This window comes from Castor canadensis, chromosome 7 (assembly GCF_047511655.1).
Source record: "Castor canadensis chromosome 7, mCasCan1.hap1v2, whole genome shotgun sequence".
Classification (NCBI taxonomy): domain Eukaryota; kingdom Metazoa; phylum Chordata; class Mammalia; order Rodentia; family Castoridae; genus Castor; species Castor canadensis.
This window is the reverse complement of record NC_133392.1, coordinates 59,708,204-59,776,383: the sequence shown is the minus strand read 5'-3', so window position 1 is coordinate 59,776,383 and position 68,180 is coordinate 59,708,204. Positions and strand designations below refer to the sequence as shown.

The window sequence follows — 68,180 nt, the reverse complement described above, 5'->3', positions numbered from 1 at the left end:
ACACACATCTGCCCTCAGGTGGGAGTCAACTCTAACCTGTATCAAACTGTCAGGGGAGCAGCCTGTGTAGAGAACTGGTATGAGAAAGATCTGGGAAAAAAACAATTTGAAGGAGGAGGGATTAGGATAGCATTTTTTCCCCTACTTCTTTATACTTTTATTTCATTCTGAAATCTTCTGGAGTATAAAAATAGCTCAGTAAACTGAAAGAAAATTCTGAGCAGGGGCAGAAGATCCCAGACAGTGTGGTGTGTTCTGGGCCCTGAGTTTCTCTACCCATGACCTCATTGGCCCTCACTTCACCAGTGTAGACACCTCCACACATTTTTCTCAGGGCTGGGGACAAGAAACCCGTATAGGGAAAGAAACCAGGCCTCTCTAGCTTCAGAGAAGAATCAGTTTGACAGACTTCAAGACACCATGAGATTATTTTCAAACCTTAAAAGGAACTCATTGATGAGTAGTTTTCCAACTCCATAGGTGATAAAAGCAAGAGAAAATATGCCTATTTTTAAGCACAAGAGACTTCAATAAGATTTACAAAGAACGTCTTATTTAGAAGATTAAACACCAGCAGAATATAATCAGGAGAAATCTGGAATTTCCAAGTCTGGAGTAAAATATCTTTAAAAAATAAATTAAAAAAAAATAAAGAGCTGACATTTGTAGAATAAACATCTCTCCTTTTCAAATTGCTGTGGATTGTAAACTGTACGTTAAACTGTACAGGTGATACTCCGTGGGTTCAAATGTGCCACTTCCTACCAGTGATCTGAGGCACATTATTTATGGCATGGTACTTTGACTTTCCTATCTTTTCACCAGAGTGATAATCACTCCATCTTCATGGAACACTGTGAGGATGAGGATCAAACAAGCGCATGCAGGTGAAGAGCTGGCATGTGGTAACTATGGACATTGGCAACCACAACCAGTGCCCAGTAAGCAGGCGCTGTTACCATCAGAGTGTGGTATGGTCAAGAGTCCTGAAAAGTGTGCATCACTTCCAGAAACGATGGGCTGGACTAAGGGACAAAGAGTAATGCGGAGTTACACAGAAGCTGCAAGGAGACATACCAGATCCTGGAACTGAAGGGCAGGTCACCACAAGAGTGTCAAAAATTGAGATGTTGGGAAAGGAAGACAGCAGAAGCAAAACTTCTCCAGAAATCTTAAACCCTATTGTAAGAACTTTTGTACATGTCACAATGTATCCCCAGTACAACAATAATAAAAAAAAATTAGAAATTAAAAAAAAAAGAGTTAGGCACTGGTGGCTCATGCCACTGGTAGCCTGTAACCCTAGCTACTCCGGAGGCAGAGATCAGAAGGATCAAAGTTCAGAGCCAGCCCCCGTCAAATAGTTTATGAGACCATATCTCAAAAAATCCTTCACAAAAGAGGGCTGGTGGAGTGGCTCAAGGGGTAGGCCCTGAGTTCAAACACCAATACTGCAAAAAAAAAAAAAAAAACAACAAAAACCTTAACCCCATTTTCCTTGACCTTTTTTTTATAAGAAGGCAAAGAGAGGCCTACTATGTGCCAGGCCCGGTGTGGGTGCGAGAGATCTTACCTGGTCCTGGGCTACTCTGCCAGGTTGGCCTTCCCAATCCCACTCACTGGTAAGAATGAAGGGCTCAGGGCTGGCTGGTAAGAAGAGGAGTTGAGGTGGGCCCATGTCCCTGTGGGTCTCTGTTCAGGAGGCCAGGGGTAATTAAGACCACTCCTGCATAAGCAAAGCAGGCCCTGCTCTAAGCACTTTCCACAAATGAGTGTGTTTAATCCTCTCCCCAGTCCTCGGGGGATCAGACCGATGAAGGAGCTGAGGATCTAATTTGATCCTCCACATGAGAAAGCCTAGGGGGACCTCTCCAACCCAAGATGTCCAGAGCTCCAGCTGAGGTGGAAGGACAGTCCAGGTCCAGTCAGCCTGTCACACCCAGCAGGCTTATTAAACCATGAATCAGAGCCTGTCTCATGCCTTCAGAACCTCCCCAGGCAGCACCACCTAGTCAAACACGATTATTCCCAGCAGCAATTTCGATTTAATCCTGTTCTCAGAACCTCAGGGGAGGGGTGTCACTGATAGGGTCCTGTGACAGCATATCCTATCCTGTGGTGTGTGTGTGTGAAGCAGAGATAGGGAAAGCCCTAGAGCGGGTGTGTGACACAAGGTGCCGCAGAGGCCCAAGTCCATAGATAAGCAGACCCTTGAGACACCTGACTGCTTGCTTCAGTTCCCCAAAGGGTAACCATTACCTCAGGGTGGTCACGAGGCAGGATGAGGTTAGTGTTGCCCCTGCTCGCCTGTCCCAGGCAGAGTGGCTTCCTGTGGGACCCACTGACCTCTGGATGTCCCTTCCTCCACCCTGCCTGTCTCCACACGGTCCTGGTGTAAAGATGCCAGCACATGGGCCCCACAAGGACAAGGACCATCCAAATCCACGAGTGCTTAACACGTTGGGGGCTCAGACACAGCCGATCCAGCACTGACTATAAGACAGCATGGTGACAAAAAGTTGGAAAGTGAAGCTCTCTGGGGCCCCTTCCAGCTCTGACATCTGCCGCCTGAACACCTGGAAGAGCCATCAAAACTTCCTATACCCAAGTTTCTGCACCTGTTCAAATGGAGATTTACATCCTCCTCAAGGATGCTAGGAGGCTTGAGTTGAAATGGGAAGCCCTTGCAGTGCCTTAGTCCATGAGCTCTCCATGGTGTCAGCTGTAAATTCACATCCTATATTTAGCTACACGATACTGGGCAAGTCACCTGTCTGAGTCTCCACTTCTTCCTATAAAATAGGGCTCCTATCTACCTCACAGGACTGGTGGGAGGATTGACAGAGGATGTCATGTGTAGATAAAGGGCTTAGTACACTGCTTGGAAAGCAATGCAGAAGAAGTCAACTGCCTCTCTGTTGTATTCTGTTCTCTCAGGGTCTTGCAAGTTGAGTGACCATTCGATGTGTTTTCATTAGTACTAGTAGTCCAAAGAGACTCCAGGAAAGGTTGTTCTGGGTTGCCCTAGTGAGGGCACATCATGAACAGCTCCCAGACACAATTCCTGCCTTGATATATTGGTTAAATTCCCTAGAGTAAATTCACCTGTGGTTCTTGTCCCATTGAAGACATGGCTCAGAGAGCTTCCCTTTCCAGATCTGTGCCTGAGCAGGGCCTTCAGACTCAGTTCTCAGTGGTAACAGTGCCATTTCAGACACGGGGGGAGTGCGGAGCAGTGGGGGGAGGGGTTGGTGAAGGAATATTGGAAGGAAGACCTTTACCAGTTAGTAAATGTCAAACCAAACCAAACTAAGAGCATCCTAATCACTCCTCCCAGACAAGTGAAGTTGTCCCCTGTCCTGACCTAAAGCCCCTAGGGAGGCTAGGATAATTATGGACCTAAGCACCAAGATCCCAGGCAGGGAGAGATAGCAGTAAACTACAGCAGTCCTGTCCCCAACTCCACAGATGCCCACCCACAGAGAAAGGGAGGTCAGTCGTGGTTATAGGTTCTGGGTTCAGGACTGAAAGGGAAGATCAACTAGGCAGCTTTATTACTGGCTCTGGACTCTAAATCCAAATGGGGTCTCCTTCCTGACAAAGGGCTTCGTCTCCTCTTTTGCAATTTTACTTACATGTGAGAAGTAGAAGTACAAATAAGTAAGTAATTTGATTCTACATTCACTGAAAAGAGTTGACTTTTTTTTTTTGGTAGTACTGAGGTTTGAACTCAGGACCTCAAGCTTGCTAGGCAGGCACTCTACTACTTAAGTCACTCCACCAGCCATCATTTGTGTTGGGTATTTTCAAGATAGGTTCTCTCCAACTATTTGCCTGGACCGGTTTGCAACCGTGATCCTCCTGATCTCTGCCTCCCAAGTAGCTAGGAGGCATGAGCCACCAGTGCAAAGCAAGAACTGACTTTTATGTAACCAAGATGAGAGATTCTTGGTTCCTGTAATTCTGGTTCCTATACCAGAAATCACAAAACTATTCCCCATTGTCGGAGTTTCCCGGTTTGGGTTTCTTCTCCTTCTCCTTCTCCTTTTCCTCCTCCTCCTCATTTTCTAGGTTTTTTTTTTTTTTTTTTTTTTAACAGGGTCTTGTTACACAGGCTAGGCTAGCTTCAAACTCAAGATTCTCCTACCTCTGCTTGGGTACTCTCCCTGAGTACTGGGATTACAGGAGTACACCACCATCCCCGATTTGTTTTTGTTTGATTTTGATTTTGCTTTGCAGTCGTGGAAAACTGCAGTGTTGGAGGACTCAGTAATGCTTGGGGAGCACCTGGTCTGCCCAGGTCCTGTATGAGATTACTGGGGCCCACCAGCCAGCCACTCTGGCTCACAGAACTTACGGTCCCATTGGGCCTTCAAGACCCAAGAAAATGCCAACAAAACATTTCAGTAAAAGGTGAAGACACCCCAGAAGGCATACAACATGAATCACATGGAAAAGCCCAGCTAAAGGGACTCCAGTCCTAGAGACCAAGAGTTACACATCTTCAAAATGACTGGTGTGAAGTGTTTGAGGAAGTCCCAGCTTCCAGGGCTGAAACTACCTCCACATAAGGCTGCATTTCTAAATGGCAACTCTTCTGATCTCATTGGCTGGAAAGGAAAATCCACCCACCTTTATTTCAGATGAACTCTCTAGTCCTATTGACCAGGCAGGAAATCCCAGAACCCTTCCCCCCTGGGATGGAAAGTTCAGGACTGTGTCCAGCACAGGAGGTCACTACATGGCCTGGCCTCTCTCAGGAACTTTCTTTCTCCTCTCCACCTCTCACTCCAAATAGGATGGGAAAGAAGCCCTAAAAAGGGACCTATGGTTTAGATTTCCATGTTAAACAACTTTTCCAGTTTCCTTAGAAATAGAAATAAGACTCAGGAGGCAGGAGGATCAAGAGTTCAAGGTCAGACACAGTGAGAAACTGCCTCAACACAATAGAAAGAGAGAGAAAAAAGAAAAGGAGAGAGAAAGGAAAGGGAAGGAAGGAAAGAAGGAAGGGGAGGGAGGGAGGGAGAAAGAAAAAGAAAGAAAGAGAAAGGAATGGGGAGGAAGGAAGGAAGGAAGAGAGAGAGAAAGGAAAGAAAGGAAGGAAAGAAGGAAGGAAGGAAGGAAGAAAGAAAAAAAGGACAAAGCCCACATTCATTTATTCTGCCTGGTAAGACTGTCTCTGCAAAATGTAGTTCTCTGGCCCCCACCCCACTCCAACTGCCAAAAAGCTAATATAGAAGAAAATCCAAAGGTGCCCCAGCTGGAAACTCAGGCACCTCGGGCGAGATTGTGTGGGGAGGGGGTGTTTTCCCTCTTCCTCTGTGTGCAGTGGCGTGGGGGAGGAAAGAACACTTATTGGTCAATTTGGAAGTTTCCAACACAGCAGACTCCTCTTTTTCTCCAAGGTCGGTTCCAAGGCTGTCTCTACTTCGAAGGCCTTGGGGGATGTGCCGGAGCACTTATCGTGTTAGGTCATGCTGGAATGCAAAGTGCAGTTTACTTAGCCTTAGGAAGCCCTGAGTTCTGAGGGAAGGACCCAGAACCCAAATCATAGCTTAGTCAGTATCCTGGAATCAGTACATAATTTTTAAAAAGCTTCTGCCTTCCTGGTCTTCATTAGATAGGATGCAGGTAAATCACATCCAGTCCCAGTCAGGCCCTGATAACGAGAAAAAAACCAACAGAGAGGCATGCATCACGTACACTTTACTGCTTGGAATGAATCTCTCTGGCTTTAAATCATTCTAGGGCCTTGGGATGTAGCTCAGTGACAGAGCTCATTCTCTACACACACGTGTAAGGCCCTAGGTTAGGTTTCCCTGCACTAAAACAAGCACTACAAAGACAAAATTCCCACTTGACTCAGCTCAAGGGAAGGGGATCTCCAATGGTGCTCAGTAGGTGTCCTTGACAAAGCCCAGGGGACAGGAAGGCATCTACAGAGAACCCCCAGATCAGAGATGGAAGGAGCCTCACAGAGGGGGAGCCCAGAAACGCTAGCTCCTGGTTCTCAAAGTAGTACTGGGGATCCAAGAAATCCTGACGACCGGGAATGAGTGGATGGATGGATCAACAAAGCAAGCATAGTCAAATGTCCATGGTAGAACATAAGTGACAGATATACAGCTGTCCACTGCAGAATTCTTTCCATTTTGTTACATGTTAGAACATTTCCTTAAGCACTGTTGAGGAAAAAAATTCCAGTGCATGGTCCCACCCCAGGGATTCAGATTTAGTTGGTAGAGCTGTGCCAATAGAGTTCCAAATGAGTCTGCTGTCCAGCCAAGGTCAAATCTCATTGCTGCAGTCTGGAAAGAGTACAAGCCAGACCAACCTCATTAATATATCATCCACAGGCTTACTGGACATGTAGAGTCTGATAAACTGAGCATGGTGGCGCACACCTGTAAACCCAGCACCAGGGAGGCTGAGGTAGGAGGAAATTTGGCTATATATCAAGACCCAGCCTCAAATCCTCAGCCAGGAGAAGAAGGAGGAAAAGGAGAAGGAAGAGGAGGAAGATTCTCAAGTCAGCTGTCCAGATTCAGAAACTCTGGGGGTAGAGACAACAATTGGTGTTTTTTAAAAATAATTTATTTACTGTTTGATGATACTGGGAATTGAACTCAGGGCCACACAATAACTAGGCAGGCACTCTACCACTTGAGCTACACCTCCAGCCCTTTTTGCTTTAGTTTATTTTTCAGATAGGGTCTCCAGTTTTTGCCCATGGCCAGCTTCAGATTGCAATCCTCCATCTCTGCCTTCTGCATATCTGGAATTACAAGCATGTACCACTACACCCATCTCAGAATTGATGTCCATTAGGTAGTTAGTGGCTCCCAAACTTGCTGCAATTAGAATCACTGAGGAATTTGGGGACAGAATAGATAAGATTTCAGAGTAAGGTCAAACCTTCTGAACTAGGCCTTGTAATCTGCAATCTTTTTACATGTTCCCTAATGATTCTGATATTAACCAAGATTTGGGCCCAGGACCCTTGGCAGGCCAATCAGGAACTGAGCCCTTGGAGCACTGGCCGCATCCAAGGCTTCAGCATCCCAGAGGAAGAGCAGCATTAGGACTAGGGCCTCTGGCTCCCAGCTCCCCAGCTCCCCCACACTTGCCCGCCCTGTGTATTACTGTATTGTTGATCAAGTGATCCTCACTCTAATGTCTAGATGTCTGGTTGTCAAACTTGGTGAATGGTGGGATCACCTGGGAAGTTTTTTTCTTTTTCTTTTTTTCTCTCTTTCTGTTTTTTTTTTTTTTTTTTGTGGTACTGGGGTTTAAATTCAGGGCCTACACCTTGAGCCACGCCAGCCCTTTTTTGTGATGGTTTTTTTTTGTTTTTTTTTTTTGAGATACGGTCTCGCAAACTATTTTCTCAGGCTGGCTTCGAACTGAGATCCTCCTGATCTCTGCCTTCTGAGTAGCTAGGATTATAGGCCTGAGCCACCAGCAGCACCCAGTCTCACTGGAAATTTTAAAAGATGCAAAAAGCTTTCTCTGAAGGAAGTGGGTACAAGAAATGACCTGTGACATCATTACCCCTCTACTGCTTTTCTCTCTCTCTCTCTCTAACTCTGGTGAGTATTCTGTAACTGCCTGATAGCAGCTATTTTTACTCAATCTAAAACAAAGTTCAGTTCATTTACGATTTGTGCCACCAGCTTGCTGGGTGCCCCTGAATTGTTAGGGGTGGCCAATAATAAAATGTATGGCCTGTGTGGACTCCCTTCTCACCTTCTGTCTAAAGACCCTCAGTAAATAGGGTCTCTAACATATTACTGTTAAGGACAATGAAAAAGAGGAGAACCCCAGCACTGCCAAAGAGAGAGAGACAGAGAGAGACACGGGAAGAAAATGAGGCAGGACTGAACAAAGGCTCTGAGCATGGGAGCTTTCTCAACACAAGCACTTAGCATTTCACCTTCCTAGGGCCCCAGGGACCTCTCACGACTGGAGATCCCAATGTTACAGAAAAGTGCCCTGCCATCCAATAGAAGGGACTTGTCCCTCTTCCCAGGCATGTCACCAACTACCAAGGAGACAGAATAAATAGAGTGTCAGGGCTGAAAATGGATCAGAAATTCCCTCTTACAGGCAAGGACACTGAGGCTCCAAAAATAGAGCAACTTACACCAGACTATACACTAGACAAGGGAGATCCAGGGTTTGAACCCAGCTCTGTCTCCAAAGAGAGGGCCCTTTAGGTTGAAAGCAGCCAAGCTAAGATTCAAATCCAGGTGTCTAGACTCGAACTCTGAGACTTTCCTAATAGCCACTGTTGGATAAGGCAGGAACTTCTCAGAGCACTAATGAAAGTCAAGGTCAAAGTCTCCTCAGAACAGAAGACATGACAGTGAAAGAACCAACAGTGCATCAGTGTTCAGCCTTCCGGCAGCCGCCAGCCCCAGTCTGGAGTCCAGCTCTCCCTTTCTCCATTTGTCTTCCAAATTCTTAGTCTGGGTACATCCGGCCAAAGTGACTCTGTTCTTCAACACCAAGACCTGCCAGGTGATGTTTTTATAAAGAAATGAACTTTATTGTGTCCTAAACCAAACCACCCCCCAGGAGAATCACTACTTATGTGCAGGAAAGTTCAAACCTCCAGCCACTCACCAGTGTTTGGCTCCTGTGTCTGTTCCTTCTGGGCTGTGCTGCCAAGGACAAGGGCAGAGGAGGATCTCCAACCAGGTAGAGACTCTGCCTTCCAGCAAAAGAGCTTGGGTCTGTGACACCTGGAAAAGCTAGACAAGGACAGCTTAGGAGTATTTTACATACAATGGGACCATCTTCAGGTCAGCTGACCTCTGGTCCAACGGAGGGGCTCAGAGACTGCATCTTAAGAGCTACTCAACCAGAAGGCACTGAATGGGAAGTCACTTCAGAGGGGCAGGAGAGATCCTAGGTTCTGGGTTCCTTGTGGGCTAGGATTAACTTCTAGCATTTGAGACTTAGTTAAAAAGAGCCTTAGAGGGGCCAGGGTACATAGCTCAGTGGTAGAGAGCTTGCCTGGCATGAGAGAGGCCCTGGGTTCTATTTTCAGCACTGCAGAGACCAAATAAACAAAAGCACTGGGATTAAGTTCAGGAGATGCTTTTACTTATCAATCTATTTACGAATTTTTCTCTCATTCACTCATTCATTCAATAGACAGGTTTTTAGCATCTGCTATAAGTATCTGCTATGAGCTAGGCACTAGAGGAAGACTGATACCCCGGCACCTCAAAGGGTTCATCATTTTCTCAAAGGAATCCATGGTCCATTCAAAGTGCTCTTAACCCCCAGAGCCACCACAAAGCACCCCTTCAAACACTGATGAGGGAGTGTTGGTCTGTGGTGGACCACTTGCCTAGCATGTACCAGATCCTGAGTTCCATCCCCAGCACACGAGCATGCGCACACACACACACACACACACACACACACACACACACACACACACAGGTGTTGATGATCTCTCTTCTCAGAAAACTGACAGTAACCATAGATTATTCACATAACTTTTCAGGGTTTTTTTGTTTTGTTTTTGCGGTGCTAGGGTGTGAATTCAGGGCCTACACCTTGCACCACTCCACCAGTCCTGTTTTATGATGGATTTTTTCAAGATAGGGTCTTACAAACTATTTTCCCAGACTGGCTTCGAACTGCAATCCTCCTGATCACAGGCGTCAGCCACTGGTACCCGGCTTCGAGATTTTAATAAACATTCAGAGTCAGAATTTCTGGTCTGATGACTTCTAAATGGCTTCTGCCACCAATTCTCAGAGACACATCTTCAGCCCAATCTAGGTCTCACTTTCCCAATCAGTAACATGAACTCTGGATTCATTTGACCAGAAGATCCTTGAAGCCTCTCAAATCTCCAAGATGAGATTTCAGAATCCCCCACTCCCACATTTCTCAAAGGTCACGTATGAAGAAAGCAGTCGTGCAGCCTTGGAAGTACTACAGGGTGGACAGTGAACGGCACAAAGCATTGTCCTTGGGAGAGATAACAGAAAGAATACTGGTCCCAGCCCAAGATACAGGCAACCTTCTCCTAGGACAAAGGTTGTCTAAATTGGCCGGGAATAGGCCCCTCAGAGAGGCAAGGGGCTGGGGGTTACCGTGACACCTAGAAGTAACCTCTTTTGTGGGATGAATTCCCAAGAGGATGAGATTATGGAATTGTTCATCCATCAGCAAATAGTGATTAGGGCAAACTCTGGGGAGGTGGACAGCCAGAGGAAGCCCCTGACCTCATGGAGGAGCACACCAACCACTCCCATGTAAAACAAGGTCATTTTTGATAGTCACAAACTAAGAGAAAATAAAACCCGTGATGGAATAGTCAGGGGGTGAGGCCTACTTTACCCAAGGTAGCAGAAAAGGTGACGCTTGAGATTAGAGCTGAACAACAAAAACAAGCCAGCCAGGAGAAGATGGGAAGGGCTTTCCAGGCAGAGGGAGCAGCAAGGTCAGAAGTCCTGGGCAAAGATGGGGTGTGAGGCAGTGGGAAGCCCTGGAATCAGAGAAGCAGGCGGGGCCACGGGTGTGGAGTCCTCCAGCTCAGGGAAACTGGAAGCCACCGGAGGCCTTGCAGAAAGGAAAGAGTGGGTGCCTGCAGTGGCCCAGTGGATCCTGCCCCTCCTTCCCCTCCTTGGCCTCATTGCTTTCTTCCCTGCCCCAGCCACACTGCCTTCTCTTGCTGTTCCACAAACTAGACACGAAGGCCATTCTGACTGACCTTGAGCCCTTTCCACTGTTTCCTCCTCCTAAAATGTTTTCCTTCAGACATCCTTGTGGCCCACTCCCTTACCTCTTTCAGTCTTTGCTGAGTGACATACTGAAGACTCTCAATGATGTCTTCCCCATGACTGAATTTTTTTTAATAGTAAAGAGTGATTTATTAGCAAAGCAGAAATTACCCCCTGAGGGGTGAAGTGGGCAGTTCAGGAAAGGACTCACTGCCTAACCAGTGACAGTAGACCTTAAGGGATGAGGAGGGCAGTTGGATAAGGACTGACTGCCCTGAATTGTTTTTGTTTTGTTTTGTTTTTTTAAGACAGGGTCTCAATTATGTAGCCCACAATCCTCTTTCCTCAGCCTCCTGAGTGCTGGGATTACAGGCATATGCCACCACACCCATCCTCACTACTGAATTTTAAAGTGTAATGCCTCCTCCAGCCTGCTCTGCTTCCTTCCTGGGCCTCATTGCTTAAGATTTCCTAATAATCACATCATTGTATACTCATCTGTTTATGGCCAACTCAGGAGGATTTGGGTCTTATGTTGTTCCAGTGCCTGGAACAGTTCCCCCACACTAGAAGGTGTTAAACAAATATTTCTGGGATGAATGAAGTCAAGAGAAGCCCCTGCAGTGGTCCAGACACAAGATGATGGTGGCTTGTGGAAGAATGGTGCTAGGCTGAATAGGTCTCTGGCTAGCTGGTCCCCATCCTAGCTCTTCTCACTTTCCTCTATGTAGTAGGCCTGTGGGGCCAGATAACTGGAATCTCAGGCTCAGGGCTGCTCTCTCCTCCCTCCTACCTGACGCATCATCACCTGAATCAGATCAGAGGGAAAAAAATGTCATTTCTGAGATTGTCCCCAGACCCCCAATTCCTTGCAAAATGTAACTAGGTAGTCAACCTAAATTAACCCAAATTTTGGCATATTTTTTTCATTTGCATTATTTTTGAGACATAACTTATATACAAGAATGCTCAGTCTTTTTTAAGTGTATAACTAATTTGCTTTTTTGCTTGTTTTATTGTTCATTTTTATGGTGCTGGGGATTGAGCACAGAGCCTCACGTGTTAGGCAAGCACTGCTATTGAGCAGTATCCTCAGCCTTTACTATATTTGTAACCATCACCACTCTCTAATTCCAGAACATTTTTATCATTCCAAAAAGAAACTTTGTAACTTTTAGCATCACTCCCTCAGTCCCTCAACCAATCCCCAGTCAGCACCAATCTGTTTTCTGCAACTATGGATATTTTGTGACTCATTTCTTTACTTAGCATGAAATTTGTAAAGCACATATCAACATTTCATTCCTTTTTATAGTCAACTATTCCAATATAAGGATATGCCATTCACTATAAATCCCTACTCTTCCTGTACTAGCTGGGGGACCTCCCTCTGCCTCCTCCTATGGAAAATGGCAAAGTCACAGTACCTATGTTGAGGGTCATAAGATAGATCCAAAGCATTAAACTCTATAATGCACCTAAAACCTAGCACTAGTGGCCCCAAATAGATACAGGTGTCAAGGTTGCTATTATACAGCCTACATCCTTCAGGCCATCTAGGGATGTGTCCTGGTGCCGCCACCTCCCACTTTCCCGAAGCCCTCCTCCCACTACTACCTCCCCTCCTGGCCTGCACACAGCTCTGTCATCAGCCAGGATTCCACAGTGCTCTTCCCCAGCATCCTACCAGTCATCACATCTGCTGTGACACTTTCATTAGAGCCCCTCACTGCACCAAGAAGGAAAGGTTTTTTTCTATATTTATCTTTTCCCCTTAACTAGATTGTGAGCTTCTAGAAGCCAGGTCTTTTTGCTCCTATCCTTCTACAACATTTTGGCAAAAAAAAGAAGTGAAGGCAAAGTCTGAGAGCAGGGTGGTAGGGCCGAACGTGTGGGGGGCTCTAGGGCTGACACACCTGTGGCCATAACTCTGCTACCTGTTGCCGCCTGACCTAGACAGGCCCCTGAGCCATCATAGCCTCCTGTAGATGGATATCTGCACAATTTGGAGAGGAGCAGAGTGAGCTGGCACAAAGTGGGCTGTGCTGCTGTAGAGCCAGAGCCCTGCTGGACAGCACGTCCAGCAGAGGTAGTGGGGTACAGGAAGTACACAAGGTCAAAAGGAAAACGGGCACTCAGAAGTTGTCCTCTGGTCACTATCATGGATACTGGGTGAATGGTCTGAAATTTGCTGGCATTTTTTCCTTTCCTAACCCCAAGGATGCTTCTCTTGCTATTCTTACTAACTGGGAGCAGGAACAGAAAGTATTCATTTAACTGTGTCCAGTGAACTAGTAAAAAATGCATATGAGCCGAGGCTGTGTCATTCCCAGGCTGTCATCAACCCACGAGTCTAAGAAAGACTTTTATGCTCTGAGCTGTTCTCTGTTCCTGAGAAAGTCCTGAATTGGCTTTAGTGCATTACTCAAGAGCTATGGCAGAGGATTAAAAAAAAAAAAATCCCTGCTAGGCAGTGATGTCCCACAAAAGCAACCACATCTCAGCAGTACATGTCACATGTTAGTCTTCATGGATGCCTTTGAAGGGAGTCTCCTCTTCGAAGAGATGATTTGCTTATTTGTAGTAAAAGGAGTTATAGATTTTTTTTCTCCTGTGATAAGCAAGAATCTAAAAATAAAGGTACATACAGATATGTTAAATGGTTTTCAATTTTTTTCCCTATGTCAACTTCAAGAGGCAGAGAGGTTTATTATTCCTGGGGTGCTGAAAAGCAGAGCCTGCTTTATCTTGGGTCTGTATTTTGAGGCATTGCTACGTCAGGGGACTCGTGCAGAAGGAGTCTGGGAAGATGAGTTGAGACTTAGAGAAACCTCATTCATTTTGGCAGGACGGAGCTGAAACAACCTTTTGCTTGGTAAGCTTCTGAGATGGAGCAAATGAATTATACAAACAAGATGTGGGGTCCTTGTGATTTAAGGAAACTTAAAAGAACAAACTCTTCACTAATCACTCTGTATTTTGCCCAATATTGGTAAAATTTGGCCATGAAATCTGAAACCATTTGGAGGCAAGAAGAAAGAGGTGGTGTGGCTAACGGTAGGTAGTAAGAAGAAAAGATGAGAAGGAAAACAGAAAACAGAAGGGAATGGACTGGCTCACACTGGACCAATATTCAGAGAAAGCAGTGAGGCCCCAAAGAGGGAAGTCTGCGGACAAAACGCTTCGAATCACAAACTACTAAAGACTCCACTAAGTCCAGGACTTTTCCCTAGACCTGAAAGACAAAGTGTCTGAAAGAACCCAGTGAACTGAAGGGTAAGAGTATGTATGAACTGAAGGCCTCCGGTAGAACTTTCCAGAAGCCCAGTCTGGAACCCCTACAGCACAAATCACTCTGGAACCCTTTGGGATGTAAATTGGTCCACCTCTGAAAAGGGATCAGCCCCCTCAAAACCCTTCCCCTCTCATTTGTAGGTGGAAGCAGTTGGAGGATGGTGGACCATCCTCCACTTATTTCTAGTAGGTTCCTTCATCATCCACTAAAGCCTGAAGGAGTTCTGGGAGAGGAATTGGCCTGGGCTGCTCCCCTCTTGCTGAGAAGGCACCACTTCCAGGTAGCCTGGTGCAAACACCTCTGCCCACTTCCCTTTCAGGTTTCAGAAAGATGGATACTCTGGGGTCACTATGGTTTGGTTCTTGTTGAAACCCTGAAGCTTTCTCTGCTCTAGGAGGGAGGTCTCAGATAAAGAAGAGGCCAGAAGGCTTTTCCTTCCCCCAGGAGAAGGAGAACAGGTTACGACTCAGGGAGAAATCTGCTGTTGTGGCCTGGAATCAAAAAATCAGGGGAAGATTGAAAAGTGGAGAGGACCAGAGGCTTCCACTGCCTTGTGTCCCCTAGTGTCCTTTCTTTATTTCTACCAATTAGCTCCCTCCACACATAGACATGATGTGGAACCAGAAGTGTGGACTACCTCCACCACTGTCCCACTTCCTCCTCAGTGACGATGGTGAGGGTCCTGGCTCTGCCATCAGCCAGACCATCAACTGACCATGGGGGCTTCATTCCACTTCTCTAGCTTTGTTTCTTCGTCCTCCACACACAGGGTTTTGCACCCTCGAGACGACAGCACCTGCACTAGCATGCAGAACTCAAGTGACCCAGTAGCTTTCTCCAGGGGCTGAAAGAGTTCCTGACCCTACAAAGAGTACAGGTCATGTCTAAGGGCCTTGGTCTCTGCCTCTGGGCAGCATGGCGACCACTTACTGGCAGAGTTTTTGTAAGCTATTACCTTGGGGACCTCCCTCTGGGTTTTTTGTTTTGTTTTGTTTTGTTTTGTTTTTGTGGTACTAGGGTTTGAATTCAGGGCCTTACCTTGAGCCACTCCACCAGTCCTTTTTTGTGAAAGGTTTTCTGAGATAGGGTCTTGTGAACTATTTGCCTGGGCTTCGAACCGTGATCCTCCTGATCTCTGCTTCCTGAGTAGCTAGAATTAGAGGTCTGAGCCACCAGCACCCAGGAGGGATCTCTTACTTGAAATTCAAACATCTACTCAGACGTCCAGGACTCCTGCGCTCTATAACTACCCTTTAACAAGGCCTTGTTTTGGGTTGCTAGGCTCAGAGGGCAAGCTCCTCCATGGTGACACTGCCACCACTGGCCAACTGGTCACCAGTATGGATGTCCCACAGTGTGCTGGGGGGGGGAGAGTGGTCCCAAAGGACACACTGTGAGCTCAGTCACTGAGACTCCAGCCTCTTCTTTGTCCTCAACAAGAACCAAACCACAGTGACCACAGAGTGTCCACCTTCACAGAACTCTCAAAGGGAAGTAGACCAGAGGCATTTGCACTGGGCTGCCTGGAAGTGGTGTCTTCTCAGTAGGAGCTGAGCAGCACAGGACAGATGCTGTCCTCAGCATTCCCTGCCCCTCTGCTGTGTTCCCACTAAGTCTGGGTCCCCCTGAGGCATAGCTGGGGGTGTGAGAGTGTGGAGGGGCCATGAGAAGTCAATCATCTGTTTCTGATTTGCTCTGCACACCTGCGCCAGCCCCAGGTGCAAGTCCCATACGCCTTGCATTTCTGTCCACTCTCAGCTCCAAGCTCTGATCCTTCACCCTGCTGGGTTCCCTGAGGTGGGACTGAGCCTCACAGGCCAAGCATCCGCTAAGCTGAGGAAGAGCTCCAAGGAGCCCCCGTGGGAAGCTGGGCCATCTCCTTCCTCTTGTCCAAATACTACTAATACAGAGAAGGAATGGGGAGGGACAGCAGGGAGCCAGCGGTGGACATGCGCCCCAGTGACTAACTTGTTCTTATTTCCTCTCTGTCTGGGTGGCCCCTGCCCAAGGTTGACCTGGCAGAAGTGAAAGCCCTTGTGGGCCTCCTCTAAGGCTGTGCAGGTGAGCTAAGGGCTGCTTCCTCCAAGAAATGAGAAGCAGTGTGAATGAGGGGATGCTGACCCCCAGGGAAGACAGATAGCCCTCCCCACACATGGTGTGACCTTTGCCTGTAGGCCACAGAGGGCAAAAGAGGGATTTACCGCTTCTATGCCAGGCCACTTTGCCTCCCCTGAGGACAGTGAGGAACCTCATCTTCTGGACACCTTCATTTGATCAGGGATACCTTAGCTGTCTGGGGAGCTCATGGACCCTCTTCTGACAATGCTAGGGGATTTTTTGTGGGGGAAGGTTTATATTGAGGCTGAAACCCAGGACCTCATGCATGCTAAGCCCACGCTGTACCCCTGAGCTATACCCCAGCCCCAGGATACTATTTTAAATAGGGAATAGAAGGATGGCTCAGGTAGTAGAGTGCCTGCCTAGCAAGCGTAAGACACTGAGTTCAAACCCCAGTATTGCCAAAAAAAACCAAAAAAAATATCCAAACAAATAAAAGATCCCCACAAAAATTCCTGTAAGTTATAGAGCTGGCACAGTAGCTCCTGCCTGCAGTCCCATCATGTTGAAGGCTGAGGCAGGAGGATCACTTGAGTGGTCCTCCCAGGAGGTCAGGGCCACCCTGGCAACATAGCATTGTCTCTGAAACAAAACGAAAGATTAAGAGATAATGTGTGTGTGTATACAGATTTATGATTTCAATTGAAACAAGTATATTGAATACCCGTAATTATAATAGTCTTTAATTGGTGATATACTAATATGTGTGCATCTTTATTAATGCACTAAATAACAAAAGCTAGGAGTCAGTCTAAAAACTACCTGGACTTTTTCTTTTTTGTGGTGCTGGGGATTGAGTGCATACTAAGCACACATCTACCACTGAGCCAAATCTCAGCCTGATGACTTCAATTTTGAAGTAGGGATGAGCTTAAATGATATTTCAAGAATCCCACAACAACCATAGAGTAACAGGAAATTACCTAGGATTTCCATGGGTGACAAAGTCACAGGCGCTGTTGACACTGCTATGGTTTGACACCTAAATCCATCATGATTCCCCACTGGGACTTAGTGAAATTTAAGGTGTAGTTTGTTCCCATTGAAATTCAGGGGTTCCTTTGAATTTTATCTGTGGAGCTACAGGGTTAAGAATTCTGACCTGGGCCAAGTGCTGGTGGCTCCCTCCTGTAATCCTAGCTACTCATGAGTCAGAGATGGCAGGGTTGGGGTGTTGCAGTTTGAGGCCAGCAGGCAAAAAAATAGTGAGATCCCATCTCAACCAATGAAAAGCTGGGCATGGTAGTATGCACCTGTCATTCCACTCCTTGGGAAGCATAAACAAGAGGATCACAGTCCAGGCTGTACCCAGCATAAATGTGAGACTCCATCTCAGAAATAACCAAAGCGAAAAGGGCTGGGAGAGTGGCTCAAAAGCTAGGTAAAGTGCTGACCTAGCAAGTGCAAGGTCCAAATAAAAGAAATTCTGAACCTGGATCTTTCCACAGTCCTGTAGCAAGTTCTAGAATCGCAGTTTTCAAACCTGGCTCACATTAGAGTTGCCTGGTGGAAGATGCCTGACCCCACGGCTGATCACAAGGAATAGCTTAAAATTCCCCAGGGGATTTCAGATCCTACCAAGTCTCCAGAAAGCAGGTCCAGCAGCTGGAGGAACAGAGTCAAGGGGACCGAGCTGTAGGGTAGGTACTTTGGCAGCCTCCAGCCTGCTCTGGGGGCTGGAGCCTGGGCATCCCTGCCCACATCGAGGCTTCATGTACTGGGTGCTGGCCCCGAGCCAGGCCTTGTGCCAGGTGTAGGAAGCCCATGCGGGTTGTCCTCCCCGCCAAGCTACTCCTGGCCTCAGGATAGCAGCCTCAGCTGTCACACCTGTGCAATTGTGCTCACTCTCTCTCTGGGCCCCACACCATGCTCTGTCCATAGCCTCTCCCCACCTATCTCCCCCCTCGGCACAGCTCTGGGGACAGCCCTTACATTGTGAGTTATGAAAATTGTGGCCCCTGGAGTTGTACAAGGAGGTGGCACTGCCAACCTCACCCCTCAAGGACAGGCAGGTTCTATGTGCAGTTCCACTCCCCCCTCCAATAATTCCTTTCTGTTCCTTCGAGGAAGACAGTGCAGTAGGCTTTGGGTTCTTTTTACAACCCATTCACTCCATTCACTTCAGTCCACAAATATTTTTTGAGTACCTACTACGTGCCAGACACAGTTCTAGGTGCTTGGCCTAAATCAGTGAAAAAAGGTGCAGCTCTCTGCCATGTGGAGCTCACAAATTTAGTAGGAAGGGGGCGGAGGTAAGGGGAGGTGAAGCAACACATAATGCTCAAGGAATTCCCACGGAGTGCCATGGAGAAACGAACAAAGTGAAGCCGGTAGCAGTTGGAAGTGGGGTGCACTGCCCTTACATGAGGAGGTGAAGAGAGCCCATCCAAGAAGGTTCCATTATCGTGAAGACTGGGAGACCAAGGAGGGACCCCCGATAAGACAGTTCTCTGTCTGCCACCAGTTGTCAGGAGCCTGGGGGTCACTTGCCCCTTTCCAGAGGAAAACAGAGGCCAGCCTCAAACCCTGGAGAGTCCGGGTGAAGAGTCTCAGGTACATTCCTGCGGGAAACAAGAAGAAATGGGGAAGGGGCTATAGGACCTTGAGCTCCAGCCAGTAGTGGACAATGACAATGACATTGGACTGCTCCAATGCTCAGCAAGAGCCAGAGGCAACCGGCCTCCCCTAGGAAGGAGCTGAAGGAAGTGAAACCATGAGCCATAAGTCTCATGAGCTACCATCACCACCACCACCAGCCCACCTGGACCAGCAACGCCACCAAAGGAACGGATGCCCAGCGCAGGCCTTGCCACTCCTCCATGCTGGCCCTGGTGCAGATGGGAAAGCCACTTCTGTTTGTCAAACTCATGAGGCATATGCCTGCCTGGGAACTTTACGATTCTCTTGGCTCTGCCCTAGCTTCTGCTCCCAAATGCTTCTGCTCCTCGCTGACACTTCACTCAGTTCTATTCTCTAGTGTGACCCCAGTGCGCTCTTCTGTGCGGCCCCTGTTCTATCAAAAATAGCCCACCTCTTCAACCAGTCTGTTCCTCTCTGTCTCCACACTCGGCTTTCTACAACCCAACATCATATCACACACTGACACATACCTAAGTACTGACTGTCTCCCTCTGTCACTAGAATGTGGCCTCCACAAGGGCCACAAGTGTGTCGTGTTCCCTTGTGACATGTCATTGAGTCCCTGGAGTTTAGACAGGCACTGTTCTTCCTCTTCTTTGGGGTAGAAATTGCTTGGGAAATTATCCAAATACTAACCAGATTCTTATATCTTTCTCACAAAAATTTTCATCAAGCTGGGCACTGGTGGCTCACACCTGTAATCCTAGCTACTCAGGAGGCAGAGATTGGGAGGATTTCGGTTCAAAGCCAGCCCAGGCAAATAGTTTGTGAGACCACATCTCAAAAAAAATCCAACACAAAACAAGGCTGGCAGAGTGGCTGAAGGTGACACAAAACAAGGCTGGCAGAGTGGCTGAAGGTGGAGGCCTGAGTTCAAACCCTGTACCTCAAAAAAAGAAAATGCCTATCAATTGTACCAGATTGAACAGAGCCCCCCAAAAACAACATCCACTGGACACCAGGGTGGGACTTTATTTGAAAATGGGCCCCTAGGTAGCTGTGGGAAGTCCATGAATTTCCCTGAAATTGTTAGCCAGGATTTGGGTACACCTGCTTTTTCTTCACAAAAGGGTTGATGGTTGTATTAGATGTGTGTTTGTGTGTGACTGGGATTTGAACTCAAGGCTTGATGCTTGCAAAGCATATGCACTACCACTTGAGCCACACTTCCAGTCTATTTTTTTGTGGTTATTTTGGAGATGAGGTCTTGAGAACTATTTGCCTGGACTGGCCTTGAATTGTGATCCTCTGGATCTCAGCCTCCCACATAACTAGGAATAGCAGGTGTGAACCACTGACTGTATTAGATTTTCAAAGGAAGAAAGGGAAGGAAGGGTCCTCCTCTGGCACTTCCAGAGGGAGGCAATCCTGAAGACACCTGGATTTCACACTCCCAGCCACCAGAACAAAGGGTGAGAGAAGATACTTCTGTGGTAGCAAGCCACCCAGCTGGTGCAGCTTTATTTGAACAGCCGTAGAAATGAATCCAGCAATGTTGCCTGGAACTCTAGTCTCATGAAAGTCCATTCCCTGGTGTCCATCCCTGGCCATTAAGGAACTTTCCATGTAGCTGGGAACACATCACTTACAGAGGACTCTCGCAAAGATTCCCCTGCCCTTCCTGTAACTACAACTTCCAAAAAGAGGAAGGGACGGGCTTGAAGCACAGGCATGAGATGATTGAGAAGGCAGCGGAACTGACACCTGGGTATCATCACAGAACAGTGATGCCAGAAATGTTCTAGCCACTTTTTTTTTTTTTTTTGCAGTACTGGTCTTGAACTCAGAGCCTTCACCTTGAGCCACTCCACCAGCCCTATTTTTCTGAAGGGTTTTTCAAGATAGGGTCTCATGAACTATTTGCCCAGGCTGGCTTCAAACTGTGATCCTCCTGATCTCTGCCTCCTGAGTAGCTAGGATTACAGGTGTGAGCCAAAAGTGCCCAGTTCTAACCACTTTTTTATGAAAAGAAACAGATTTTTTTTTTTAATGGTTCTGGGCATAGAACTCAGGACCTTGTACTAAGTAGGCAAGTGCTCACCATTGACAAACTTATATTTTAATATGTTTATACTTAATATAAAATTAATGAGATATTTTATTTTACATTTTGGGGTGCTGGAAATTAAGCCCAGAGCCTCATGCTGAGCTGTATGCCCAGCTACATTCTTCTTCAACACCATGTATTCATATCTGCTTTGCACCTCTCAGTTCAGACCAGCCATGTGTCCAGTGCTCAGTGGCTTCCCGTGTTGCCTGCTTGATGCAATAGCATTCGAGGCTTCCAGACAGAATAGCCAGCCTTTCCGTGGGCCCCTGGGGCCCTAGGCAGCTATGGGAAGTCTGTGAATTTCCCTGAAATTGTTGGCCAGGATTTGGGTACACCTGCTTTTTCCTCAAGAGAGGGTTGATGGTTGAATTAGGTGTGTGTGTGTGTGTTTGTGTGACTGAGGTTTGAACTCAGGGCTTCATGCTTGCAAAGCAGGTGCTTTACTACTTGAGCCACACTTACAATCTATTTTTCTGTGGTTATTTTGGAGATGGGGGGGTGTCTTAAGAACTATTTGCCTAGGCTGGCCTTGAACCGTGACCCTTCGGATCTCAGCCTCCCAACTAGCTAGGATTACAGATGTGAATATTAGATTTTCAAAGAGGTCTGGGCCCCCAAAAGGTTGAGAACCCTTGCAGTGGGTACTGACTCATAATCTGCAGATTGAATCTTCCCTCTGTGGGACAGGAGCCTGTGGTCAGAGAAGGGGGCGCTTTACTCAGAGGATCACAGTGGCTTCACGACAGTTTGCACTGGAAGCCATGCTTTGGGACCATGGTTCCCTGCCCCCACCCACCCTCAACCCCCCCCCCCCGACCTCACCCCCACGTCCACCTCACCCCAATCCCCCTACCCCACCCCCACCCCCTGCTGCCTGGGACAGCTGAGATTCTCAGCATGACATCAACAGCAGGAGGGCGTGGGGAAAGAGTTTCTTGTGCCTGCAAGAGTGACACATTGCACTCACTCTCTGTTCTCACAGAAGTTTCCACAGCAAGGCTTCCTCTTTCTTGCTTTCTTGTCTTACTCATCAAGCTGCCACTCAGATAGGTACCCAATAGAAAGCCTTCATTCCCCCCCGAGGGTGGACCTACAAGGAAGGCTCTTTGCAATGACGTCCCCAAATCTGGCTGGTTGTCAGAATTACTTGGGACCCAGGACTCCTCTGCTTGTAACCTGCTCTCTTGGTGATTCTGCTTGCATGAGCTTTTGGGTTGGTTTCTGTTTTTTTCTTAAGGGACAAGGCTCTGGCTGAGGAGAGCTGGGCTTTGCCGTCACCTAAATGTTGAAGCCAGAATCCTGCCACTGCCCAGCTCTGTGACCTAGGCAGGGTTTCTTTCATCCCTTGAGTCTTTCTTTCCATGCAGAATAGCTATACCATGAGATTGAATGATTCATAGCTGTAAGAGCCCTGCTCTTGGGCCTCACAGATAGCAGCCCCCTGGATCCACCCACCCTGCCCTCCCCTCCCACTCCCTCCTCCTCCATCTCCTCCATCTAATAGGGAAATATGTTCTGGTGGTTTGAAGAGTAACCAAATGGGTCACATACCAGCACATTTTGGTTCAAGGTTCCTCCTTAACTTCCTCCTATGCTAGCTTTCCAACACTGACAAAATACCTGACAGAAAGCAACTTAAAGGGGAAAAGGTTTATTTGGGTTCACAGTTTCAGAAGTTTTGGTCCCTGGCTGCTTGACCCAGTTGCTTTTAGGCCTGTGGCGAGGCAGTCCACCATGGCAGGCGTGTTCACCTCATGGCGGCCAGCAGCAAAGAGAAAGCTGGCTTTTCTGACTCAGCCCTCTTCTGAAGCCGGTTAAGCTGCAAATCCAGAGATGACTGAATCCTTCATGAGGTCAGAGTCCTCATTATCCAATCAGCTTCCAAAGGCCCCACTTCTAAACACTGCTGTATTGGGGACCAAGCCTTCAACACATGAACTTTCAGGGAACATTTAAGATCAAACCATGACACCTACAAAGATGTCAAAATGTAGATAACTGAGGAGCTGGAGGCATGGCTCAAGTGGTACAGCGCCTGCCTAGCAAGCTCAAAGCTGTGAGTTCAAACTCCAGAACCAAGAAAATGCAGATAACCACAGTGATTTCCTCGAAAGGATGGGAAAAGAATATTCCTGGAATCAATCTCAAGAGTCGTGACATGAAACTCATGGCCTAGTCCTACGTGCACACCACCCATCCTGTGGGCTTCCTACGAAGCCAGTGACTGGGATTCTGCAATTTCCACTGGATGGGATTGTGAACATTAACCATCAGCCACACTTACTAACAGATAATATATTCTTTGAAGTACATAAATTTCCAAGAGACAAATTGTTTCGGAAAGTCCGCACAGTGGATTCCTTCCAAAGATCCCCTAAGAGCAACACAGAAGCAAGCATGGAGTTTCCTGACTTCCCCACTCCCTCTGTGGACCTCTGCTCCAAGCAGGCCAGCTTCCCCCTTTGCCTGAACATAGTTAGGCCAGGCCGGCCTGAGTCCTCGTCATCACACATTGCTTTTTTCATCTCCCTGCCATCCTTAAAGTCCCAATTCTCCTGAGGTTCCATGCTTCTCCAGCAACCTGTGTTTGCAGGCTAGCTCAAAATCTGGATTGCCTGCACCCCTTCCTTGGTCTCTCTTCCAGGAAGCTGGAAGCATGGGTTCCCGGGCAGGGCCCAGGGCAGGGGCCTTTCAAAAAAGAAATGTTCAGGAAAGTTCTGCTGATTGCTGGGTTGGATAAGGTGTGCCAAGGAATGCAAATGGAAATTCAGATGGACTCAAGGCCTAGACCTAAGTTAGCCCAAGCACGGGGCCTGCAGTTGCATGTTCACATCAAGTCCCACTGAACTTAAAATTGCAAAAGAGAGGAAGCAAGTGTTGCTGCACAACGGCCTGACCACAGAGTTATCTGCGGGTGACGCCACTTGCTTTCAGAAAGGCAGCCTTATTGCAAGATTAGTTCTCTGGCCAGGAATGGGGTGTTCTTTGTTAGATCAACTGGAGGTAGTGAGGGGTGGTCCCTACCAAGAGTCAGGCCTTCTATCACATTCAGAAACTTTGCCACAAATGGTCCTCTCTTCAGTAAAATGAATCACAAGATAAAGAAGGAAGCATAGAGAGAAGAAAAAAAGTCCTGCCCAGATGTGTTTCTCCTGAGCCAGTTTTATTTTATGAACAAGTGTTGGACTGTGTTATTGGTCCAGTTGCCTTTTTCTTACTGGTTACAGGGAAGCTTAGAAGCAATCTTGTGACCCACCAAAGTGAGGGTGTCCATTTCTATATTAGTCTCTTGGTTGTCTCCCTCGTATCTTCATTTTCCTCTGTTTTTCTTGTCATCATGCTGGGATTTGCTCTGAGCTCCATTTAGAATAAGGAGGAGGGGAGGAGGAGAAGGGGGAAAATGGTCCTTGTCCTTGAGTAATCAATAAAAGATAAGGGGATAAGTAACAATGATGGGCATAATACCTTTGTTGCTGGGCTAACATTTACTTCGCACTTATGCAAGGGGCTGTGCTGTGCGTCTTCTCAGTAAATACCCCATGGCCCCACTGATGAAAGTGCACAACTAGTACTTCCCGAAATAAGTATTACAGGCAAGGAAAGGGAAGCAGAGAGAGGTTAAGCCATGCAGCCAAGGCCACAGCTGGTGGGACTCGGCCCAGGTCCAGATGATGCTGAAACTTGTGTTCACAGCACCACATGACAAAAAACAGCTGGGTACCGGTGGCTCATGCCTGCAATCCTAGCTACTCAGGAGGCAGAGATCAGGAGGATCATGGTTCAAAGCCAGCCCAGACAAATAGTTCACGAGACTCTATCTCAAAAAAACCCGTCACAAAAAAAGGGTTGGTGGAGTGACTCAAGTTGTAGGCCCTGAGTTCAAACCCCAGTACCGCAAAAATAGAAAAAAGAAAAAAGAAAAAACAGACAGGGCAAAGGTGAAGATGCTGAAGTGGGGCTCACTTCCTGCAGCTGGCTCTAAAACACTAAAATTTTTGACAAATGGGGAGTATTACTAGGTTCATAGAGCCTTGGTTGTAGCGATGAATAGCTAAGAACCTGTGGATCCCAATTGCTGTGTTTTGTTGTTGCTGTTGTTTGTTTTTTTGAGACAGGATCTTGCTATGTAGTCCAGGCTGATCTTGAACTCATGATCCTCCTGCCTCAGTCTTAGCAGTGCTGGGATTACAGGAGTGTACTACCATGCCCCACCTGTGGGTTTTAATTCTACTGCTCTTCACTTCTATTCAAACCCAGGAAGGCACTTAGCATGCTTCCCAAGGGCAATGACCATGCCTGCGCAGACTTGGGAAACTGTTCCTTCACATGCAGGTCAGTGTTGACTAACAACTAACACAGCAGCTGGCCGCCAAGGAGTGACATTAGTTTTAGTGCCACCTAGGCCTACAGCAACCATATCTACAGTTATCACTTAGCATTACTTACCATTCCTGCATTTGCATAGGCTTCCACTTTCAATAATCCTACAGCAGGGGATGGATCTCAGAGGACAAGGATTTGCCTACATGTGCAAGGCCCTGGGTTCATTCCCCAGCCCTTTTCAGTGCTGTTGTTTTCAGTGTTGTTTTTCAACATCAGCTCCATTGTCCTCAGGCTCACTAATCCATTGGTAATACTAATGATCAAAACTGAAATCCATGATAGAAGGAGAAGCTACGTTCCAAGGCCAGCAATAATGGCTCCAAAAGGTTAGGGTATGGTGTAATTGCATTTATTCTGTCGGGAGGAAGGTTCACACAGACCCACACAAACGTGTTCTCATCACACCGGCGGCAGACACAAACACATGCAGACCCCATGGGTTCCTCCAGGCCTCTGCTTTCCCTATAACACTGCTCACAGAAGTGACATTCAGCCAGTGAAATTTCAATGAAAAGACTGGAGACATGGCTCAAGTGGTAGAGCACCTGAGTTTAAACCCCAGTCCTTCAATGAAGAGGAAAATAAAAATAATCCAATATATAGAAAATAACAAAATTAATAAACACTGGTTGTTGTGGTACTAACCTGTAATCCCAGCCCCTGGGAGGCTGAGGCAGGAGGATGGTAAGGTTGAGGTCAGCCTGGACTACATAGCAAGATCCTGTCTCAAAGCAAAACAAAAGAAATAACAAAAACAGGTCTGTGGCAAGGGCTAGGCAGAAGATCCAAAGGGCTTAGGTAGAGGGTTCACGTTATCTTCAGACAGTGAGGCTTGGTTTGTGGCATCAGGGAACGCAGTGCTGACATGCAATCAGTAAGGCTTGGAGTTATCCCCAGAAGTGCCCACTGCCAGGGGAGGCCATCCATCTCTGCATGTTTCAACCCCAGTGTTTTGCTTGGTCAAGCCTGGATTGCCGTGCCAGTGAAATACAGCACAAACAGAAAACGGAAATCATCACGCCACCTTAGACACTGTGTGGTCAGGGTGCTCCCTCCAGAGAAGCAGCATTTATATAAGTGTGTCTGTCTATCTATCTATCTATCTATCTATCACCTATCATCTACCTATCTATCATCTATCTATCCATCTATCATTTATCTATCTATCTATTATCTATCTATCATCTAGCTAGCTAGATAGCTATAATCTATCTATCTATCATCTAGCTATCTATCTCATGTAGAGGTGTGGAGGGGGTCATATAACGTTTGGTCAACCATGGGCCACGTGTAGGATGGTGGTCCCATAAGATTACAGTGGAGCTGAAAACCTGTCACCTAGCAATGTCACAGCTGCAGTGACATCATAACACAAAGCATCACTCACATGCTTGTGGAGATGCTGGTATACGTAAACCTACTGTGCTGCCAGTCATCGAAAAGGGCACACAATTGTGTGCAGTGCGTTATACTGGGTAACCATAACGAGTGACTGTTACGGGATATATATATATATATTTTTTTTTTGGTGGGACTTGGATTTGAACTCAGGGCTTCACACTTGCTAGGCAGGCACTCTACTCCTTGAGCCATGGCCCCAGCCTTTTTGCTCTGGTTATTTTGGAGATAGGGTCTTGCTTTTTGCTCCAACTAGCCTCAACCCTGATCCTTCTATTTATGCTTCCCACAGTAGCTAGGATGACAGACATGCACCACCACGCCCAGCTTTTCCCACTGAGATGAGGTCTCACAAACTTTTTGCCTGTGCTGGCCTAGAATCTTGATCCTCCCAATCTCAGCCTCTTGTGTAACAGGGGTAACAGGTGTGCACCACTGTGCCCAGATATTGGCTGAGATGGGGTCCCACTAACCTTTTGCTATCCTCCCAGTCTCTACTTCCCAAGTAACTAGGATTACAGGTGTGAGCCACCTGCACCCGTCTTCTATATTATACTTTGGTGGGGGGCAGTATTGGGGATTGAACCCAGGACCCCATCCGTGCATGCTGGGCCAGTGCTCACCATTGAGTTACAGTCACAGTCATTTGCTATTTCTTTATTTTGAGACAGGGTTTAGCCAAGTTGCCTTGAACTTGTGATCCTTCTACTTCAGCCTCCGAAGTAGCTGAGCTTACAGGTATGTACCGCTGTGCCTGGATTATGTAACACTCAGTCTGATGGCACAACCACAAAATCACCTAGCAGATGAATTTCTCATAATGTACCACTGTCTTTAAGCAATGGGTGGCTTAATTATTTTAGGGAAATGGCTCATGCCATTGTGGGGCTAAGTCTGAAACTGGAGGATGGGAATGGTAGCAGGAGTTAATACTATGGTTCAAAGGCAGTCTAGAGACAGACTCCCTTTCTCCTCTGGGGACCTCAGCCTTCTCTTTTAAGTCCTTCAGCTGACGTGAAAAGGCCCACCACATTGTGGATGGCAATCTGTTTTACTCAGTCCACTGATTTAAAGTTAATCACTGGAGGAATGGCTCAAGTGGTAGAGCACTTGCCTAGCAAATGTGAGGCCCTGAGTTCAAACCCCAGTACCACCAAAAAATAAATAATAAAATAAAGGCTGTATTATAGCTAGGCATGGGTGGCTCATGCCTGTAATTCTAACTACTCAGGAGGCAGTGATCAGAAAGATTGCCATTTGAAGCCAGCCCCAGCAAACAGTTCGAGATACCCTGTCTCAAAAAAAATCCATCTCAAAAAAGGCTGGTGGAGTGGCTCAAAGTGTAGGCCCTGAGTTCAAAACCTAGTATCACACACACACACACACACACAAAACCAAGTTAATCTCATCCAACAAATATCTTCACAGCAACATCTAATATAATGGTTTTTGGGGAATGGATTGGTTCTGGGGCTCAAACACAAGGCCTCATACATGCTAGGCAAATGCTCTGTCACTAAGCTATATCCTCAGCCCTAGAACAATGTTTGGCCAAACAACTGGCACCATAGCCTAGCCAAACTGACACACAAAATTCACACACACATACCCCTGAACACAAAACTAACACAAAGCCAACACTTGCTAGCTTTGGACTGCATCTTGGTTAAGAGGTGTGCTTTGTAAAGATGGGCCAGACATGGGGTGCGCAGGAATGCGTGGCTCAGTGGCTCGGTGGCTCAGTCTACTTGGGGCTCTGCAGTGGAGCATGCAGGGGATCCACGTCTCTGGAGTCCCATGTTGGGCTAGTGGCAGCCATCTTTCAAATCAGGGGCTCCATTCCACCAGGCTTGAGCAAGAGGGCATGGACTTGTGCACTTCCCTCCTTCCGTGCAGTGGGATTTTTTTTTGTTGTTGTTTTTTGTTTTAGTGGGACTGGGGTTTGAACTCAGTGCTTCACATTTGCAAAGCAGGCACTCTACCACTTGAACCACACCTCTAGTCCATTTTTTTGTGGTTATTTTGGAGATGGTGTGTGTGTGGGGGGGGGGGAGGTTCTCATGAACTATTTGCCCAGGTTGGTATTGAACCTTGATCCTTCCAATCTCAGCCTCCCAAATAGCTAGGATTACAGGTGTGGCACCAGGCTGCTGTGTGGCTGGCGTTGGCACCTGGCCTCCATTCGGTGGGATGACAGCGTTGCTCTTGAGTGCCACCCTGAGGGCAGCGATGTTAATGCACTTGCTGAACGGAGCTTGGATTGTCACTGAGTCCTTTGACAATTTAAAGGTAGGATTAGGCCATCAGGTGCAGCCGTTCAAGAAAGACTGGCCAAATGCTGTTGGCTGAGAGTTTACGGGTGTGTGACAAAGTTAATCCTGCCCCCAGATAGCAGTTTATAGCAAAAGCACTTGCAAAAGGAAATTGGGTTTTGTTTGTTTGTTTGGGTTTTGTTAGGCCCAGTCTGGTCTCGAACTTGAATTCAGACCTGGGCCAGCACCCTGGTAGGAATACTCTCCCATTGCACAGTGGCAAAGTGTACATAAATCCAGATCTTTACTATCCAATAGTTACCAGCCATTGAAATTGCCCTAAAATATGTGAAATAAAATTTAAAATTAACTCACATAGGAAGTTCCAGGCCAGCCTGGGCTACATAGTAAGACTCCATCTCAAACAACAACAAACAAAAAGTATTGGCCAAGTGTGTTGATACACACCTGTAATCCCAGCACTCAAGAGGCCACGGTAGTGGGATCACAAATTCGGAGCCAGTCTGAGATATATAGTGAGTCCACATCTCAAAAAAAAAAGAAAAACAAAGTGACTGAGCATATGATTACAACATACCAAGGCTGGCGGAGTGGCTCACGTGGTAGAGCACTTGCCTAGCAAGCATGCGGCCTTGCGTTCAAACCCCAGCACTGTTGTGTTCTCCCCCCCCCCAACCACCAAAATGATTACAACGTATCCAGGTAAGCACCAAAAGACAGTTAACAGGTTTCCTCCTGGGAGTGGCTGAGGGGAGTAGGGAAGAGAATCTTGGGGACTGTTACTTTTCATTTTAAACTCTTTGAAACTATTTTTAAATTAAGGGTATTTCCTAAATGGATAAAAAATCATTTACAATAAAATTATGTGTATGTTGAACTCACAATCTTCTTGAACTCACGATCCACCTGTCTGTGCCTCCCAAGTGCGGGGATTACAGATGTATGTCACCATACTGAGCTTTAATTTTAAAAAGGAATGAATGCAAGAGTTTGTGGTGTGTGTGAGAGAGAGACAGACAGAGGTATTCAAAAGTTCTACTAAGTGGGGGAAAGTGAACTGAAAAGATTAAAAACTAGTGTTGCCACTACGCTGGGAAGCCTGAATGGGATAAGAACCCAGGTGGAACTCCTGGATCACCAAGCTTAAGGGACAAAGTGAAAACACTTTTAAATGAGACACAAGAAAAGGCTGGAGGGAGGGGGAGATGGAGAGCAGGGGAAAGTGTTTGGGATGGAGAAGGAGGGAGTTTCAGGGAGGGACCACACTGATGTGTCCAGGGCTGAAGTTTCCATTGGGCTCAGCAGCAAGGAGGTGCCTGGCCCTGCCGCTGACTCGCATGCATATTGCAGGGCATGCTCTGTGCGGGTGGACACTCTCATAGTGGACTGCCTGCCTGGCTGCAGAGCTATGAGGGGAACTGGGAACTCTTATTCTTGGAGCTTTAAGCTCACCTCTACTGCAGACGCAAACAGCACCAAGGGTAGAGGCAGGATGCCAACATAGGTCTCCATGCTCACTTTGAGGACATCCCCAGGGAAGAGGTGCTCAGTCTGCTACTGGAGAAAGGGCTGCTTCTCCAGGAGCCAGACACTGCCAGAATACATCCCTTCTTGGGCTGTTAAAGGTGTGTGTGTGTGGTATGGGGGAGGTGGAGTGAGAACCCAGAATACTTGATCTACTCCGAACTTGTCAAGTTCCTGAGAAACAGTCCTGGTTTTATCCTGCAGAAAAAGTAGTTTATGCCACACCAATGGGACAATCATTTGGGTGTTTCCACTCAAATCCTCTTAGAAGCCAGGCACGGTGTTCACGGCCATAGTCCCAGCTCTCAGGAGGTGGAAGCAGGAGGGTCAAGAGTTTGAGGCCAGGACTGGAGGCGTGGCTCAAGTGGTAAGAGCGCCTGGCTAGCAAGTGTGAGGCCTGAGTTCAAACCCCAGTACCCCCAAAAAAAGAAAAAGAAAAAGTTTGAAGCTAACCTAGGCTACACAGCCAGATCACATCTCAAAAAAAAAAAAAAATCAAATAAACAATAAAAAACCCAAGCCAAAAAAAAAAATCAAATCCCTCAAGAATTGCTGTTTGCCTACTGTGCTGTCTTTCCCTTTCCTCACCTCCTTTAAGGCTATCTAGACTATGCCTCAGGAGTCATTAGGGAGTTCCTACTGAGACCAAGTGCTGTGGTTACCAGCCTCAGCCCCACTGGGATGCACCCAGAAGAATTCTCTCAGGACTAGGAGCACCAGGAAGGGGATGGCTGCAACTAGGCTACCTAAAGCTGCTATAAAACATTCTGTTGCTGTGTCCCCAGGCTGGCATCTCTTTGGGAGCTAAAGTCACAGAGTAACTTTCTGGTTCAGGATGCCAGTCCCTATAAAAGCTGCTCTAGCACTAACTTCTTTCTTTTAACTCCATAAACAGGCATTCCAGCACTGCAGTGTACCAAAGAATTCACTAAAATATGAATTCCTGGCCCCCAGAGTTCAAGACACCTCTCCTCTAAATGATTCGTGTGTGTGTGTGTGTGTGTGTGTGTGTGTGTGTGTGTGTATGGTACTGGGGCTTGAACTCAGGGCCTTCACCTTGAGCCACTCCACCAGTCCTTTTTGATGAAGGGTTTTTCAAGATAGGGTCTCACAGAACTATTTGCCTGGGCTGGCTTCGAACCAGGATCCTACTGATCTCTGCCTCTTGAGTAGCTAGGATTACAGGCATAAGCGCCCAGCTCCCCTCTATATGATTCTGATGCAGAGTCCTGGGTCTTGTCTCTAGGAAATAATGCCTTCTAACTTATGCTAATAAAATCTGGTCCTAAAAGATGATCTTGAGCACAATTATGCCAATTATTCAGCTGTCAAAACTTTTAGAAATTCCTGCTGATGACCCTAGGGCACTGCTAGTTGGCTGTGTGAGAAGCAGCTTCATTAATCATCAACACTTAAATTTGGGGCTTATGTTTAAACCTATTTGGTTTCTCTGTAAAACCAGTGATTAAGACAGCCAGCAGAAAGAACTCAGAAGGAAATGGGGAGAGCTCTGAGCTGATAGGGCCGCTGTGTGACTGCTGCAGGGCATGTCACGTCACGTCTGCTGAACAGGGTCAGTCAGGCCTTCCACACATAATCATAGCTGCTCTGGAGGGTACCTGCCTGGTTCTCTAAGCACGTGGAGATAATGCAGTGACTTTTCTTAAAATATATAACCATATTTCAAGAAAGATCACTCCAAACATACCCTCTAGATTTAGAACATGTGCCTCATTGAATTTTAGTGATAGATACATATTTTATCTTATTTTTGAATTAAGAAGGTAAAGAGCAGGGCTGGGGCACTGTGGCACATCCTCAATTAATGAAACTTAGGCTACTTTCCCTAACAAGCTTGAGAGTCATTTTACAAGTGGAACATGATTACATTCTATGGGCTCCCCACACAGAAAGAAAGAGATGAACAAGTAAATACTCTGAAGCAGAGTTTAAATTGTTGACGGGCCAGGTGCCAGCAGCTCAAGTCTATAATCCTAGCTATTCAGGAGGCAAAGATCAGGGGGACGGCCAGCCCAGGCAAATAGGTTGAGAGACCCTAAAAACAGGACTCACGGAGTGGCTCAAGTGTTAGAACACCTGCCTTTCAAGCAGTAAGGCCCTGAATTCCAACTTCAGTGCCACCAAAATACAAAAATAAATAAAAACTGTTGAATTTAGGCCAGACACAGTGGCCCATGTCTAATCCCAGCTACTCAGGAGGCTGTAGGTAGGAATTCGGTTTGAGGCTGGTCCTGGGCAAAAGTGCAAGACCCCCTACCTGCCTCAAGTGGTACAGAGTCTGTCTAGCAAGTGTGAGGCCCTGAATTCAAACTCCAGTACCACAGAGTCTAAAAGGACAGTAAGTTCTTAACATAAAGCCACTCTACAGTTTTGCATAATCAGTAGAGCAGAATGTAGACTATTTGGTTATCATCTTTAAAATTTCTCATGATTGTACCATTCTCTTAGCACCCAAGCAACAGCCTTTGAGTGAATATTGAGCGTAAAATCATGCACACACAAGATTACAGATGATTATAGATGCAATGAGTCTTCCGATAACAAAACCTATCACGGTTGTAACAGGAAAGGCAGAATGATTAAGATAAGCAGGGGAGAAAAAGTAAGAAAGAGAATTCAGGAGGAAGTGGTTGGCGTGTGGTGTTGGAGGCATGTCACATTCAGCAACTCACCATCCTCCAGTCCATTCTCAGGTTTTTCCTAACTATATTTTTGAACTCCATTTTCATACAGAGCATTATTACAAGTCCCTTTTGTCATTTCCTGTAGATAAAAAGTTAATATTGGTTCACAACCTTCCTGAGAAAGAGATCAAGGGCCTGAAGAATCTGGTAGGATTACATGGTCACATGGGTAGGATCTGTGAGAGATGTAACCTCTCTGGGATTTCCCCTTGACACAGAATCCCTGGTTACTTTCTGGACATTTTGTTCATATCCTAGTCGATTTCAAAATCTAATTAGTCGAGGCTGGGGGTGTAGTGCAATAGTAGAGGATAGGCTTGGCTTGTATGATGCCCTGGGTTCAACGGTTCAATTCCCAGTGTGCACGCGCACACATCTAATGATAACGATAACAATAAAAACAATAGAAATAAGGGCTGGTGGAGTGGCTCAAGTGGTAGAACACCTGCCTAGCAAATGTGAGACTGCGTTCAAACCCCCATACTGCTAAAAAAAGAAGGAAAAAAAGAAATGGATATAATGGCTCCAATTATTTTTTCGAAACAATTAAATCTCCCTGGAGCATAGAACCAAAAGGCCCACTTGTGTAGAAAATGAGCATATCCGTATGTCTACTGGACCATTTGAAAAATGTTACTGTTGCCCTAATGTATTTGAGTTTTCTGTCTTCATAACTCATGATTGGTAGCCGATTATCACAATTTTTAAAAAAACAGATACGCACTGAATGTGGGTATGGGAAGGTTGGAAACACTTCAACAGCCACTTAAAAGCCAAATGGATCATTTAAACAATCTTTATGTAGCTGGAATTATGGTGGGGACAATGTGTGGTTTTTGGGTGATTTTCCCATATTGCTTCTGCCTGTTTTAGTGCTCTGTCAGCAATTTTTCTTATAGACATTCAAACTAAAATGATAGAACCCGCAGCTTGTTAACTTTGTAAGATACTGACCTTGGTTCAAATAGGTCTGCTGCTCACTATGGGACCTTGGATAACTCACTGACGCTATGAACTTCAGGTTCACAAGCTATTTTAAGAGAGTAGCAGTATCCACATGGTAGTTTTTGAGACAGCTTCATGTGATAATGCACACGAAGTGCTCAGCAGTGCTGGAATAAACTCAATAGTGTGGTGCTCAATGCTAGCTTGTATAAAGAAACTCCAACAGTTAGTAAGAGCTGGGAACTAGGGCCCATAGGCTAAATCCAGCCTGCCACCTGTTTTTGTGAGTAGAGTTTTATTAAAACACAGCCACGTTTAATTCATTTACGTAATATCTCTAGCTGCTTTTGACAGTAGCTGGAGTAGTTGTGACAGAATGTATTGCTTGAAAAGTCTAATATATTTACCTTTTGATCCTTTATAGAAAAAGGCTGTCAGCCTGGTGCCAGTGGCTCATGCCTATAATCCTAGTTACTCAGGAGGCAGAGATCATGAGGATCACTGTTCGAAGCCAGTCTGAGCAAATAGTCTCAGAGGTCCTATTTCAAAAAAAACTCACCACAAAAAAGGGTTGGCAGAGTTGCTCAAGGTGTAGGCCCTGAGTTCAAGCCCCAGTACCACAAAAACAAAAACAAAAAAGAAAAAGGTGGTCAACTCCCAACTATAAGAAGAAATCTGATTGAACAAAACAAATGGCATTTGAAATGTGAACATGTCTGTTTTCTAATCAGCAATAAAAACAAAAATTAAAAATTAAAAAGATAATGCCTACCTTTAGCAAGTTCTTCCTTTCAAACAATTCAGAGAGAAACTGGTGGCATAGACTCAAACTGTGATCTAGGGAGTGGAGATGAACCATACAGGAACACAGAAAATCCCAGGTCAGGTAACTGCAAGAACTTTCCCCTAGGAATTGTAAAGGAAAAAATCTCTCTTTCACCCAGTGTGCAACCCCACCCCACCCCACCAGAGAACAATAGCAAAGGAATGGGAATAGCATTTAGCATTTAAAGAGATATGGGTTTTTTTTTTTCCACTTTTTGCAGTGCTGGGGATTTGAACCCAAGGCCTTGTGCCACGGTATGTTAGGCACATACTCACACTAAACTACATTCCCAGTCCCCAAATCTATTCTAAATAATTAGGATTTTCCCAAAATATAGCCTATGTTATTTGGAAGATCTTCAACTTCACATATAAATTTAAATGTTTTTCTCAAACTCCTGCAGGACTAACTGGTAACATACAGTCTTCTGGTAAAAGGCATTCATTATGTATCATTGAACAGTGATACGTATTGCTAAGTGGGTGAAGTATATGAAGTATATGAATGAAGGATGCCTTTATTTATTAGTTGTCTAAATCCAGTAAGATTTAGACAACTCCTTTGAAACAAGAGTTTTGTGTCAAAGAAGCATTTTTATTAGCTCAAACTGTTTGCTATTAAGCCAGTTGTTAAAGATATTTGCAAAAATATGAAATATAGCATTCATCACTATTTTCATTTTTGTTTTGAGAATTATTTTCATGAACGGTTATGTTTAAATGTTGTGGTAGGCTTACTAGTCTTTTCTTTTGCAGATTGGGGTTTGAACTCAGGGCCTACACCTTCAGCCATTCCACCAGCCCTGCTTTTTTTGTGATGGGTATTTTCAAGATAGGGTCTCTTAAACTATTTGCCCAGGCTGGCTTTGAACCTCGAGCCTCCTGATCTCTGCCTCCTGAGTAGCTAGGATTACAGGTGGGGGCTGCCAGTGCCAGGTTCTTACTAGTAATTTTTACATAAATTGTTAAAAATGCTCACCTTTAATTTTAAGTAGGGTAAACATAGAAAGATATAACCCACACAAACAGCTCCTTGGTGTCTTCCACAAAGTCACACGCAAAGAGGCTTTGAGACCACAAAGAAGTACTCTCTAGAGAAGTGACAAAATCTCAGAAGGCAGCTGTTTTAGGGGAACCATGGTTGGGGAAGCAGTATTTGAAGAACGAGCTGTGTGATCAGAGGACAGGGCTGCAACGCATCCAGCAAGATTTTCTATTGCTAACTAAAGACAAAGTCTTTAAAGCATAGAAGTCACTGCAGACAGCAAATGACAGAGGAGCATCTGTCGCTGATGGCTTTGGGGATAAAGACTGGCTTTAAGATCACTGCCTGTTAGACTTGAATTTCATCTTTTGGGATTAAATTGAATAACACAATCAGGAAGAAGAAAAGCTAGGATCTAACACAGTTTGTCTTAGACATCATATTCTCAAAGCTTAGCACACAGAAGGAGCTCAGTAAGTAGTGGTTAAGTAAAAGAATCCATAAATGAAGCTATGAAGCCGAATGAGGATGGTAGAAAAATGGCCATCTCAAGAAAGGTTTAGGACAGAGGGATTTTCTTATGAAGACAGATGCAGAGTCATACCCTCAAGGAACCTCCCTCCCTAGTTTGTCTCCCCTTGATCCTTCCTTTTAAGAAAGGTCTGATGAAAGGATTTTTGAAAATTTTATTTATTTACTTATTTTGAGCCAGGGTTTCACTATGTAGCTTAGCCTGGCCTGGAACTTGATATCCTCCTGCCTCAGCCTCCCAAATGCTGGAATTATACAGGTGTACACTGCCACACCTGGCAAAAGGATGTTGTGTTAAACAGCAATCATTTCATCTCGAGCTCAACATCCTAAAGTCAACATGGCCTAACCACACAACCTGCATAGGAATATGCATCGCTTGCACTCTTCCTCACCTTCATTTGGTCTTGATTCTTTGTCCTCCATTTAACCCCTTAGCGAGTCCTGTGGGTCTACTTCCAAAACACACTGAATTCATCCACTTCTCTCCATCCCCACTCCATGACCCCAGAGAAACCACTTTTGTCTCTCCCTTGGACTCATCTTAATAAAGCCTCGTTTCTCTCCCTGCTTCCTCTCTGCCACTTCCCCTTCTTCAACCTATTCTCCTTTTTAGGAGTACATGCCTAAAAGTTCTAACAGTATCACTCCAGCCCTCTTCTTAAAATCCTACAAAGTACCCTCTGCACCTAGAATAAGAGCCAAACATTTTCTGTGACTTACAGAGCCCCCTGCCTCTCAACTCTCCACTCCTGCTCCCCCTCCCACTCCTCATTCCATCTGCTCTAGATGCATCTTCTAAAATGCCAAACTCCTTCCCAACATTGGTGTGGCCTATCTACCATTCTCTTGGTGTGCTCTATCAAAGATTATATGGCTGCTTTCTTCTCCATTTACTTCTCAGCCCAGTGTTCCTTCCATCTTCACAAAGGTTTTTCTAGGTCACCATAGCTAAAACATGCCTTCCTGTAAATATTTACCATATCAACTTGACTTTCCCTGCTTAATAGCACTTATGACCTGAAATTATCTTGCTTTTTGTTTACTTGCTCCATGAAAGCAGAACTGTTCTTTGTTTACCTTGCTCATCACTATATCCTCTATAATCAGAAAAGTGAGAACAGAACCTGCTCCATAGTGGACTTACTTTTTTGTGGTACTGGGGCTTGAACTCAGGACCTATACCTTCAGCCACTCCACCAGCCCTATATTTGTGATGGTTTTTTCAAGACAGGCTCTGAACCAAGATCCTCTTGATCTCTGCCTTCTGAGTAGGTAGGATTACAGGTGTAAGCCACCAGCAGCCGGCTCAAAGAGGACTTTGATGTGACGCTACATCTAACCTAAGCTTTCGGAAGCAAACATTAATAATAGGCAAGCAAACACAAAGAGCTATTCTCTATATTACATTTTTAATGAACTTTGATCAAATTCACCTCTAGTGAATTTCTAGTACTTTCTTATCCCCTCCCCATTTTACTCACAATTTTTAACATTATTTACATACATACTTCATGTGTATGAAGTACTTTGATCATATTCACCTGCTCTTTACTCTTTCACCTTCCTCCTCACATTTGTTCTCACCCCAAGCAGTCCCCCCCACTTTACACTCATACTAGTCATTATTTTTTTCATTTTTAGGTCTAGATTTTGCATATGAGCGAGAATATGTGATATTTGTCTTTCTCAATCTGGCTTATTTCACTTAACATGAGGATTTCCAGTTCTATCCATTTACCCACAAATGACTAATTTCTTCTCCTTCTTTTTCTGCTGTCCAGGGGTTCATAGCTATACCTCCAGTCCTCAATTCTGCAATTCTTAAAATGACTAATATATTAAAAATGTTTAATTAGGATGTACATGTCATTTTTCAACAATACTTAAGGCTTCTAAATATAGAAGGATCCTAAATAAGGATCCTCTGGTTATAAACTATAGTCAATAAAATTTTCCACTTATTTAATGTTTTCTCATTGCAGTCAAAGAAATATTCTTCTCGGCCTCTGAAGTGTCAAAAAATAAAACCAATTTTTACAAGAAAACAAAAGAGGAAATGAAGTTTATATTAGTTGAAACAAGTCAATTTATTGTATTTCCAAGGGCTTTACCCCTATAATGAGATAAACCATTTTACAACACTTTGAAACAACATAACTTACTTTTTAGTATTTTTGAAAGGGTCAGATTTCTTTCAGAATTTAGGAAAGTAAGTATTTTAGAAAGACTAACTATAGGAAGTTATTGTCTCAAATTTAATACAGTAACAGGCTTGTCTACTAGGTATTTTAATCAGTATTCCTCTTTGTAAGGAATCTATCAAGTACTAGCCAACAAAGGATCTACATTTAGAAACTAAGGCAGGAAATGTTTAGATATATACATATACGAATATATATACATACATATATACATACATATGTATTTTTTCTTTTTTTTGTTTTTTTTTTTTTTTGAAAGGTTTCACTACGTTGCTTATGCTGGCCTTCAACTTGCTATGTAGCCCAGGTTGACTTCAAACTCAAGATCCTCCTGCTTCTGACTTCCAAATGCTGGAATTATAGGCATGTACCTCATGTCCAGCCCAGGAAATGTTTATGTTAAATAGGGAACAAGCAATCTAAAATGCAAATCACATGTCACTTTAACAAGACAACTTACATCATTATGTATAAATTATTAATTAACTTTATTTGCTTAAGAGCTTAGCAAAGACTCAGGTGATCTATTTTTCATGGTCAGGCTACTGGTCTGGCCCTGTTGGTAAGCATCACAAACGCTTATTTGGGGAGCAGGAATCACTTCAGCATTGCACATTTCCTTTCTTTAAAAACGAAGATTAAGTCAGGGCCATCTTGGTTCTGAATCTCTCCATTTTTGTTGGGAGAAGACTAACCATCTCTTTACTAAGTTCTAGCTCAACCTCTATTTCCTGGGCAGCCTCAGGGTGCTTTTCACAGTAATCGACAATAAATTTGTAATGTTCCAATGATGTTGCCAAATTTTCTAGCTCTTTCTTGGGATCTGCAGTGATGATTTTGCCATAGAGACGAGCAACTCGAAACTTAGCTAACATGGCAGGGCGAAGAACATCTTCCCCTATATGCTCAGGAAATACTTTATTTGGGTCTCTCAGGGAATCTAAGAAGAGCTGGTAGTACTTCAATGCTGACTTATTAAGATTATTGATTTTTTTTACAATGTGTGAATCAGGATCCCTTAGTTTGTCAGCAATGGCAACCTTCAAATCCATCATATCATAATAAGCATGTGCAATTTCAAATTGAATCTGTCTGTTGATTAACAGGTAATACTGTGGATTCAGGTCCACAATTAGGGGCTCTAGCATGGCTATCCTGCGTTTATGCATCTTGCACCTTCTCTCCATGTCAGTTTCAAAGAATGCAAGCACCTTGAACAGAGCACTGTGATCTTGAACAACTTCAATATGGTCAGTGACATACCCATCAATTTGGAAGAACTCTTTTGCCTCAAAGACATAGTGCTGACCCAATAGGAAAAGTTCCCTGGCTTCTTCAAAATCTAAAGGTCTCAAATATCTCACTTTCTCTTCTACTGCAGAGATGGCATCACACAGTTCACCAGTTCCAAACTGCACAGCTTTTTTCCTAATGCTTTCTTCCTCATCTAGTTCTTTTTTCCTTAAAGCTCTAAGTTCAGACTGTTTGTCAAGATCAAGCTCTCCTATGTTGTCCTGAAAGAAAAAAGATAAATTATGGTTAAGTAGGATATTCATCTCCTGCTATTAAATAAAACTTGAAGTGTAAACCTAAGAGTAAAGAAAACTCTTTTACTTCCTAGTCTAGCTGAAGGAGGTACTGTAATTTTGTTTTGTTGTTTTTTGTTCTAGGGATAGAGCCCAGGGCCTTGGGCATTCTTGACAAATACTCTATCACTGAGCTACATCATCAATCAGCCCATGGGATAATCTTAAAGATCTTTTTTTTTTTTTGAAAGAGTTTTACCATGTAGCTCAGACTGACTTCAAACTCTTGACTCCTATCTCAGCCTCCCAAGTGCTAAGATTTGACCACCATGCCTGGCATGACACACCCTTTAAAACTACTTTCTTCCAATTACATTAAACATTCAAGAAATGTGAAAAAAGTATTTAAATAAAAAATAGACAAACCACTTATATAATACTAATACTCTCTGGGAACTCGAATTCATTTACTCCTTCAAATATGATGAATGTTGCATATTTAAGTACTTTGAAAATTGTGAAACATTAGATACATGTTATATATTTGTAGTATTTACTTTTTAAAATTATAGTAACACTGTAATCTACACCCTAAAACTATTTCACTGGGATTAAGATTCTTAAAATATATTATAGAGAATGCTCTAAGTCCCTTGAAGACACTAAAGTGAAGACAGAGTTAAATCTACTTTCACAAATGAAGTTCTCTTCTTTACCTGGGGGAGATGGGAATGACAACAACAACAACAAAAATAGTTAAATATAAAAAAGCGATGGTTAAAAATAGAGTAAGCTTTTTTCGGGATGGGGCTGTACTCAACAGTAGAGCTCCTGCCTAGTATGTGTAAGGCCCTGAGTTCAATATCCAGGATATAAAGAAAAAAATGAGCAATCTCTTTGACTAGTAGAATTAAACATTAGATCCCTCAATGTTCAGCCCCAAGGCCTTTTCTTCTTTTCATTTGACATTGTCTCCCTAGTGATCTTTCCAAAAACCTTTCAAATGCTCTTACAATAGACAACAGTCCAAGGCCCTGCTTGTTCTAGCCCCTTTCTGACTCTAACTTTGTCTTTTATCAAATGCCCTCTTTGCTCTGCTCCAATACCACTGGTCTTGCCCCACCCCTCCCTTCTGCCACAGAATTTGTAAACATGCTGCTTCAGCTCCTTGGAATGATACACTTTCTTTTCTCAGACTAGGCACTCCTACTCATCCCTGGAGGCTGCCTCAGATGTTATCCCTCCTCTTGTGCTTTCTCATGGTATGTGCCTCTCCTTTGTAGAACTAAGCAAAGTTGGACTTTTGTATGAAGTCAAAGACCAGGTCTATTTTTGTTTATCATGACATCTCTTGAATCTCGGATAATAACTAGCACAGAGTTAGTATAAAAAATGCTTAATTGAACAAATTCATATGTTTTAAAGCTTGAATTAAGCTTTTCAGATAAATACACAGATGATCAAAGGATGAAGTGAAGAAAGAAGAAAGGCAAGGGAGGGAAGGGAGGAAAGAGAGGGAAGGGAAGGAGGGAGTCAGTTTAAGGAAAAATCTGAGTAATTTAGCAGCATGGTAAAACTTGAGTTTAAACTAACCAAATAAAGATCTCGTTCCCAGATTGAAAATTGAAGTCCAAAAGGTAAGAGTTAAACCACAGTACATTCTGCTTGACACTATTACATCAAATGCAGGTCCTAAATTTTTAACTCTTGTTTATTCCCATAATCTCTAGGCTGCTTTTTCCTATTAGCCCACTTTTTTTGAGCCAATAATCCCTGCAACTGTCCCTTTCCACGATCTTCCTTACCCGAAGGGGAAAGCTGACAGCTCTTACTGGCCAACTTCTCTATTTATCTCTAATACACCTTATCTCTACCTTCTTTCTCTAAAATGATCTCAACTTTTCAATACCTATGTCTCTGGAATATTGAGGTTTCTTTTCTTTTGTTTAGTAGTTTCACAAAGTTCTATATTATTTACTATTAGATTTTGCCATGAGATCCAGTTAGTAACAAAAAAGTATATATATATTGGGCTGGGAGGGTCTGTGGCTCAAGTCATAGAGCACTTGCCTAGCAACAGTGAGGCCCTGAATTCAAAATACCAGCATTGTTAAAAAAAAAAAAAACAAAACGAAGGCATAAAATAATAGGAAATTCTGCTACATATGTACACTGAGTAATAACTTATTTTATTTTCCTCCTTAGTGCTTAAGAACTACAATTCAGTATAGATTAATAATAATGATGATGATAGTTTACATTTTTTGAACATTTAGTGTATCTTAGATGTTTTTCTAGGTCTTTAGATACATCGATATTAAGTAGGTGTTGGCATCTCTAGCTCCCTTGTGAGAGAGCTATACAGTGGCAGAGCTGGGTTTATACCCACACAGTGCATCTGCAGAGTCCATGTTCATCAGTGTGATCACTTCTGCAGCCATACTTCAATTACCACAGTGGCTACTTTTTGAAAGCTACTATTTTAGGCTTTATCAGTGCATAAGATAACACTGCAAAGCATATTAAGATTAATAAGGATTATTTCCTGACCATGAGTGGCTTATAGTTCAAAACTAGATAAAGGAATAAGATTTAAAAAAAAAACAGTAGGGACTTCTTTCTTTTTTTTGGTGGTACTGGGGTTTGAACTTAGGACTTCACACCTGTTAGGCAGGCACTCTACTGTGTGAGCCACTCTGCCAGCCCCTGAGCATTGTAACAGTGAAAAGCAACTGGCATCTCCCTAAGTAGTGGTTCTCAAGCTTCATCTGCAATGTATGGCTTAATTGACTGGAATTGCTATCTATCTATCTATCTATCTATCTATCTATCTATCTATCTATCTGTCTATTTTTGTGACAGAATCTCACTATACAGTCTAGTCTGGCCTAGACCTTGGTATGTAGCCTAGGCTGACCTTCCTGTCTCAGCCTCTGGAGTCCTGGGAATACAGATGGGTGCCACCTCACCCAGCTGGCTAGAATTCTTTATAAGCAGATTTTTTCAGAAGGGCTTCTGGTGCTTTTTTTTCTTGAAGAAAACTTTACTTTTCAGATAAAATAGTATTACAAGTATTAAAGGAAGCCATAGCCATTAGAAAATTACCATGTTTAGAAATAACATTAAGATAAATTTATATTAATGTCAAAAATCTCATTTCAGAAAAAAAAAAAAATAACACTGGATTGTTTAGCTCTGATTTCGAATTTTCTCCCGATTCTGTAGCTACACATACACTGACAACCTCAATGTTGTAAAATGTTCTTGTTTCATGTGCTGGCAGCTAGTTCACGTTGAACAATAAAAACATACAACAGGGATAAAACACAACAGAGTCAAATCACTTAGGAAAGAGTAAGAAATTCTATGGCGTTTAAAGGAGAAGATGCTATCTGTAGGAGGTAAAGAATAATTCATTCAGTAAGTATTTTTAGAACTTATTGTGTCTGGAGATAATAACATAATATGAATTTGATATAGACACCACCTGTCAAGGATCTTATAGTCTAACCAAAGGAAAGTATGCCAGGAGAAAGCATTATTTTTGCTTAGTTTCTGAGACAAGGTCTCAATATGTAGCCCAGGCCTTGAACTCACAATCCTTCCACCTCAGCCTCTTGAGAGCTGGGAAAGAGGTGGTATTTAACTTAGGTCTTGACAGGCTTAGTGGCATATGTCTGTTACCTTACCAGTTGGGAGGCCAAGACAGGAGGATCCAGAGTTCAAGGCCAGCCCAGGCTACATAGTGAGACTGTTTTAAAAAAAGAAAAGGAAAAGGAAAAAGAAAAGGTAGGCCTCAGACTGGAGGCATGTCTCAAGTGCTACAGTGCCTGCTTCACAAGCATGCAGTCCTGAGTTCAAACCCCAGTACCGAAAAAAAAAAAAAAAAAAAGAAGAAGAAATAACAGCCCTTGAATGTTGAATAAGATTTTAGTAAAAGGTGAAAGATTTATATGATCTATAGAGAAAGCAGAATCTGAGGAGCAATATTTTAAAAAATGGAAATGGAGGGTAAGTAACAAATATATATGACAGCATTCTACATACTTCCATAATTAACACACAGTGAGCCCAATAATCACAACCCCCAGTGTAAGCTTTTACTCACATCTGTTCCTTTAAGAAAGAAAAAGGCAACCCTTCTCTGCATTACCTGCATGGAAAGCTGTGCGTTCTGCATGACAGCCAAACAGTATTTGATCCAGCATCTTGCTATTTCTCCTTTCCTCTGAAGATAGAGCTCTGGCATGTCTCCTTCGGCTTCAGGAGCTGTAACCACACACATGATATGTCTGTCAGCTGTCACAACTATATTTCATTGTGTGCTGTGTTCTTATTTATATCACCTTTTCCTGATCACAAAAGTAAGACCTTCACTGAAGCAAGGGGAAACCACCCCAAATCCTAAGACTGGAGGTATTTCACTGCCATTACTTTTGCATGTTTTTCTAGGACTTTTTATGTTTTGTCTGTAGGGTAAACTTTTTTTTTTATATTTAAAATACCATTTATTTGTGATTTAACATTAATTAGCATAACATCTAAGAGCAATATCTGATAACATTTATACAAGTTTCCACAGGACTGTAGGTTAAACTTAAGATCACATTTCTGAACATAACTTTTTCTTCACACATTATACCACTAACACTTGTCCATATCATTATCAACTCTCTGTACAATTAAACAGCTATTTCATACTTTAACAATTTGTCTAATACAGGAAATCCATTCTTTGCTATTATAATTCTAAACATGAAGATCTATATGTATAAATCTGTTTAGATTGTGGATTCTTTCTTAGGACAGAGTTTTAGAAATTGAATTTACTAGGTAAAAGAGTTTACACAATTTTAAATTTCCTAAATACTGCCCAATTTCAGTATTTTCAACAAATATCCTAATCAACACTAATGAGTATAATCATAGAAAAGCATTCTGAAAATATTGGATATTGTCACTTTTTCAGTTGTTTTTGGTACCAGCATCGAATCCAGGGTTGTGAATGCTAAGCATAAGTTCCACTACTGAGCTATGCCCAACTCCACAGCTTTCTATTTTAAAGAGTAAAAACAAAATGATACCTAGATGGTGGCTTAGTTCATGTTCATTTCTTTTGAGACAAGTGCCTTTTAGAACTTCTATGAATCTATCATTAATTCAAGGTACAGAATAAAGGGGAAAAACATCTATTTGATTAGATAATGTCTATTACATTAACTCCTCAGAGCCTCTGCATTCCTCTGATACATAATCATGTAGGCTTTGTTTTGCTTTATTTTTTGGTGGCACTAGGGTTTGAACTCAGTACCACTTGAGCCACATTCCTATCCCTTTTTTGCTTTATTTTTCAGATAGGGGCTTCTGTTTTGGCCAAGCTAGCCTGAACTTCAACCCTCCTACCTATGCCTCCCATATAGGTGGAATTATACTTATGAACCACCATGCCCAGCTTGTTTGTTGAGGTGGGGGGGGGTCTCCCAAGTAGCTAGGATTATAGGTTTATACCATCATGCCTGGCTCTAGAACATTCATTTGTAAAGAAAAGATGGTGTTTCAAAATCTAGATTATTTTAGCTTGGAGACTGTTCAACAGTGAGTTACAGAATAAAGAAAATGGTAAACTTATCAGAGATTTCTCTTTTTTTGGCAGTACTTGGGTTTGAATTCAGGGTGTCACCCTTGTAGGCAGGTGCTCTATCACTTGAGCCACTCCGCCAGTGAAAATGGTGAATTTATTTGTTAAATGACTCAAATATACATTAACTGGGATTTTTTTTTCTTTTAAGGCTAAATGAAACATTATAATGAAGGGGTGGGGATGTAGCTCAGTGGTAGAGCATTTGCTTACCATGCATGAGGTCCTGGGTTTGATCCCCAACATTGCAAAACACAAACAAAAGCCCGCTACAATAAAAAAGATATTAGGACACACCACTTACTCATACAGTATTCCAACCAAAAATGTATAATCTTAATCTAGGCAAACTGATGCGAATGCTATGAAATAACTGACTCTATTTCCCAAAAATGTTATGTGATAAAAGACAAAGAAAGGCAGAGAAACTGTTCCAGATAGCAGAAGACTAAAAAGATGTGACAACTGAATGCAATACACAATCTTTTTTGGGGGTGGCAGTACTGGAGTTTGAACGCAGGGTGCTCTATACTTGAGCCACATGTCCTGCCCTTTTGGCTTTAGTTGTTTTTCTTACACGGTTTTTGCTCCAGCTAGCTTCCAACCCCAGTCCTCCCTATCCATGCCTCCTGAATAGCTGGGACTACAGATGTGAGTCACCACACCCAGTGCAATATGCATTTCTCAACTGGATAATCCAGGACTGGAAAAAACTGCTTAAAGAACATTATAAAGATAACTGATGGAACGGAAATATGTAGTATAGGTGAAAGAATTGTATCAATGTTATATTTCCTGAATTTGCTAACTATTCAATCATGTTGCAAGAAGATATTCGTCTTAGAAAATATACATGGAGTATTAAAAGGTAAAAGAGCCTAATGTATGTAATCTCCTCTTAAATGGGTTCAGAAAGAAAAAATGTGACTGAAAATGAGGCAAATATTAAACTGGTGAATTTAGGAGAGGATGTACAGTAGTCCTTTGTTCTGTTCTTATTACTTTTCTAAGGTTTAAAATATTAAATATTAAATGTTTTATTTATTGATTTATTTATTTTTTGCAGCACTGGGGCTTGAACTCAGGGCTTCACACTTGCTAGGCAGGTACTCTATCACTTGAGCGACTCCATCAATCCTTTTTTGAATTGGGTATTTTCATGATAGGATCTCATGAACTGTTTGCCTGGGCTGACCTTGAACTATGATCATCCTGATCTCTGCCTCCAAGTAGCTAGGATTACAGGCATAAGCCACAGGTGCCTGGTTAAAATGTTAAATATTAAATGTTTAAATTTAAAAAAAATTTTTTTTGGCAGTACTGGAGTTTGAACTCAGGGCTTCAAAGCAAGAAGCCACTCTATTGCTTGAGCCACGTCTCCAGCCATTTTTGCTCTGTTTATTTTGCAGATAGGGTTTTACTATTTGCCCAGGTCATCCTGGATCACAATCCTCCTATTTATGCTTCTGACTGTCACTGGGCTGATGGGCTCACGCCCAGCTTTTTTCTTTTTTTTTTTCCCCCCATCGAGATTGGGGGGGTTAGGGGGAATGCCGGATTTACAAACTATTCTGCCTGGACCGGCTTTGAACTGCAATCCTCTTGATCTTAGTTTCTCAAGTAGGTAGGATTACAAGTGTAAACTACCAGCATCTGGAGTTTGAAGTTAGGGCCTCATGCTTGCTAGGCAGGTGCTCTACCACTTGAGTCACTCCGCCAGCCTTTTTCTGTGGTGCGTATTTTTGAGATAGGGTCTCTCAAACTATTTGCCCAGGTTGGCTTCGAGCAATGATCCTCCTGATCAACTAGGATTACAGGCGTGAGCCACCAGTGCCTGGCTAATTTTTTTACATTTTTAAAAGCTGCTAGGCACCAGTGGCTTGCACCTATAATTCTAGCTACTTGGGGAAGAAGAAGTAAATAGGATTTGGTTCAATGCCAGTCTAGGCAACAAAAACAAGACCCTATCTTGAAAATACCCAACACAAAAAAGGGTTGGGTAGCTCAAGTGGTACAGCATCTGCCTAGCAAGTGTGAGGCCCTGAGTTCAAACCCCCGAACAAATAAACAAAAACAAATTAAAAACTATATAATGACAAGGGCATAGAAGCACAGGCTTGTTATCTTAGCATTCAGGAAAATAAGGCAGGAGGATCTTGAGTTCGAGGCCAGACTGAGCAACATAGCAAGACGCTGTCCCAAAAAAAAGCTATAAAATGAAACACACACACATAAACTTACAGTCTTCTGTGGCGGGAATTTTTCCAGTTTGACCAAAAATAACATTAGCAGCTGATAAACAGTGCCTGGCCTCCATAAAGCATAGCTGTTGAGAAAATAAACAAGAATGAATATAACTAACACAAAGCCTTATTTACCATCGATATTTGCATATGGTCCACTGATATGGGAAAAGCTATGCTATCAAGTAAACTCTATTATTAAGGAGGCCCGATGCAGTTGCTGAACATTAAGAAGGTATGGAAGATACATTATAGCATTATCTGGTAAGAAGCTACCCCATAGATTAAAATAACAATGTTGCAAACTCTTAATAAGCCAAACTGTCAAAAAGATAACTTTGGGCTAAAAGTTAGCTCTTCTCATGTAATCAATACATATACAGGAACAAATATAATCCTAAACTCCAACAGCCTCACAGTTCAAATAGTCGAAGTTCCATGCACAATAATTCTTACATTCTATCAGAGGAATGAAGACTTAATTTTTATTAGATTAAGAGATCTCTTTCACATCCTACTCTTCAAAGGCAAAAAGGAAAGATTCTGATAGGAAGAGATTCCTGTCTTCTAAAAATCTTTGGGATTTCCAGACAATGAGGTTTCCCACCAAAATTTGAAGTTCATAGATTTCTACAAATGAAGTTTATGGAATTGCTTTACCAACACAGACTTCATAATTCAAATCTGGGCATGGAAAACTTCTCTAACACTTAAAAAAGATCTCCTTATTGGTTCAAATACTTCACATCTGTCAGGCAAATCACAGGATCACCAGCAGAAGTACGAAGTTAAAGTCCAACTTATAGTTGGAAGCCACCCTCATTAAATAGAACGCCTACTTTCTATTAATAAATATGAAAGACTTTCAATGGTTGGCTATGACTTTTAGATCTCAGCATTAAAAGTATTTCTCCACTGCTGGTGGCATGACTCAAGAGGTAAGAGTGCCTACCTAAAAGTATCTCTCCACTATGGTAAGTTCAGAAGTCACCAGTGAGAACAGCTGGGTACCACGTGTAGTATTAGCCCAGCAACATCTATCCATCAAAATGTTGGTGTGGAATCTCAAAAGCCAAAAGAAAGTTACAGTTTACAAAAAGAAACTTTAACTGGCCCTCCACAATCCCTTAGCCATCATATGACAGCTCTGTCCAGACTGACTCCCTATGAGCAAGCACTGCTAGAACAGTGAGAGCCTTGTATCCTGAAGGTGGCTGGTAAATGTGGAACTTCAGCACTGCCAAGTAAGGACTCACCACATAGTAGCAAAACCTTATCACTGGAACCAGATGGAGATGATAAGGATACAAATGAAACAGTACTGTCAAACATGGCTCAAATCACTCTTTTTTTGTAAGGTAATTTGGCTGGTTGTAACAAAGACTTAAGAAACATGTTTGGCATAAAACAAAAAAGTGGGGTAGAGGAGGTGCTTATGAAAATTACTGCATGCTCCACAGAAGTAATGCTTAACAACTTCAAATTTTAAGTCACACTTTAAATTAATATCTAGGTGTCTTAGCATTAAGAATATCCATGGAGTTTTAAGTGGTAATTAAAATAAAAATGAATGTCATTTTAAAGTTGCTAAACAAAACAAGCAAGAGGCCTCCAAACAGCTATAGTAAAGGAGCCACAAGCAGAGGCACTTCTTGATGATGACCACAGTGAAATGGATTCATGAGAATTAGGTTTAACTGAATGCTCTGATATGCAGTAGCATTACTTACACGCTTGATCTTAGACCAAAGTCCTAGAAGCGATGCTGCAGTCACCACAGCCCTTTTTCTCCTGCTAATAGTTTTTCTGATTGAAATTCTGTGGGACAATACTTTAAACATAGGGCGCATTTACAGAACCAACACTAACAAAAAGCTTAGAAAGGATAAAGGCCCAAGGGTAAGGCAGCAGGTAACCAGAGAGATGAAAGAAGAAATTCTGATAAGCAGAAAATTACCAAAATTTCAAAAAGGCTTATGACTTAGAAATACAAATAAAAGTTATTTCTATTACTAAGATATCTTAAGAATTAATAGAAAATCTAGTTGGAAAAGGTGGCTTAAGAGTGTTTTAATATTAGAAACTTAAGGATAACAAAGAAATGGGTTTATTAAAAGTACATCTACATAATACTAAGAAATTCGATTAAACTAAGAAGCTCAAATTTGTCCCTGTGTAACAGTCCAGAAGAAGAATGTCATAAAAATCTGGAACTCTGGATCTCAGCAGAGATATTTTCAACATCAAAAAGTTATTAGAAAGGAATTAATTCTGAAAAATAACTGAAATGTATCACATGCTTTTATCAAAGCCCACATTTAACAGTCAACTTCCTCAAATTCTCAGTTACAAGATTACCAATACATAAAGATTACGTTCTATCTATACAAGATAAATCTGCAATTTAAGGTAACATATCACTAAAGTGAATTTAAGTATCATGCCTATGTCAAAAAATAACTGGTCTTTGGTAACACATAATTTTAAGGGCTAGTAGCATGTAAGACAATGATAAAATTCAGTATCTAAAACTCAAAAGTATACACACATGCCAGGCATGGTGGCACAAACCTATAATCCCAGTACTTGGGAATCGAAGGCAGGAGGATTATGAGTTTAAGGCCAGACAGGGGGCTATATAGTGAGACTCTGGCTCAAAAACAAGTAAATTAAAAACCACTCATGCAACAAAAAGCTACAAAATTTTAATACACTAACAAGTTGGGTGGCACATTTTAGTCCAGTTTTACATCATAAAATACAAGCTACCTATTTTAGAAATTATTTTCAAGCTATTATTGGGTCCACCTTTGGACCCATTATTGGTACTCTGCTAGGTACCTACTTGGAGAAGCTTACCTTATTGATGTAAAATTGAGACAAGGTAGCAGCATTAATAGCCCATTCCATAGGATGGTAGGCACCGTGCTCAAGCTGGCGCTTCAGTGTGCTATGGCAATAATGAGCAGCCTTCTCAAACATTTCCATATGCTGGTAGACTTGAGCCAGGTAGTATAGATTATGAGTATAAACCTTCTCAAATCTGTGAAGGAAAAAAAGTCAACATTCATTTGAATACCGGTTTATAAGTAAATTTCATATGTGGTTTTCTTGATCGCCCACCAACCCTTTGAGTTGTTTGGTACCTGTATTTATTTGACAGATAAGGAAACTGAGCCTCAGGTTTGACCAGGGTCATGTAACTCCTAGGTGGCAAATGTTTTACTTGTATCAAAATCCCCTGTGCAACCTGGGTAAGTGTCTTGAAGCAGCACACATCATGCTTTTTTGAGCAATCATCTTATCTACACTATATGGAAACACCTGTAATTCTTATACCTACTAACCTTTTTGATCTCTCTTGTTCAGGAAGTTTCTCTTCTTCAGGAAGAAAATGCTCAGTAGGATCAAGAGGCGGGCTCCCAATCTATGATTAAAGAACAAAGCTCTTTAAAATTTTAAACTTGGGGTTGGGGAACATGGCTCAATTATTAGAGCACCATCTTAGCAAGCAAAGGTCTGGAGTTCAAACCCCAGTACTGTCAAAAAAAAAAAAAAAGAAAAGAAAAAGAAAAAGAAACCTATGAATACCAAGCACCCTCTTCTGGAAGAAGTGGAAAAATCAACTTAGTTTGGGGTTGGGGTGGTTGAGACAGGGTCAGCTGAGGCTGATCCTTGAACTCTCTGTCCTCCTGCCTCAGCTTTCTGTGTGCTGAGATTATAGATGTGTACCACCAAGCCTGGCTAAAGAAATTAACTGATTTTTTTTGGGGGGAGAGGGGTTGAAGTTTTTTTTTTTTTTAATTAGTACACATTAATATTACAAGGGGGTTTCACTGTGGTATTTCCACAGATGCACAGTGTACTTTGTTCACAAATTTACCCCTACATATGCCATATGAATTTTAGCATTGATTTTTCTATGTCTGTGAAGAATGACATCAGGATTTTGATGGGAATTGCATAAATTCTGTAGATGCTTTTGGTAGTATAGCTATTTCCACTACAGTGATTCTGCCAGTCCATGAATATTGGAGGTCTTTCCATCTTTTGGTCTTTTCCAGTTTCTTTCTTCAAGGTTTTATAGTTTCCATTATAGAGATCTTTCACACCTGTAGTTAACTTTATTCCTATTCATTTTTTTTTGAGGCTATTGTGAATGGAATTATTTTCCTAATTTCTTTCTTAGTCTATTCACTGTTGGTATATAGAAAAGCTACTAATTTTTGTATGCTAATTTTATATCCTATCACATTGCCAAAAGTGTTTATCAGATTTAGGAGGTTTTTTTTTTTTTTTTGGTGGAATCTTTAGGGTCTCTTAATCATCTGCAAATAGGGATAATTTGACTTCTTCTTTCCTTTTAGAATCCGTTTTATTTCTTTCTCTTGCCTTACTGCTCTGGCTAGAAATTTCAGTACTATATTGAGAATGGACACTCTTGTCTCACTCCTAACTTTAGAAGAAATTATTTCAGTTTTTCCCCATTTAGTATGATTTAGCTATAGGTTTTATCATATATGTCATTTATTATATTGAGGTACATTCCTTCTATTCCTAGTTTCTTCAGAATTTTTATGAAAGAATGATGAATTTTGTCAAAGGCTTCTTCTGTATTTATTGTGATTTTTGCCCTTGTTATACGCTGTATTACTTTATTGATTTGCATACATCAAACCATACTTGCATTCTTGGAATAAAACTAACTTGATCATGGTGTATGATCTTTTCAATGTGTTGCTGAATTTAGTTTGAAAGTATTTTACTAAGAAATTTTATGTCTATGTTCATCAAAGAAATTGGCCTATAATTTTCTTTTTTGTTGTTTTTGTGTCCTTATTGAGTTTTGGTATTGGGGTGATACTGGCTTTGTATACTGTGTTTGGTACATTCTTTCCCTTTCTACTTCATGGATTAGTTTGAGGAGTATTGGTATTAATTCTGCTTTAATTTAAAATCTGGAAGAATTTGGCAATAAATTCATCCAATCAGTAGATCTTCTTTGTTAGGAGACTATTACTGCTTCAACCTCACTGCTTAGTATGGATCTGTTTAAGTGGCTTATATCCTCTTTGTTCAATTTTTGGTAGGTTAAACGCATCTGAATCCATTTCTTCTAGACTTTCCAGTTTATTTGAATGTAAGCTTTCAAAGTATTCCCTAATGATCCTCTGGATTTCACTGGTATTTTATGCAATATCCCCCTTTGCATCTCTAATTCTATTTTATTATTATTATTTTTCTTTTTTTGTTTTTTTTTTTTTGATGGGACTAGGGTTTAAACTCAGGACTTTGCAGTTACAAAGCAGGCGCTCTATCACTTGAACCACACCTCTAGTCCATTTTGCTATTGTTACTTTGGAGATGGGGGTTTCACAAACTATTTTCTTGGACTGGCCTCAATCCATAATCCTCCAAATCTTAGCCTCCCAAGTAGCTCAGATTACAGGCACAGTCATGAGCTACCAGCTCCCAACTATCTGTGCTTTTAAGTAGTGCTTGTTTGGTGAAATTGGGTGAGCAAACATTTGGTGCACACATGTTAACAATTGTTAACAGTCCATTCTCCTGACAGTCCATTTCCTTTATTAATATGAAGTGACCTTCTTTGTCCCTTCAGATTAATTTTGATTTGAAGTCTGTTTATCAGTTATGAGAATAGCTACTCCTGCCTGCTTTCAGGGTACATATGTTTAGAAAATCTTTTTCTATCCTTTCACCGTAAGTCAATGTTTGTCTTTGTAAGATGTATTGCTCCTGGGCAACCAACAGTCAGGTTTTGCTTTTTAATCCAACCTGCCTTTCTATGCCTTTTGATTGGAGAATAGAGACCATTAATATTCAGTGTTAATACTGAATGTTGGGGCTGAGAGTGTGACTCAAATGGTAGAGAGCCTGCCTCACAGGCCTGAGGCCCTGTGTTCAAACCACAATGCCACATACACACAAACAAAATTTAGTAGTTATTGAATGTTAATAGTCTCAGTATGTAGCTCAGGTTGGCTTTAAACTCTCTATCCTCTTGCCTCAGCTTCCTGAGTGCTAGGAGTACAGGCATGTACCATCATGCATGATTAGAGAAATGAACTTCTAAAAGCTCAGTGCATTCAATTTTTTCCTAGTTTACTTTCATGTTAGCCAAGAACAAGAACTTCTTGTTCTAGATCTTCTTTGTTAGGAGACTATTACTGCTTCAACCTCACTGCTTGGTATGGATCTGTTTAAGTGGCTTATATCCTCTTCGTTCAATTTTTGGTAGGTTAAACGCATCTGAATCCATTTCTTCTAGACTTACCAGTTTATTTGAATGTAAGCTTTCAAAGTATTCCCTAATGATCCTCTGGATTTCACTGGTATTTTATGCAATATCCCCCTTTGCATCTCTAATTCTATTTTATTATTATTATTTTTCTTTTTTTGTTTTTTTTTTTTGATGGGACTAGGGTTTAAACTCAGGACTTTGCAGTTACAAAGCAGGCGCTCTATCACTTGAACCACACCTCTAGTTATGAGAATAGCTACTCCTGCCTGCTTTCAGGGTACATATGCTTAGAAAATCTTTTTCTATCCTTTCACCGTAAGTCAATGTTTGTCTTTGTAAGACAAACATTTTTGTTTTTGTTTTTGTTTTTTTACTTTTTGGCAGTACTGGAGTTTGAACTTAGGGCCTCATGCTTGCTAAGGCAGGCATTCTACCAGTTGAGCCACAACACCAGCCCCTAAGAGATAATTATTTTATTTTGTAGATAGAGTCTCACTCTTTGCCCAAGCTGGCCTAGATCTCAATCTTCCTGTTTTATACTTTCCACTGTAGCTGGGATGACAGGTGGGCACCACCACACTCAGGTCTCATGGACATTTTGCCCAGGACTGCCTGGAACCACAGTACTCCTGATCTCAGCCTCCCACATAGCTAGGATTATAGGAATGAGCCACCAGTGTCTAGCTCAATCAGTTTTTTATGCTGCATTTCAGAAGGGTTTCATGAGTTGAAAAAAAAGAATGAGGGCTCGTGGAGTGGCTCAAGTGGTAGAGTGTCTGCCTAGCAAGCATGAAGTTCTGAGTTCAAACTCCAGGAATGCCAAAAACAAACAAAAAAATCATGGCCTCGCATCAGTGGTCCTTAGAAGACAGCACTTAAACCAGCAGCCTAAGTATCACCTGAGACAAATTCTCAGGTCCCAACTAAGAACTACTGAATCAGACTAGAAGCCCAGTCTCTGGTGAGATTTGTTTTTTCCTTCTTTTTTTTTTTGAGATGGGGGGGTCTCACTGTGTTGCCAGGACGGTCTTGAACTCAGAATCCTCCCACCTTAGCCTGAGTTGCTGGGATTACAGAAGTCTAGTCAGCCTACTGATTTTTAATAGCTTTCCAGGTGATTCTAATGAGCATGCTTACATTTGAGAACCACTGCCTCAAAGACTTCAGCTATTTTGCTCAAATAGCTGAAAAAAGTTCTTGCTTGTTTTCTTTAAGCACTGCTATTTTCAGTGGAATTAAAACAGAATTTTTAGATCACAAATATAAAAACATCTAAATGACATTTTGGGATAACATTAGACTATTTCCTTTATGATTGTATTCAGATTATGGCTGCCATTATATCTTTATCCCTGGATTATTTTTAGAAACCCCAAAGTCTTCAATATTCAATAATAAGCTATTAGGCAACTTCCTAGACAACGCCATAGAGAAGTTTCTGGGTACACAGACGAATTATATCAATATTATGAATGAGGAATTCAGTTCAAACTTAAAATTTAACCTGATGTGTAACATACCTCTTTCATGTATTGATTATACAGTGTTTCTGATGATTCCAGGTAAGCCTGTGCAGTTTCAATTTCTTCTCTTTCAGACCATAAGATACCCAGGTTATTCTGGAAAATAAAAACAATGATAATTTAAGACTTCCAGTTATGATGACTTTCATAATTTTAAAGTTAATATTTACTGTTCAAATAGTAATGGAGTTTGATTAACAATATATTTTTTTTTCTTTTTTCTGTTTTTGGTTATACTAGAGTTTGAACTCAGGGCTCAGCCCTAAACATTCTTCATCTTTTCGTGGTACTGGGGTTTGAACTTGGGGTCTTGCACATGATAGGCATATGCGCCACCATTTGAGCCACAACTTTAGTTGAATAACAATAAATTACTTGTAAGAATATTGTATTGTGGTAGACAACCACTCTGATGGGCCCCCAATGATTCCTATCTCCTGATATTTATGCCCTTATGTAATCTCTTCCACAGGAGTATGAACTGGAGTTAGGGATTTGGTTCTAATAAGTGGAATATAGTAGAAGTAATGGAAAGTCACATCCAAGACTAGGTTACAAAATACTGACATCCATCTTCGGTGTTCCTTTTTGTTAGCTCTCTCTGAGGGAGTTCTGTCTTGTTGTGGGCCATTCTATGGAGAGGCTCATGTGAAAGGAATTGAGGGAGGTCAACAGTCTTGAGACCCTCAGGAAGAAAGCCTGTACCCATATGAGCTAGAAATGCCTCCTCCCCTACTCACATCTTTAAGTGAACCCTCGCAGATCAACAATGAGATGAGAGACCTTGAACCAAAGACAATTAGAACTTAGTATCCTCCTGCCTTTGCCTCTTGAGTGCTGGGATTACAAATGTGTGCCACAGCAGCTAGCTCAGAGTGTTCTTAAAATTATGGTTTTATAATTATTTCCAAAAACTCATTGATTCTTTTTGGTTGTTGTTTTTAAAGTGTCAGAGTTTATTGAGACAGAGAAGTGCAGAGAGGGAGAGTAGAGCCCCTAAAGTTGGCGGAGGCAGGGTTGGGGGGTGTTGGAGATGAGTGAGAGATTGGTGCCCTAGTCCTTGATTCTTCTTTCTCTGTTTTTTCCTATACTGATCTCCTCTTTTTGATTTCCATTATGCCAACTTCCTTCTGCAATCATGGAGGCTAAGGTAAAGCTGACTGGATTTGGAGTTATATCCTAAGTAATATTTTTAAAACCATGTCAGTTTGTCCTCTGCTACATGACTCTCTTATCTGGCTCTGCCAGGTGAACCAGGACTGTTTGGATGATCAGAACTCAATACTGGAGGCCTAGCTCCCCTTTAGACAAAAGGGTTAGATTCCCTCCCATCCTCTGGGACAGTCTTTTAGGCCAAGGATACTATTGAGGTCTTCTTTCTACCATGTTTTGTTCATTTCCCTAGGAAACGGAATAGGATTTTAAATACAGTTTGTTGTGGGTTTTGTTTTGTTTTGTTGAGACAAGATCTAGTTATATAGCCCAGGCTGGCCTTCACAATAAATCTTCCTGCCTCAGCTTCCTCAGTGCTGGGAATACAGGCACCCACTACCACGCCAGGCTAAACACAGAGTTTCAATTTAATATAATTTACTTATTCAGTCTTTTTTTTTTTTTTTTGAGACAGGATCTTACTATGTAGTTGAGATTGGCCTCAAACTCACTATGTAACGAAAACTGGCTGAATTCACAATCCTCCTTCCTTAGCCTTTCAAGTGCTAGAATTATAGGTGTGTACCACTACAACCAGAAAAACAATTTTTAATGCAGACATTCTGGGGTTTTTTTTGTTTTTTTTTTTAATTGGGGTTTGAACTCAGGGCCTTACACTTGCTAGGCAGGCACTCTACCACTTGAGCCACTCTGCCAACTCCTAATTCTTAAACTCTAAACTCAAGTCTGTACTTCAAAGTAACCCATGAAGAGAATTCATAGCCTATGAATTGGATATAGAAAAAAATTACACATTTATTTTCACTAATCTGCTAAAGTTCAGCATGTCTTTTAATTATCAATACAGGAAACAAACTGGAGCAGTATTATAACTCAGGACTGTGTATCAACAGAAATTTAAAAATTCTTCCTATTATACTAGTTTGCAGATATCTCAAAATATGATTTATGCTCATTATTACTTTAGGATTATTCAGGCTATTAGACACATTGACACATTATTAATATTGTTATTTAATGTGTTAATAAAATACATTCAAATTGTGTGGGGTTTTTTTTGTTGTTTTTTTTTTGTGGTACTAGAGTTTGAACTCACTTGAGTTATACCCTCAGCCCTTTTTGGTTGTTATTTTTTAGATAGGGTCTTGTGCATTTTACCCAGGCCGAACTCTAACTCTGATCCCCCCATTATTTGCTTCCCGCATGAGTGGGATTACAGCCATGTACCAGCATACCTAGCCAAACTGGTTTTTATATTAAATTAGTTTTAATGTATTAGAATTTTATTAAGTATTGACTCTGTAGAGATAAACACTATTGACATATTATATGATTTTTTTTTTCTCCCCCGGAGGTACTCTACCACTTGAGCAACAATCCCAGCCCTTTTGCTTTAATTATTTTTTGGATAGGATCTTACGTTTGTGCCCAGAGCTAGCCTCAGACCATGATCCACCTACTTATGCCTCCCATGGAGCTAGGCTCACAGGCACATACCACCATGGTCACCTTGTTAGCTGAGATGGGGTCTTGCTAATTTTTTAACAAGACTAGACTCCAACCTTGATCCTCCCAATCTTCACCTCCCAAGCAGCTAGCATGAAAGGAGTGAGCCACTGTGGCTAGCATGTAAATTATTTTTAAAATATAAATCCTATTAAAGATTAAAAAAAAAATTACACCTAGGTTGGGCACCAGTGGCTCACAACTGTAATCCTAGCTACTCAGGAGGCAGAGATCTAGGATCACAGTTTGAAAACAGTACAGACAAGATAGTTCATGAGATCTTATCTCAAAAACACCCATCACAAAAAAGGGCAGGGAGGGGCACGGGGACTGGTGATGTGGTTCAAGATATAGGCCCTGAGTTCAAACTCCAGTACTGCAAATAAATAAATAAGTAAACTACACCTGAGGGTCCTGAATCTTTCACATACTCTGTCCTTGTCCTTATACCAAACTAGATAGGGAAAAAAGTAAAATATTAAATAAAATCAGCCAAAAACCTTGTTGATAAATTCTGCCAAACCTGTAAGGAAGAAATAATACCAGCACCACACAAACTCAAAAAAGAGAAAACAAAACAGACCGTTTTCTTTTTTTTTTTTTTTTTTTGCAGTACTAGGGTTTGAACTCAGGGCCTATACACCTTAAGTTACTCTACCAGCCCTTTTTTGTGATTTTTTTTTGACATAGGTTCTGGGGAATTATTTCCCCCCACCTGGCTTCAAACCATGATCCTCCTGATCTCTGCCTCCTGAGTAGCTTATTAAGCCAAAAAAACTAACAAGAAAAATACAAGTGATATCCTGCATAAACATAGATGAAAAAATTTTAAACAATTTTAACAAATTGAGTTCAATAATACACAGAAAGGATAACACAGTTGGGCTAAATAAAGTTTACCCCAGGAATGCAAGTTTGGTTTTATACTGGAAAATCAATATATTTTACCATATTAACAGACTAAAAAAAGAAAAAACCATGATCATCTTGATAAATACAATGATGCTAAGTGAAAGAAGTCAGACCAAGAGTATATCTGATTTATTTATATAAAATTCTACAAAATCTGGGGTGAGGGGCAAGGTGGGAAAGAAGAAAAAAGAGAGGAAGGGATTACAAAGGAGCAAAAGGACACTTAGCTGCACCTACTGTTTCACAGGTATACTTAAACATAAGTGCAGTTTACTGTATGTCAACTGCACCTCAATGAAGCAATAAACAATCCTAACAATAAAAAGTACTTCTTATGTAGTAAATATATATCCTGGGAGTAGGGTGAGCAATCTACCAATGTCCTAGGAAACTTTACTAAACTGAAGTAATCAAGATGGTATATTGCTGCAACAAGGATCAGAAGGAAAAGCAGAGAAAAATTATTCCTAAGGCCTCCAGAACCTAGTGAAGGAAGAAGAGGACCGGCTTTTTTGATAATCTAACGTGGGTCCTGTAGTGCTGTATTGCCCCAAAGACAACAGACTGAGACAAAGTAGTTAGAACATCATGAATTCCCATGAACTGATACTTTCAACATTTTTAATATATATATGTATATACACGTGTGTGTATATATGTACTGGTATATATATCAAAATGTATATACACACATACTTCACATATATTATGTATATATATGATCATACAATCTTACACAAAAATCTACAAAAATTTTTATACAAAAATAAAATCATTCTACATAATTTGGGGGTAAAGGTGGGATTTGAGAGTCTTACTATGTAGTCCAAGCTGGCTTTGAACTTGAGATTCTCCTGCTTCAGCCTCCCAAGCGATATGATTATAGGAGGGTACCACCTGACAGGTTTCATTCTACATAGTTCTTAACATGCTTTAGCCTTCTCCCTCCATCCTAATATTGACTCTTTTTTTTTGAGATGAGTTCTTGCTATGTTGCACAGGCTAGCCTCAAACTGCTAGATTCAGGTGGTCTTCCTACTTTTGCCTCCCAAGTAGCTGGGATTACAGGCATATATCACCATGCCTGGCTGACATTTTTTGGATAACAAATGTAAAACTTTTTTTTCTAAAAAACTTGTTTTTGTAAAAATAAAAAAACTTGTTATTGTTTTTGTGGTTTGAGGATCAAACCCAGGATCTTGTACATGCTATGTAAACAGTCTACCACTGAGCCATAACCCCAGTACAAAAGAGTTTTGATTGATATTGATCTCCAGAAAAGTTCTATAAACTTCTATTTCCACTAGCAGTATGTGATAGCATTCACTTCTTCATAGTCTCTACAAGACTAAGTGTAATAAACACCTTTAAGAATATTTGCCAATATAATTTTTCTATTTCTTTCTTTTAGTTTACCTTCTTTTACTAATAAGGTCAAATCCCTCATTATTAATAGTAAACATTAAATCTAATACAAAAGCCACATACTGCCATTGGAATAAATAGATCAGCTGAGCAGATTGTTCAGAAACAGATTAGAATACAATTTAGTTAAATTATTATTACTGTTCTGTTTTAATGTTTAGTGAGTTATACTATGTTACATTTCTTTTTATATTTTTATATTAACTTTTCTTTATTCTTTCAGATAAACACATTCATTTTATCAAGTTCTTTTTTATGTTTCGTTTTGTTTTGTTGAGACAGGATTTGGCTATGTAACTCAGGCTGGGCTCCATCTCAGATATTCCTGCTTCTTCCTGAGTGCTGAGATTACAGGTATGTACCATCACAGCTGCCCCATTTTATTAAGTTCTAAAAAAAAGCCTACTGTATTTCAGCAAGAATTACATTGGACCTATAAATGAATACCAGGATAATGGTATTCTTATATTTAATTCTACCACTCAGGCTAGGTACCAGTGGCTCACACTTGTAATCCTAGCTACTCAGGAGCCAAAGATCAGGAGAATTACAGCTCAAAGTCAGCCAAGGCAAATAGTTTGGGATACCCCATATAAAAAAAAAAAAAAAAACACAAAAAGGGCTGTGAAGTGGTTCAAGGTGTAGGCCCTGAGTTCAAACTCCAATACGCCCGCAAAAAAAATTACCGCTCAGAATATGGTATCTCTCTTTTTTTAAAATTATTAATTCTATTACCCCTAATGTTACTGTTAGGAATGTAAAATTTCTAAATAAAAACCTCATTTTATTAAGTACTATGCTTTGTTGGTTTTTTTTTTTTTTTTTTTTTGCGGGAGGAGGGTGTCTTTTGTTTGTTTGGTAGGTTTAATTTGAGACCAGGTCTCATTATGTAGCCCAGGCTGGCCTGAACTCATGATCCTCCTGCCTCAGCCTCCGAAGTGCTGGGATTACAGTTACATACTACCACATTCAGCTCTCTAAACATACTTTTTTAACTAGTTATGACTTATACACAGGAACATTACTGATATTATATATTTACTTTATATTTTCCTGCTTTGCTGAGTTGATAATTCTAATAGTTGTCAGTCAATAACTTTAGGTTTTTAGGAATGAAGGGATCGCACGTGCAAATGATCATTGTTTATCTATTTATTTATTTATCAAGACAGGATATCACTATATACCCAGGCTGGCCTTAAACTTGCAATCTTCCTGCCTCAGACTCCTGAATGCCGATATTGCAGGCATACCTCACCATGTCCAGATTCATGACTTTTATTTATTTTTATTTTTAGCATCCTTTATTTATTTATTTTTTGTGGTAGTAAGGAATAATCCAGGACCTTGTAAATGCTAGGCAAGCCATGCTCCAGCACCCACAGCTTTTATTTTTTAAAATAATTTCATTTTCCCAAAATTTACAATTCTTGTTTTCTATATTTTGTACTAGCCAGAACTTTTTTTTTTTGGTGCTAGAGCTTGAACTCAGGGTATCATGAACGCTAATCACTGGCTTTACCAGAGCTACACCCTCAACATTATTTTTTTTTTTCCCCTTTTTGGCAGAACTTCTTTTTTTTTTTTTTTTTTTTGGCAGGAGTGGAATTTGAAATCATGGCCTCATGCTTGCTAGGCAGGCCCTTTAAGCTACTCCTCCAGCCTGTTTTTTTTTTTTTTTTTTTTTTTTTTTTTGAGATAGGGCCTCAGAATTATTTGCCTGGGGCTATCGTTGAACTTGATCCTGTCAATCTCTGCCTCCTGAATAGTTAGGATTATAGATGTGAACCACAGGCCCAGGCTTGGTAGGTTTTTTTTTTTTGGCAGAACTTCTAATCAAAGTTTTATTCCTGCTTTTGGTAAGACTACTTGTAATAATTCACTCTTCAGAAAAGAATGGGTATTTGATAGGATAGGGTGTGGCTCAAAACCTAGAGTGCTTGCCTGGCAAGCCCAAGGACCTGAGCTCTGAGTTCAAACTCCAGTACCACCAAAAAAGAAAACAAAAAAAGGTATTTGAAATACAGTTAGCCCTCTGTATGAGTGGATTCTGGTCTTATGGATTCAAACAACTGCAGATAGAAAATATAGATTTTTTTCTTATTCCCTAAACAATACAGCTTAACAAGTATTTAAACACCATCTATGGGTTTCTGGTATCACCAGGGTCCTGGAACTGATTCCTCATACGTATCAAGGGATTGACTGTATTTCACTGAATGGAAGATGTTACAACTGCCAGGCTTGTTGTTGAATGCCTGTAATCCCAGTATTTGGGAGACAGAGGCAGGGAGAATCACAAGTTCAAAGGTAGTCAGTCAGGGCTACATATGGAATCTCTGTCTCAAAGAAAGAAAAAGATGCCACAATTGTAAGGCACACCATTATTTTACATACCAACAAGCAAACACTGCCAAGTAAATTATAAAACATAATTGATCAGCCATAAGGTACATCCTGATTTCAGAGATATCAAAATGTGAAAGCATGTGCATCTTAAAAATCAATAAAATACAGTATATACTAAGCACACATTCCTATATTACATTAAAGAAAGTTCCTTTTTTTTTTTTTTCAATGAGACAGGATCTACCTATGTGGCCCAGGCTGGCCTGGAACTCTCTGTATAGCCCAAGCTAGCTTCCAACTCACACTCCTCCCTTTGCCTCCCAGGTACTGGGATTACAGCATGTGCCACCTACCTGGCTAAGGTTTTAAATATTATTAGAGGTTATAAACATGTTTAAAACATTAATAGGGTTAAAGAAAAATGAAAATAATTGAGGTTTTCTTTGAATTCAACATCTTATGAATTTCATTAGCTTACTTATCCAGGGCAGGGGGAGTTGCTCAAGTGGTAGTGTCCGCCTAGCAAGTATGAAGCCCTTAGTTCAATCCCCAGTACTGGGGGAGTAGGGATTAGGGGAGAGGGGGGAGGGGGAGGGCAGTGATAACTTTATCCACTCAACAAATGTACAATATGCTCATTATGTGCCATGTACTGGGCCAACAGTAAGCAAAAGAGATGCAGCCCTTGTTATTACATGGCTTTTTAATTTTATTGGGCAGTGATAAAAAGAATGTAAACTATACAGTTTCCTTCTAAATTTGGAAATTTTTCTCTAAGGTCTATGTACAATGTGATCAATTTTGGTAAATGTTGCCGGGCTCATATGCATTAGGAACTGCTGAAAGGATTAGTGAGTGGACCCAAAGTACCTGGCACATGCAAAGAGTTCATACATTATCTGTACTTTTAAGTAGCATGTTCCCAATACAGAATGTCACATTTACTTCAAAAAAACCAAGCACCATATAAATGAAAAAACAGCAAGTATTATACGAATCTAAAGGTTGAAAGAAGAGATCAATTTCGATGAAAATGGTCCAAATAAAGTTACTAAAACGAGGTCAATTCTTGAGATACATTTTGAAGAATGGGCAGGAATTCTCTGAGGGAAACAAAACAATATGTCCAGGATGGAAACTGAAGATTTTTAGACTTTTTTTTTTACATGTTATGAAATCATTTTATTTTATTTGTTTATTCATATGTGCATACATTGTTTGGGCCATTTCTCCCCCCTACCCTCCGCCTCAACCCCTGGACATTTTGTTTTGAGTGTATTTTGCTGGCGGAGTGGCTCAAGCGGTAGACCACCTTCCTTTTCAAGTGTGAAGCCCCGAGTTCAAACCCCAGCACTGCTGGGTACTGGTGGTTCACGCCTGTAATCCTACCTTCTTGATATGCCGAGGTCAGGAGGATCGCTGTTCAAAACCAATCCGGCGAATAGCTCTCTGCAGATCCCAATATCCAAAATAATCAGAGCAAAATGGACTGGAGGTGTGGCTCAAGCATTAGAGCGACTGCGTTGCGAGAGCAAAGCCCTAAGAGTGTATTCTAGGAGGCTGGGGGCGTTGCTCAACCCGCCTAGCCAGCACAGGATTCTGAGTTCAATTCCCACTACCACCAAAAGAAAAAAAAAAAGCATGTTCTGGCCATTCTTTGTCATTTCCTCGAGCTCTTAGGATTTAATTTTTTTTTTTCCTTAATAAAACCAGCAGGGTTGGATGGTGAAGGGCTGGGAAGCACGACCCGATGCAGGAGGGGGTGGAAAGCCGACGGGGGCACAGCGAGTCTTCTGAAGGCCTAGGGACCCCCTGGGGCTCGTCCCTGAGCCGCCATCTCCCGCAGCACCTGCAGGCCTGCAGCCCAGACCCGCCCGCTCACCTGCGCTTGGACGTAGAGCGAGACGCAGCCGCGCGACAGCCGATACCTGCCCAGCAGCCTCAGGCACTTCACCAGGTGCTCCTCCCCCGCCGACAGCTCCTCCGTGTCGATGTGGTTCACGCCGAGGTGGAACTCGATGACGGCCAGCCTCAGCGCCCGCTGCGCGCTGGATCCCTCGGCCTCCACCGCCTCGGCCGGCAGCCCCAGGACTGGGCCCCGCGCGCCCAGGCCGTCGTCCGCCTCGGGCCGCTCATCCTCGTCCTCCGGCGCGGGGCCAAGCAGCGCCTTCACCTCTTCCAGCAGCGCTCGGGCGCCATATTTGGACTTGTACGGTTCCTTCTCCGGGTTTTTATGCAATTCCACCCGCGACAGGGCCAGGGCCGCCTGGAACTTCTCCCGGATCTCCGCCCACGGAACACTAGCCATAGCGGCCTCCACAGCCTGGGTTGCCTCTGGGCTAGCAGTCGGGACTCCCGCCTTCCTTTTGCTTTGCGACACTTCACTTACGGCCCCTGGAAAGTCGTGCTACGGGACGAGAGAACCGCTGTATGCTCGACAATGGCCAATGAGAAGACGTAATGGTCACCATGGCAGTCGTCGTCCTGGGAACGAAGCTGTCAACACCCACCCACACACCCTCTGCTGTGACTTTTCTTGCCTACACACAACTCTCTCTCTCTCTCTCTCTCTCTCTCTCTCTCTCTCTCTCTCTCTCTCTCTCTCTCTCTCCTCTCTCTCTCTCTCTCTCTCTCTCTCTCTCTCTCTCTCTCTTCTTTCTTTCTCTCTCTGCTGTGTGACTTTTCTTGCCTCACTCTGTGGTGTCCGGCCTGCAAAAGCACTTTGAATTGTATACAAGAGCACTGATTTTGGAAGCTCAAACATTAAGTTTTGAATCTCAAGATCTAGTCCATAGGAGTTAACTTTTTTAAGCTTCAGGTAAATAAAACATAAATTATATTTCTGGGCTCTGCAGAATTATTGAGGGGAAAACAAAATTAAATGTCTACCCCTTAAATGATCATGCTATACTAGGCTTCCTTCCTAAACCTTATCCATTTCCATCTGCACATTATATGTGCTGCTCACTCCCAAATCCAGACTATGGTCCAGATGGCTCTCTGGAACTCCAAACCATAATATGCAACATCCAAGTGGAACAATCAAACCTGAATGTACCATTGGCTCCAGTACATTAGTAAGTCATCCCTCAGTGCCTGTGGGGAATTTGTTACAGGATCACTACCCCCCCAGATTCCAAAATATGTGAATATACAGTCCCTTATATAAAATGGTTTGCATATAATCTATGCATGTCCTCCCATGTATATATTTTTAATACTATTTGATTCTTCAGGTAAAACAGCAGAAGCAATGACTTATTGTACGTGTCACACTTGGCAACAACAGAGAACTAGTCCAGAATATCACTAGTCCAGAGCAAAGGACCAACAGGGACTGTTTTGGTAGGAGCAAAGTAGGCCTCTCAGAGGTGGTCTCAGAGATCAGATGACCATGGGAGTTCTAGGTCCATTGAGAGGCAAGTTCTAAAAAGCAGCATACAGCCTTCAGCATTCCTTGTTTCTGCCCCTTTGGCCTCCATAGGTGCAAAAGCTAGCAATTTACTTGGACTTCTGCTTCATCTGCACTTCAGCCTATCTGCTTCTTCTTCCTCTTGGCTCTTACAATCCCACTTCTAAAATGGCATTATGGCTGAAAGCCCTTTTGTATACTTCAAATTATCTCTAGCTGGTGGAGAGGCTCAGGTGGTAGAATGTCATGTGTGAGGCCCTAAGTTCAAATCCCAATACCCAACTGCCCCCCCCCCAAAAAGTATCTCTAGATGACTTATAAATACCTAATACAATATACAAGCTATGATCAATGCAAATGATTCTGGTTTGGAAGCAGAATATGCCTGGATATTTTGTCATACCAGAAATCAAAGAAACCATCTAAGACTCTGAAGGCCAGGTCAAAAGGATGGAGAAGGCACCAATTTAAAAGGGAGCTCTTGCCAGACTCTGTGGTACATGCCTATAATCTGTCCTGGAAGGACTGATGTGGAAGGATCAAGAGTTCAAGGCCAACCTAGGATACACAGGAAGCCTGTCCCAAAATAGCAAAAAACAAAAACAAAAAGGCAGGGGGCTCTTGGTTGCCAAAGATGGGATAATTTAAGCAGCAATATAATAACTGCAAGAGATTAATGTAAATCAAACATGCTGCAAACCCATGATTTGTAGTGAACCAACAGTAATAATGAAAAACTTATTGGCTGACATTGGAAGAACAACTAGCTAATTCTAACTATTAGAGAACAGTTCTGAAAACTGGCACATAAATAAAGGGGGGAAAATCAAGTACTTCTCCTGTCTTTTCTATAGGAATATTTAGGGCAAAGATTTATGGCAAGCTACGTTATTCAGATGTATTCCAACCAATGAATGAATAGGAAGCGACAGACTATCACCATTTTACAAGAACCCTAATAAAATTACGGATTTAGGCAGTGACTATCTTGTATTACTAACATCAAAAAAAGAGATACAAGTGAATATTATGTACCTACGAATAAAAATACACATCACTACCTCTAGATGTTTGCTCCTCTCTCGAAAATAAAACAAGTTTAAGTTGATTCAGATCACCTCTAGAACTAACTGCCAATTATCATTAACTTCAGGGAGTGGAAAAGCTTGTTAAATAACAGATGAATATACAATGAGCAAAATTCAAAATTGGCAAATCTACAGAACAAATGGTCCAACCAAAAAATAAATTGCAAGGAAAGAAAAATGAGACCCTAAAAATTAAGACAACCCAATTCCTGTTTGAATCAAACTTACTGATAAAATATAAGAAACATGAAGAAATTTGTAGATTTTAGTTTTTGAGCCCAGGCTAGCATCTGCCAGCATTCGCCTCCAGGGTATTGGAATTACAGAAGTGCACCATTATTCCTGGCTCTATAGTTGTAATGAATTATTGTTAATTTCTGCCCCCATGCCCTCACCCTAGCCCTTCCTCCACAGGACGACATAGCATGAAAGTTCTTGCCAAATGCTAGTTCTCTGATCTTCCCAGCTTTCTGAATTGTATATGCCAAGAAATAGAGATTTT

The 68,180-nt window shown here is 42.3% G+C and overlaps 1 protein-coding gene across 1 annotated transcript; it reads right to left on the bottom strand.

Annotated features, from left to right (window-relative positions):
* Positions 1–38,810: 38,810 nt before the first annotated feature.
* On the bottom strand, positions 38,811–65,567 carry Kifbp (kinesin family binding protein). The gene is made up of 7 exons (XM_020161542.2): positions 65,061–65,567; positions 55,811–55,909; positions 51,376–51,455; positions 50,888–51,071; positions 48,027–48,111; positions 44,301–44,416; positions 38,811–40,135 (listed from the first exon to the last, which is right to left on the bottom strand). The coding sequence occupies exons 1-7, from the start codon at positions 65,484–65,486 to the stop codon at positions 39,260–39,262; spliced, it is 1,866 nt and encodes a 621-aa protein (XP_020017131.1). The 5' UTR covers positions 65,487–65,567; the 3' UTR covers positions 38,811–39,259.
* Positions 65,568–68,180: the final 2,613 nt, after the last annotated feature.

Coding starts and splice junctions, on each gene's coding strand:
- Kifbp (XM_020161542.2), bottom strand. CDS start 65,486: ATGGCTAGTGTTCCGTGGGCGGAGATCCGGGAGAAGTTCCAGGCGGCC. Junction 51,072..51,375: donor GAACAAGAGAGATCAAAAAG/GTTAGTAGGTAT, acceptor TTTCCTTCACAG/ATTTGAGAAGGTTTATACTC. Junction 44,417..48,026: donor AATTCCCGCCACAGAAGACT/GTAAGTTTATGT, acceptor GTGTGGTTACAG/CTCCTGAAGCCGAAGGAGAC.